This window comes from Ascaphus truei, chromosome 3 (genome assembly GCF_040206685.1).
Source record: "Ascaphus truei isolate aAscTru1 chromosome 3, aAscTru1.hap1, whole genome shotgun sequence".
Taxonomy (NCBI): domain Eukaryota; kingdom Metazoa; phylum Chordata; class Amphibia; order Anura; family Ascaphidae; genus Ascaphus; species Ascaphus truei.
Window position 1 is genome coordinate 256,602,000 of NC_134485.1, and position 72,089 is coordinate 256,674,088.

The 72,089-nt window shown below is 46.7% G+C and overlaps 2 protein-coding genes across 10 annotated transcripts in view; one reads left to right on the top strand and one right to left on the bottom strand.

Annotated features, from left to right (window-relative positions):
* Positions 1 to 3,223: 3,223 nt before the first annotated feature.
* On the bottom strand, positions 3,224 to 30,613 carry ING1 (inhibitor of growth family member 1). The gene is made up of 2 exons (XM_075590693.1): positions 29,415 to 30,613; positions 3,224 to 4,914 (listed from the first exon to the last, which is right to left on the bottom strand). Exons 1-2 carry the CDS (start codon positions 29,548 to 29,550, stop codon positions 4,211 to 4,213), a joined length of 840 nt encoding a protein of 279 aa, XP_075446808.1. The 5' UTR covers positions 29,551 to 30,613; the 3' UTR covers positions 3,224 to 4,210.
* A 27,017-nt stretch (positions 30,614 to 57,630) lies between these two features.
* CARS2 (cysteinyl-tRNA synthetase 2, mitochondrial) overlaps positions 57,631 to 72,089 on the top strand; it is an 80,235-nt gene continuing 65,776 nt past the window's right edge. For 2 of the 9 annotated variants that reach the window (XM_075590697.1, XM_075590702.1), the window contains exons 1-2: positions 58,746 to 58,768; positions 60,012 to 60,062. In XM_075590697.1, coding sequence (XP_075446812.1) covers positions 58,761 to 58,768; positions 60,012 to 60,062 — 59 coding nt within the window. In that variant the 5' untranslated portion in view covers positions 58,746 to 58,760. Of the gene's footprint in view, positions 57,796 to 58,416; positions 58,681 to 58,745; positions 58,769 to 60,011; positions 60,063 to 72,089 lie in introns of those variants that run through there. The other 7 variants (XM_075590696.1, XM_075590694.1, XM_075590695.1 and 4 more) reach the window with 7 other exon arrangements.

Genomic DNA, 72,089 nt, shown 5'->3' on the forward strand with positions numbered 1-72,089 from the left:
CACAGGTGATCATGTTATCCTGCTTAACAAACTCCAGAGCTCTGGAATAGGGAAACATGCTTTAAACTGGTTTCAGTCCTACCTATCAGGAAGATCCCAACAAGTGTCCATCTCAGGCTCTAACTCCAACCCCCTGGATATCACCTGTGGTGTACCGCAAGGCTCTGTTCTGGGGCCCCTACTCTTCTCAGTGTTCATTAATGATCTTCCCACAGCTTGTAAGGAAGCCTCAATACAAATGTATGCAGATGACACAATCCTGTATGCACACAGCCATAGCCTCTCTGACCTTCAACACATACTTCAGTCTGACTTTTTGAGACTCGAAAACTGGATTTCCCAAAACAAACTGTTTTTAAACACTGACAAGACTGTAACAATGGTATTTGGGACCAAGACTAAATTTGTAAAGCTTCCAGTGACTGAGCTCCAGATTAGAACCAACTCTAACACCACCCTAACACCTGTCACTAGTTTTAAATACCTGGGCTTATGGTTTGACTCCCACTTAACATTCGGGATGCACATTGATACCCTGACAACCAAGACCTATGCCAAACTAGGGGTACTTTACAGAACAAATCCTCCCTAAGTCTCCTGGTCAGAAAGCGTATTGCACAGCAGATGCTAATGCCAATTATTGACTATGGAGACATAGTATATGGCTCGGCTCCTCAAACCCACCTTAGCAAACTTGACACCCTCTACAATTCAATTTGTCGTTTTGTTCTCCAATGCAACTACAACACACATCACTGCGAAATGCTCAAAGAACTAGATTGGTCATCACTAGAGTCTAGGCGCAAAGTTCACCTTTCCTGTCTCACCCTCAAATACTTTCTGGGCAAGCTACCCAGCTACCTGAACAAGCTCCTCACCCCTACCACATGCAGTACCTATCACCTGAGATCAGACTCCAAAAGACTATTCATGGTCCCAAGACTCAACAAAGTATCCGGACGTTCCTCCTTCTCCTTCCGTGCACCCCAAAACTGGAACAACCTACCAGAGACTCTCATATCCACCACCAGCTTAAGTTCTTTCAAATCTAAGGCTGTCTCACACTTTAATCTGGTCTGTAACTGTTTCATACGCTCATAATATATATTTTCTTTAACTGTGCATGCAATGTCTTGTATATAATGTATACCTTGTTCATTTATGTAACTGTATTTGTAACCATGTATTATTTTGTTTTACTCTGTGCCCAGGACATACTTGAAAACAAGAGGTAACTCTCAATGTATTACTTCCTGGTAAAATATTTTATAAATAAATAAATAGAAGTGGGGGAAACACTACGCGTTTCACGCCTACGACACTTCATCATGACACCATGATGAAGCGCCGTAGGCGCGAAATGCGTAGTGTGTTTCCCCCACTTCTGTAGGGGTTTGATTTTTTTTTTGTATGTCCAATAAAGTCTATTTTATGAGGTAGCCCCCTCTGGATCTTTATTTCCTCGCATTGGATGGTGCTCTGTTTTTTACCTTTTGTTCCTGTTACCCTTATCCAACGAATGCACGTCCCAGGACCTCTTCCCAGGGTTCAACAGGACTCTAAAGTGAGTTATTTTGTTTATAATTATTATACAGCAACATGCCTTATGTGGGTCAGTTAGGAGATCAATGTGTCAGCATAGCTATGTGTGTTCTACCTACGGGAGACACTAGCACCATTCTCCAAGCAACATTGCATTGGCTGTACATAGTCAAATGAAAGGAGGCTTTACACCCAAGAGAAATAAAAAAAATAAAAAAGTTTTGTTTCACTTATAGGACATTCACTTGTTTGAGCACTGGACACACTCATTTGGGGATTATATACATAAGTGTTTGTGCATTATAATAATTTTAAAGGGCATATTACTTACTTGGGATTCTTTCCCCCCATTCACTTAATTGTTCCATTAGCTACAATAAAAAAAATAATCATGCGTATTTGTCAGGGTTCTCCCAAGATTAGGACAACTGGCTCTAACCATCGCCAAACACTGTTACAGAGCCCCGTCCATGTGAAGAGAGAATATTAACTAGAGGGCGGTGTGTGCAGGCATCTAAAGAAGCAGTATTCTAGTTCTATTGACGGAATTCAGACTCAAGTTCTACGTTCTCAGATTTCTGAGAAGCAACTTTTCCCAAAAAGTAAAACTGAAAAATACATTTGGAAACGGAGAATCGCAAAGCCGCCCTTTTACAGTCAGGATATGTATAATGTGCTGTAGAAGGGAAGGCTACTGCTACAAACTCTTATTTTCCCAGTTCATGTACTACATAGCTTCAATTTATTTGTAAGTGAACCTGGTCTTGTCGATAAATTCTTCATGCAATGGGCCCTCAAGCATGTATATAAGAGTCTAAATGTATTTATGGAGGATATTGTGATTAGTTATTTATTAATCATTAACTGGTAAACCTCAGTGGGAAATAAGATGTTTATCAATGCTAATGGAGGTTGAATGAACAAACTTGTATCGCTAGATGCCTTCCCAAAACTGAACAAGCTGAAGTGTGGATGGATAAGTTGGACTACTGTGAAGCAGTTTCCCTGTACTAGAGAGCAGCTCGGTTCAAATTAATGGGACTAAAATCTTCAACAGAACAGGGAAACAACTAGACAGCATGTTGAATGGGGCTTATTACGGTAAAATCCTCTGCTTGACACTTACCCTACTTGTGTTCATCAAATAAAATTGCCACTTAGGAGCACATTTGCATGCCTCAGACAGGTCTGCAACCCCGTCTTTCCCTATTATTATCTCCTAGCACACAGTGCTTCCACTGCAGTCAGGGATTCTGGGTAATGACATGCAAATGAGCACTCACAGTACCTTACTTGCAAATACTGGGCTTTGTGTGTTTGGTGTGTGGTCTGATACAGGGCAGAATTCTAGTAACCACACTGGTCGGAACGTGACCCCGCATCATCATTTGACGCCGGGTTACCAGGGCAACACGTCGCTGGAAGGCAAGTGTATTATAGAGGCATCGCACGGTCCCCCGGCATTTAAATGCCTGGGGGGAGAGCGCAGGACCTCTATAACTGCCGCGATCCCCAGAAAATCTAGCGCCCCCCCAGTTTGCGTACTGCTGAAGTAGAGACTAGTAGGATTTAGGAAGTTAGTGTAAAGGTACATCTTTAAAGAGGTCAGGTTATCACAATTTGGCTTGATTTGCAAAAAGTTTCAATCCTGTAAAAAGTATTGTAAAAAAGCCAAAATAACTTTCCATAGATCTGTCATTTATTTTAAGTATCACAGCTGTACAATCTTCATACATACAGAAGGAAATGCACATTGGTTATACAATGGCATTTGGTGCATTTCCAATTATAATACATTAAGTGCAATTCCACTTAAAATGTACATTTATACAAATTAGGATTGCTACACTACGACCTGTGACAGTATAAAGCTGGATTTGTGTGAAACTCTTACTAAACCAGTGCCTGGTTCGATAAAAAAAGGGTATCAATTATTTTAAAATGGCCTCATCTGGTTACGAGGCCAGTATATAAAATATTTGCCATGGAAAATGTAACCCATTGCGTTTCTTTTAAAAAATAATCCTCTAGTCTGTAAGTGTTCTATATTCCGTTGTTGAACTATTATACTGCCACCCTACTGTAGCAAAGAGCATGGTTCCTCCTCTCTTCATCGTTAACCTTTTCAGTGCCAGTCCAGAGTCTGACTCATCGGATCCTCAAAGGATGAATGAAACAGTGGTCATCTTTGAAAGACAATTTAGACGGGTATTTTGTTCCAATCAAGTAATTCTGCAAATAGTTTGCCAACGGGTTGAAAAGGGAAACATCCATCAAAAACAAAATAATAATTTGTGTGAAACTGTAGCACGGCCAGAGTGCTATTTGCACATTTAGAAAGGTTTTGAAGTTTGAAGAAAACACCCACCGTAACTTCTAAACACCCTTCCATACTGACAAGGCCTGGAACGTTTAGCTCTGTAAAACATGCAGGCCACTCTGGCATTAAAGGGGAAACAATTTGGCTTACAATTCCCTTGTTAAACCTCTGTCAAAAAGGGGATAAAGTAATGTTATTGCTACCACTATAAACAGGAATGGGTTTCCCCTAGCCTTATTTAAAAAATATACATTTTTGCAATCCTTCCACCTTCAGAAGGTGATCCAGACAAATACAATGCTTTGTTTTTTTCTCTTCCTTTTCTGTGGTGAAGTAAACCTATGTGAACTACCTGTTGTAAGCCCTCTCTTTTTTAGATTTTTCAAGAGCCTTGCCCATGGTTTTCTCATTCTCCCCTCTGCATTCAGGACAGTACCATTTTCCCTTTGGTTTGTGGTTGAGTCCCACACAAGAAAAGTGAAACCATTCAATTGGGCACTCTTCATTATCGCAGCCAATCATTTCACCATAGGAAACTTGATTGCACAGGCAGTAGGTCGGCTCGTTAGGGTCAATAGGAAGATCCGCAGGCGAAGCCTCTCTTTCTGCCTTGGCCTTGGACCTCTTTTTCTTCTTGGAAGTTTTTGCTTTCTTCTCCTTGGGCGTTCCCGAAGTGAGGTCATCGTGGTCATGATTGATGGTTGCATTTTCCCGGTTCTCATTGTTCCTCTGTCTCCTCGACCTCTTATTGCTGGGCTTCTCGGTCTGAACGATTGCCTCACTTTTGGACTTCTCCTGGTTGTTCTTACTACTATTGCTCGTGCTATCGTTCATGTCCTGGCACGTCTCAAACAGTTCCACGTGGCTGTCCACTTGCCTCGTCCTGTTTTCAACCAATTCCACCATCTGGCTAACTATCTGTATCTTGTCATCGCCTAGCTCCTGGCTCCGGATGAGAGCTCTCTGGATAAAGTGCAGCAGCCGTCTCTTTTGTACTGCATCCGATTCACGTTTGAACTTCTCGTAATAGTCATCCAGTTCCTTCAGGATCTCTGCAATGATATCAAAGCATAAGGATTGACATTTGTTTTATGAGACCGAGAGCCATGCCCCTAATCTGCAATTTATCCATGCAAAAAAATTAATCTTTCAAGTTATGCAGAGTAAAACAGAAGATATATAAAAACACTAGCAAATTCTAATAGGATGCCCTCCATTTACAGCAGACATGGCTATGAAAATCAGTTATGAATGGACTAAAAACTTAATTTTCACAAATACATTAACTCAAGCACTTTCCTCCAGGAAATAATGAATAATGTTGGATTTATTGATTCATCCATTATAACAAGCATACACTGCATGCATTTTGCCAGCCAACAGAGCCCATCAAGAATGAATCAGTAATAGCATGGCTGATTACAGTAAAATGCAAACAGGACTTCAATCGCTGAAACAGCTTGGCAGTTTCAATAAAATCAGTAATGGTAAAAAAAACAAAAAACATTTTAAATGTTGCTGGAATTAAACCCACACAAACTATTTGAAGAAAAATAAATAAATTAAAAGTGGACCATATAGCAAAGTATATGTGCAGGTTATAAACTCAGTGCTGGTGAATCGTGTCTCTCCTTGCATGTATTGCATGGGCTGTATTTAGATTAAGAGAACGCAAACTGTGTATCACTCACTTCACTAGTCTGAAGAGTTTATATTTGTTATGGTTTAAGAATTCCCACAGAGGCCCAAATTGATTAGTGGTCTACGCATTAATTATTATTATTATTTTTAAATACTACCATTTGTTTCCATTTACAACAGGAAGGAGAAATTGTCAAATCTCGTTTGCTCCAACCTAGTACAACAATTATACTTGTGCTCATTTCCATGGCTGTCAAGGTAACATTAAAAACACTTGTGTTTGTCTTCTTTGTGTTTTAGGACAATCACCATCACATAACTTTCATTAGTTTAGTTTGGTTGTGCATGCAACGGCTTCTTTACATACACACTGTACAGCTTTCAGCATCCTTACAAATATCAGTGTACAGTGGCTGCTCATCTCCCAGTTCTGCAGAAGAGGATTGATGTGAAAGATTCCAGATTTCAAATCAGCAAGAAGAGAAAGCAAAAGAAACATGTTTTCTAAGGCTTGTGCACAGACAACCTTTTCCTTCATATGCTTCCTGTAGGAGGAGATTCAAATCTGAGAGGCTGCTGGGTTCTATTCTCCCCTCCCACAGGGCTCTGTCACTAATAACAAGATGAATGGGACCAGAGAGGAACACGAACAAACCATGGCCAGGCCCCGTTCCATAGGACAGGGGCACATGCCACCACACACAAGTGTAACAGGGACGAGAATTACAGAAATAAGAGATGCACCAGCCTTGCATTTAAGTGATAAACATGGAAGAGAATCAAATAAAAACGTAAGCAACCTAGCTTTGGCAAAACTTGCAGGATTTATCCCAGAATGAGACATTTTAGAGACAAAGTGGGTGACTAGGACTATGTAACCACTTGAGTGCTACAATGCACTGAAGACATTGTTCTTATACGTTACAAACAAATCTGTACGCTAATGGAGTTAGGTTACAAACTAATAACTATACCCAATATGAGCCACAGCACCTGATAGTAACAAGATTCATGCCTTGTTTTCGTTCCAAGATTTCATGAGAATGCCAAAAGCTTTTAAAGCTGCAGTTCAAGCTGCAGTTTTTAAAAAAAATATATATTTTTTTCCCCCATTCAATATGTGCATCAATACAAATCTGCACACTCCCAAGTGAGTAGCTAAGCTGCAGATCGATCCGTTCTCCTGTAATCGATCGCTTGCTCCGGGTTATTTCATTCAGTTCTTGCACAGCATTTTGGTCAATGTAGTCCTGGAATATGATTGACTGAGCAGTTACTAGATACAATTGGTTCACTGCTAGAGAGAGGGCGGGGCTCAGGAGCCAGAGCCTATCAGAAGGGAAGGGGCTGTCACTTTGGAAATGCTTCCTACATTAGAAACATTAAAAATGTCTTTAAAACATTTTTTTTAATTTTTTTTAAATGTAGGATATTGCTTGAACTGCTGCTTTAACATTGCAGGGTTGAAGTGACATGCCATTTGCCAACAGCATTCACAAATGCCTCATGTGAGTTTATATAAAATGACAAAGCATTTGCAAACTGGCATGTTTAATGGTGTAGCATTGTTCAGTAGCAAACTGCTAGTATAGTGGTAAACAAGATCTGAGCAGTACAAAAAAGGTGTGGGGATTCTGAAAGGATCACACACCAAAAACAGATTTTGCTTTCACAGCATGTTTCTAGTGAATCGGGGACTTTAGAATCCCAGGGCAGATCACGTTTGGGACACAAGGTCACTGTGTACAACGGGATTGAGAAGGATTTCCAGCACAAAAGATATTTTGATAGAACTGCTGTGCTCATCATGTAGTGTAGGTCCTGAAGAAGCTTGTTTTCGTTGTTGTGCAATGAATAAAGAAAGATGTGTGTGTGTGTGTGTGTGCATACAAACACGCACATATATACACATAATATGTGTACATACACACAGTATGTGTGTATAGCTATGTATGGATATATGTGTATACATGTGTGTGTATGTATGTATGTATATACTATCGGACGTTCCATCTGGTAATTAATTCCCATTCCCCCTCTCTCTCATTCTCATTCATGCACTCTCTCATTCATTCTCTCTCTCGCTCACTCTCTCATAATCTCTCTCGCGCTCACTCTCTCTCATAATCTCTCTCGCGCTCACTCTCTCTCATTCTCTCTCTCTCTCAAGGTGGGTAAAAAAAAAAAGTAACAAAAACCCTGTGTCTCTCTTTCCCTCTCCCCCTCTCTCATTCCCTCTCCCTCAATCCCACTTATTACCCCTCTCCCTCAATCCCTCTCATTCCCCCTCTCTCCCTAAATCCCTCTCATTCCCTCTCCCTCTCATTCCAATTCCCTCCCTCTCATTCCAATTTCCTCTCATTCCCATTCCCTCCCTCTCATTCTCATTCCCTCCCATTCTCATTCCCATTCCCATTCCCTCCCATTCTCATTCCCTCCCATTCTCATTCCCTAACTCTCATTGCCATTCCCTCCCTCTCATTGCCATTCCCTCCCTCTCATTCCCATTCCCTCCCTCTCATTACCATTCCCTCCTCTCATTACCATTCCCTCCCTCTCATTCCCTTCCTCTCATTCCCATTCCCTCCCATTCTCATTCCCTCCCTCTACCATTCCCTCCCTCTACCATTCCCTCCCTCTCATTCTCATTCCTCCCATTCTCATTCCCATTCCCTCCCATTCTCATTCCCTCCCTCTCATTGCCATTCCCTCCTCTCATTCTCATTCCCTCCCTCTCATTCCCATTCCCTCCCTCTCATTCCCATTCCCTCCCTCTCATTCCATTCCCTCCCTCTCATTCCCTTCCTCTCATTCCCATTCCCTTTCTCTCATTCTCTTTCCCATTCCCTCCCTCTCTTTCCCATTCCCTCCAATTCTCATTCTCATTCCCTCCCTCTCATTCTCTTTCCCTCCCTCTCATTCCCATTCCCTCCCTCTCATTCCCATTCCCTCCCTCTCATTCCCATTCCCTCCCTCTCAATCTCATTCCCTCCCTCTCAATCTCATTCCCTCCCATTCTCATTCCCTCCCTCTAATTCTCATTCCCTCCCTCTCATTCCCATTCCTTCTCTCTCTCATTCCCATTCCCTCCCTCATTCCAATTCCTCCCTTTCTCATTCTCATTCCCTCTCATTCTCATTCCCTCCTCTCATTCTCATTCCCTCCCTCTCATTCTCATTCCCTCCCTCTCATTCTCATTCCCTCCTCTCATTCTCATTCCCTCCCTCTCATTCCCATTCCCTCCCTCTCATTCCCATTCCCTCCCTCTCATTCCCATTCCCTCCCTCTCATTCCCATTCCCTCCCTCTCATTCCCATTCCTCCCTCTCATTCCCATTCCCTCCCTCTCATTCCCATTCCCTCCCTCTCATTCCCATTCCCTTCCTCTCATTCCCATTCCTCCCCTCTCATTCCCATTCCCCCCCTCTCATTCCATTCCCCCTCTCATTCCCTCTCCCTCTCATTCCCATTCCCTCCCTCTCATTCTCATTCCCTCCCATTCTCATTCCCTCCCTCTCATTCCCCCTCTCATTCTCATTCCCTCCCTCTCATTCTCATTCCCTCCCTCTCATTCCCTCCCTCTCATTCTCATTCCCTCCCTCTCATTCCCATTCCCCCTCTCATTCCCTCCCTCTCATTCCCATTCCCTCCCTCTCATTCTCATTCCCTCCCTCTCATTCCCATTCCCTCCCTCTCATTCCCATTCCCTCCTCTCATTCCCATTCCCTCCCTCTCATTCCCATTCCCTCCCTCTCATTCCCATTCCCTCCCTCTCATTCCCTCCCTCTCATTCCCATTCCCTCCCTCATTCCCATTCCCTTCCTCTCATTCCCATTCCCTCCCATTCTCATTCCCTCCCATTCCCTCCCTCTCATTCCCATTCCCCCCTCTCATTCCCTCCCTCTCATTCCATTCCCTCCCTCTCATTCTCATTCCCTCTCATTCCCATTCCCTCCCTCTCATTCTCATTCCCTCCCATTCTCATTCCCTCCCTCTCATTCCCATTCCCCCCCTCTCATTCTCATTCCCTCCCTCTCATTCTCATTCCCTCCCATTCCTCCCTCTCATTCTCATTCCTCCCAACTCATTCCCATTCCCCCCTATCATTCCTTCCCTCTCATTCCCATTCCCTCCCTCTCATTCTCATTCCTCCCTCTCATTCCCATTCCCTCCTTCTCATTCCCATTCCCTCCCTCTCATTCCATCCTCTCATTCCCTTCCTCTCATTCCCTTCCTCTCATTCCCTCCATTCTCATTCCCTCCCATTCCCTCCCTCTCATTCCCATTCCCCCTCTCATTCCTCCCTCTCATTCCCATTCCCTCCCTCTCATTCTCATTCCCTCTCCCTCTCATTCCCATTCCCTCCCTCTCATTCTCATTCCCTCCCTCTCATTCTCATTCCCTCCCTCTCATTCCCATTCCCCCTCTCATTCTCATTCCCTCCCATTCCTCCCTCTCATTCTCATTCCCTCCCTCTCATTCCCATTCCCCCCCTCTCATTCCCATTCCCTCCCTCATTCTCATTCCCTCCCTCTCATTCTCATTCCCTCCCTCTCATTCTCATTCCCTCCCTCTCATTCCCTCTCTCTCATTCCCATTCCCTCCCTCTCATTCCCTCCCTCACATTCCCATTCCCTCCCTCTCATTCCCATTCCCTCCCTCTCATTCTCATTCCCTCTCTCTCATTCCCTCCCTCTCTTTCCCATTACCTCCCATTCCCTCCCTCTCATTCCCATTCCCTCCCTCTCATTCTCATTCCCTCCCTCTCATTCCCATTCCCTCCCTCTCATTCCCATTCCCTCCCTCTCATTCCCATTCCTTCCCTCTCATTACCTCCCTCTCATTCCCATTCCCCCCTCTCATTCCATTCCCTCCCTCTCATTCCCTCCCTCTCATTCTCATTCCCTCCCTCTCATTCCCATTCCCTCCCTCTCATTCCCTTCCTCTCATTCCCATTCCTTTCTCTCATTCTCTTTCCCATTCCCTCCCTCTCTTTCCCATTCCCTCCAATTCTCATTCTCATTCCCTCCCTCTCATTCTCTTTCCCTCCCTCTCATTCCCATTCCTCCCTCTCATTCCCATTCCCTCCCTCTCATTCCCATTCCTCCCTCTCATTCCCTCCCTCTCAATCTCATTCCCTCCCTCTCCCTCTCAGATCTCATGTCCTCTCGCCTCTCAATCTCATTCCCTCCCATCTCTTCTCCATTCCCTCCCTCTAATTCTCATTCCCTCCCTCTCATCCCATAGCCCTTCTCTCTCTCATTGCCCATTCCTCCTCATTCCACTTCCCTCCCTTTCTCATTCTCATTCCGCTCATTCTCATTCCCTCCCTCTCATTCTCATTCCTCCCTCTCATTCTCATTCCCCTCCCTCTCATTCGGCATTCCCTCCCTCTCATTCCATTCCCTCCCTCTCATTCCTTCCCTCCCCTCCTCATTCCCTCCCTCCAATTCCCATTCCCTCCCTCTCATTCCTCATTCCCTCCCTCTCATTCCCATTCCCTCCCATTCCCATTCCCTCCCTCTCATTCCATTCCCTTCCTCTCATTCCCATTCCCTTCCTCTCATTCCCTTTCCCTCCCTCTCATTCCCATTCCCCCCCTCTCATTCCCATTCCCCCCTCTCATTCCCTCCTCTCATTCCCATTCCCTCCCAATCATTCTCATTCCCTCTCCCTCTCATTCCCATTCCCTCCCTCTCATTCTCATTCCCTCCCATTCCATTCCTCCCTCTCATTCCCCTCATTCTCATCCTCTCACATTCCTCCCCTCATTCCTCCCTCTCATTCTCATTCCCTCCCTCTCATTCCCTCCCCCTCTCATTCCCTCCCTCTCATTCCCATCCCTCCCTCTCATTCTCATTCCCTCCCTCTCATTCCTCATTCCCTCCCTCTCATTCCCCATTCCCTCCCTCTCATTCCCTCCCTCTCATTCCCATTCCCTCCCTCATTCCATTCCCTCCCTCTCATCCCTCCCATTCCCTCCCTCTCATTCCCATTCCTCCCTCTCATTCCCTCCCTCTCATTCCCATTCCCTCCTCTCATTCTCATTCCCTCTCATTCCCATTCCCTCCCTCTCATTCTCATTCCCTCCCATTCTCATTCCCTCCCTCTCATTCCCATTCCCCCCTCTCATTCTCATTCCCTCCCTCTCATTCTCATTCCCTCCATCCCTCCCTCTCATTCTCATTCCCTCCAACTCATTCCCATTCCCCCCTATCATTCCTTCCCTCTCATTCCCATTCCCTCCCTCTCATTCTCATTCCCCTCCCTCTCATTCCCATTCCCTCCCTCTCATTCCATTCCCTCCCTCTCATTCCCATCCTCTCATTCCCTTCCTCTCATTCCCTTCCTCTCATTCCCATTCCCTCCCATTCTCATTCCCTCCCATTCCCTCCCTCTCATTCCCATTCCCCCTCTCATTCCCTCCCTCTCATTCCCTCCCTCTCATTCTCATTCCCTCTCCCTCTCATTCCCATTCCCTCCCTCTCATTCTCATTCCCTCCCTCTCATTCTCATTCCCTCCCTCTCATTTCCCATTCCCCCCTCTCATTCTCATTCCTCCCTCTCATTCTCATTCCCTCCCATTCCCTCCCTCTCATTCTCATTCCCTCCCTCTCATTCCCATTCCCCCCCTCTCATTCCCATTCCCTCCTCATTCTCATTCCCTCCCTCTCATTCTCATTCCCTCCCTCTCATTCTCATTCCCTCCCTCTAATTCTCATTCCCTCCCTCTCATTCTCATTCCTCCCTCTCATTCTCATTCCCCTCCCTCTCATTCCCTCTCTCTCATTCCCATTCCCTCCCTCTCATTCCATTCCCTCCCTCTCATTCCCTCTCTCTCATTCCCATTCCCTCCCTCACATTCCCATTCCCTCCCTCTCATTCCCATTCCCTCCCTCTCATTCCCATTCCCTCCCTCTCATTCCCATTCCTTCCCTCTCATTCTCATTCCTCTCTCATTCCCTCCCTCTCTTTCCCATTACCTCCCATTCCCTCCCTCTCATTCCCATTCCCTCCCTCTCATTCTCATTCCCTCCCTCTCATTCCCATTCCCTCCCTCTCATTCCCATTCCCTCCCTCTCATTCTCATTCCCTCCCTCTCATTCTCATTCCCTCCCTCTCATTCCCATTCCCTCCCTCTCATTCCCATTCCCCCCTCTCATTCCATTCCCTCCCTCTCATTCCCTCCCTCTCATTCTCATTCCCTCCCTCTCTTCCCATTCCCTCTCATTCTCAATCCCTCCCTCTCATTCTCATTCACTCCCTCTCATCTCATTCCCTCCCTCTCATTCCCATTCCCTCCCTCTCATTCCCATTCCCTCCCATTCCCATTTCCCCCCTCTCATTCCCATTCCCTCCCTCTCATTCCCTCCCTCTCATTCTCATTCCCTCCCTCTCATTCCATTCCTCACTCTCATTCTCAATCCCTCACTCTCATTCTCAATCCCTCACTCTCATTCTCAATCCCTCCCTCTCATTCCCATTCCCTCCCATTCCATTCCCTCCCTCCCATTCCCTCCCATTCCCTCCCTGTCATTCCATTCCCTCCCTCTCATTCTCCCTCTCATTCCCATTCCCTCCCTCTCATTCCCATTCCCTCTCTCTCTCATTCCCATTCCCTCTCTCATTCCCATTCCTCCTCTCTCATCCTCACTCACTTCCCATTCCCTCTCCTCTCTCATTCCATTCCCTCTCTCTCTCCCCCCCTTCTCTCTCTCCCCCCCTCTCTCTCCCAATCCCTCTCTCTCTCCCATTCCCTCTCTCTCCCTCCCATTCCCCTCTCTCTCCCTCCCATTCCCTCTCTCTCCCTCCCATTCCCTCTCTCTCCCTCTCTCTCTCCCTCTCTCTCCCTCTCTCTCTCCCTCTCATTCCCTCTCTCTCTCCCTCTCATTCCCTCTCTCTCCCTCTCATTCCCTCTCTCCCTCCCATTCCCTCTCTCTCCTCCCATTCCCTCTCTCTCTCTCATTCCCATTCCCCCCTCTCATTCCCTCCCTCTCATTCCCATTCCCTCCCTCTCATTCCATTCCCTCCTCTCATTCCATTCCCCTCTCCCTCTCATTCCCATTCCCTCCCTCTCATTCCATTCCCTCCCTCTCATTCTCATTCACTCCCTCTCATTCTCATTCCCTCCCTCTCATTCTCATTCCTCCCTCTCATTCCCATTCCCCCCTCTCATTCTCATTCCCTCCCTCTCATTCTCATTCCCTCCCATTCCCTTCCCTCTCATTCTCATTCCCTCCCTCTCATTCCCATTCCCCCTCTCATTCCCATTCCCTCCCTCTCATTCCCATTCCCTCCCTCATTCTCATTCCCTCCCTCTCATTCTCATTCCCTCCCTCTCATTCTCATTCCCTCCCTCTCATTCGCATTCCCTCCTCTCATTCGCATTCCCTCTCTCTCATTCCCATTCCCTCCCTCTCATTCCTCCCTCACATTCCCATTCCCTCCCTCTCATTCCCTCCCTCTCATTCCCATTCCTTCCCTCTCATTCCCATTCCTTCCTCTCATTCTCATTCCCTCTCTCTCATTCCCTCCCTCATTCCCATTACCTCCCATTCCCTCCCTCATTCCCATTCCCTCTCACCTCTCTCATTCTCATTCCCTCCCTCTCATTCCCCATTCCCTCCCTCTCATTCCCATTCCCACCCTCTCATTCCCATTCCCTCCCTCTCATTCCCATTCCTTCCCTCTCATTCCCTCCCTCTCATTCCCATTCCCTCCCTCTCATTCCCTCCCTCTCATTCTCATTCCCTCCCTCTCATTCCCATTCCCTCTCATTCTCAATCCCTCCCTCTCATTCTCATTCCCTCCCTCTCATTCCCATCCCTCCCTCTCATTCCCATTCCCCCACCATTCCCATTCCCCCCCTCTCATTCCCATTCCCTCCCTCTCATTCCCATTCCCTCCCACTCATTCCCTCCCTCTCATTCTCATTCCCTCCCTCTCATTCCCATTCCCTCACTCTCATTCTCAATCCCTCACTCTCAATCTCAATCCCCACTCTCATTCTCAATCCCTCACTCTCATTCTCAATCCCTCCCTCCCATTCCCATTCCCACCCTCCCATTCCCATTCCCTCCCATTCCCATTCCCTCCCTCCCATTCCTCCCATTCTCATTCCCTCCCATTCCCTCCCTCTCATTCCCATTCCCTCCCTTCATTCCCATTCCCTCCCTCTCATTCCCCTCTCATTCCCATTCCCACCCTCTCATCCCATTCCCTCTCTCATTCCCATTCCCTCTCTCATTCCCATTCCTCCTCTCTCTCTCATCCCATTCCCTCTCTCTCTCCCCCCCTCTCTCTCTCTCATTCCCATTCCCTCTCTCTCTCCCCCCCTCTCTCTCCCATTCCCTCTCACTCTCCCATCCCTCTCTCTCCCTCCCATTCCCTCTCTCTCCCTCCCATCCCTCTCTCTCCCTCTCTCTCTCCCTCTCATTCCCTCTCTCTCTCCCTCTCATTCCCTCTCTCCCTCCCATTCCCTCTCTCTCCCTCCCATTCCCTCTCTCTCTCTCTCATTCCCTCTCTCACTCCCCCCTCTCTCTCCCATTCCCTCTCTCTCTCCCATTCCCTCTCTCTCTCCCATTCCCCCTCTCTCTCCCATTCCCCCTCTCTCTCCCATTCCCCCTCTCTCTTCCATTCCCCCTCTCTCTCCCATTCCCCCTCTCTCTCCCATTCCCTCTCTCATTCCCCCTCTCTCTCCATTCCCTCTCTCATTCCCCCTCTCTCTCTCTCTCTCTCATTCCCTCTCTCTCTTTCACATTCCCTCTCTCTCTTTCTCATTCCCTCTCTCCCATTCCCTCTCTCCCATTCCCTCTCTCTCTCCCATTACCTCTCTCTCTCCATTCCCTCTCTCTCCCATTCCCTCTCTCTCTCCTATTCTCTCTCCCATTCCCCCTCTCTCTCACATTCCCCCTCTCTCTCCCATTCCCCCTCTCTCCCACTCCACTCTTCCCATCCTCTCCCATTCCCCCTCTCTCTCCCATTCCCTCCTCTCTCTCTCCCATTCCCTCTCTCTCTCTCCCATTCCCTCTCTCTCCCTTCCCTCTCTCTCTCTCTCCCATTCCCTCTCTCTCTCTCTCCCATTCCCTCTCTCTCCCATTCCCGCTCTCTCTCCCATTCCCGCTCTCTCTCCCATTCCCGCTCTCTCATTCCCATTCCCTCGATCTCTCTCATTCCCATTCCCTCTCTCATTCCCTCCACTCCTCATTCCCATTCCCCTCTCTCATTCCCATTCCCTCTCTCTCATTCCCATTCCCTCTCTCTCATTCCCATTCCCTCTCTCTCTCATTCCCTCTCTCTCTCTCTCTCATTCCCTCTCTCTCTCTCTGTCATGCCCTCTCTCTCGTCATTCCCTCTCTCTCTGTCATTCCCTCTCTCTCTGTCATTCCCTCTCTCTCTGTCATTCCCTCTCTCTCTGTCATTCCCTCTCTCTCTCTCTCTCATTCTCATTCCCATTCCCTCTCTCTCTCATTCCCCTCTCTCTCTCATTCCCATTCCCCCTCTCTCATTCCCATTCCCCCTCTCTCTCAATCCCATTCCCCCTCTCCCATTCCCCCTCTCTCCCATTCCCCCTCTCCCATTCCCCTCTCTCCCATTCCCCTCTCTCCATTCCCCCTCTCTCACCCATTCCCCCTCTCTCTCCATTCCCCCTCTCTCTCCATTCCCCTCTCTCTCCTCTCATTCCCTCTCTCTCTCTCATTCCCTCTCTCTCTCATTCCCTCTCTCTCTCATTCCCTCTCTCTCCTCATTCCCTCTCCTCTCATTCCCATTCCCTCTCTCTCTCATTCCCATTCCCTCTCTCTCCTTCCCATCCCCCACCTCATCCCATTCCCCCTCACACTCTCATTCCCATTCCCTCTCTCTCATTCCCATTCCCCTCTCTCATTCCCATTCCCCCTCTCTCATTCCATTCCCCTCTCTCATTCCCATTCCCCCTCTCTCATTCCATTCCCTCTCTCATTCCCATTCCCTCTCTCATTCCATTCCCTCTCTCATTCCCATTCCCTCTCATTCCCATTCCCTCTCTCATTCCCAATCCCCTCTCATTCCCATTCCTCTCTCTCTCTCTCATTCCCTCTCTCTCTCTCATTCCTATTCCCTCTCTCTCTCTCTCTCTCTCTCTCATTCCCTCTCTCTCCGTCTCTCATTCCCTCTCTCCTTTCCATTCCTCTCTCTCACATTCCCAACCCACTCTCACATTCCACCTCTCACTCATTCCCTCTCTCATTCTCATTCCCACTCTCATTCTCATCTCTCTCTCATTCCCATTCCCCCTCTCTCCCATTCCCATCCCCCCTCTCTCCCATTCCCCCTCTCTCTCTCCCATTCCCCCTCTCTCTCTTCCCATTCCCCCCACACACACTCCCCATTCCCCCACTCTCTCCCCATTCCCCTCTCCTCTCCACATACCACCCCACTCCCAACCCCAACACTCTACCCCATCCCTTCACACACCCATTCCCCCTTCTCTCTCCCATTCCCCCCTCTCCTCTCTCCCATTCCCCCTCTCTCTCTCTCTCTCACTCTCTCTCTCTCTCATTCCCATTCCCCCCTCTTCTCTCATTCCCATTCCCTCTCTCATTCTCCATTCCCTCTCATCATTCCCCATCTCTCCACTCATCCCATCCCCCTCCTCATTCCCCCTCTCTCTCTCATTCCCACTCTCACACACATTCCCTCTCTCTCTCTCATGCCCTCTCTCTCCACATTCCCACTCCCTCTCTCATTCCCAATCCCCTCACCAAACCCACTCCCTCACTCAACCCAATCCCCTCACTCAATCCCATCCCACTCATCATTCCCTCTCTCTCTCTCACACATCCTCTCTCACTCATTCCCTCTCTCTCAACCCACTCTCTCTCATTCCCTCTCACTCACACTCATCCCCAACCCTCTCATCCACCCACACACACTCCATTCCCCTCTCTCACTCTCATCCCTTTCTCTCTCTCCCATTCCCTCCATTACCATTCTCCCTCTCTCTCACTCTCTCTCTCTCATTACCATTCCCCCCTCTCTCTCACACCTCCATTCCCTCTCATCCCAAACCCACCTCCACTCCCCCTCTCCCTCTCTCTCTCATTCCCCCTCTCTCTCACCCATTCCCTCCCTCTCTCATCCTCCCTCTCTCATCTCTCATTCCTCCCTCTCTCTCTCTCTCTCATTCCTCTCTCTCTCTCTCTCTCTCATTCCCTCTCACTCTCTCATTCCCTCTCTCTCTCCCATTCCCTCTCTCATTACCATTCCCCTCTCTCTCTCTCTTCTCTCTCCGTCTCTCTCACTCTCTCTCTCTCTCTCTCATTACCATTCCCCCTCTCTCTATCCCATTCCCCCTTTCTCCTCTCTCCAATTCCCTCTCTCTCTCCCATTCCCCACTCTCTCTCCCATTCCCTCTCCTCTCTCCCATTCCCTCTCTCATTACCATCCCCTCTCTCTCTCTCTCTCATTACCATTCCCCTCTCTCTCTCTCTCTCATTGCCATTCCCCTCTCTCTCTCTCTCTCTCATTACCATTCCCCTCTCTCTCTCATTCCCCCCTCTCTCTCTCTTCCCCTCTCTCTCTCTCATTCCCTCTCTCTCTCTCATTCCCTCTCTCTCTCTCATTCCCTCTCTCTCTCATTCCCCTCTCTCTCATTCCCTCTCTCTCATTCCCTCTCCTCTCATTCCCTCTCTCTCTCATTCCCTCTCTCTCTCTCTCATTCCCTTCTCTGTCATTCCCATTCCCTTTCTCTCTCTCATTCCCATTCCCTCTCTCATTCCCCCTCTCTCTCATTCCCATTCCCCTCTCTCTCATTCCCATTCCCCCTCTCTCTCATTCCTATTCCCCCTCTCTCTCTCCCATTCCCCCTCTCTCTCTCCCATTCCCCCTCTCTCTTCTCCCATTCCCCCTCTCTCATTCCCTCTCTCTCATTCCCCATTCCCTCTCTCTCATTCCCATTCCCTCTCTCTCATTCCCTTCCCTCTCTCTCATTCCCATTCCCCCTCTTTCTCCATTCCCATTCCCCCTCTCTCTCTCCCATTCCCCCCTCTCTCTCCCCATTCCCTCTCATTACCATTCCCCCCTCTCTCTCTCATTCCCATTCCCTCTCTCTCTCTCTCATTCCCGCCCCTCTCTCTCTCTCTCTCTCATTCCCATTCTCTCTCCCATTCCCCTCTCTCATTCCCATTCCCTCTCTGATTCCCCCCTCTCTCTCATTCCTCTCTCTCTCATTCCCTCTCTCTCTCATTCCCTCTCTCTCTCATTCCCTCTCTCTCTCATTCCCTCTCTCTCTCATTCCCTCTCTCTCTCCCTCTCTCACTCATTCCCTCTCTCTCTCTCTCTCTCATTCCCTCTCTCTCTCATCCCTCTCTCTCTCATTCCCTCTCTCTCACATCCCTCTCTCTCTCATTCCCTCTCTCTCTCATTCCTCTCTCTCTCATTCCCTCTCTCTCACATTCCCTCTCTCTCTCATTCCCTCTCTCTCTCATTCCTCTCTCTCTCTCTCTCTCTCTCTCTCATTCCCTCTCTCTCTCATTCCCTCCCTCTCTCTCTCTCATTCCCTCTCTCTCTCTCTCATTCCCTTTCTCTCTCTCCCATTCCCTCTCTCATTACCATTCTCCTCTCTCTCTCTCTCTCTCTCTCATTACCATTCCCCTCTCTCTCTCTCTCTCTCTCTCTCTCATTCCCTCTCTCTCATTCCCTCTCTCTCATTCCCTCTCTCTCTCTCTCTCTCATTCCCTCTCTCTCTCTCTCATTCCCTCCCTCTCTCTCTCTCATTCCCTCTCTCTCTCTCTCATTCCCTCTCTCTCACTCCCATTCCCTCTCTCTTACCATTCCCCTCTCTCTCTCTCTCATTACCATTCCCCCTCTCTCTATCCCATTCCCCCTTTCTCTCTCTCCAATCCCTCTCTCTCTCCCATTCCCCCTCTCTCTCTCCCATTCCCCCTCTCTCTCCCATTCCTCTCTCATTACCATTCCCCTCTCTCTCTCTCTCTCTCTCTCTCTCTCTCTCTCTCTCATTACCATTCCCCTCTCTCTCTCTCTCTCATTACCATTCCCCTCTCTCTCTCTCATTCCCCCCTCTCTCTCTCATTCCCTCTCTCTCTCTCATCCCTCTCTCTCTCATTCCCTCTCTCTCTCTCATTCCCTCTCTCTCTCTCATTCCCTCTCTCTCTCTCATTCCCTCTCTCTCTCATTCCCTCTCTCTCTCTCTCTCTCTCTCTCTCATTCCCTTTCTCTGTCATTCCCATTCCCTTTCTCTCTCTCATTCCCATTCCCTCTCTCATTCCCCCTCTCTCTCATTCCCATTCCCCCTCTCTCTCTCCCATTCCCCTCTCTCTCTCCCATTCCCCTCTCTCATTCCCATTCCCTCTCTCTCATTCCCATTCCCCCTCTTTCTCCCATTCCCATTCCCCCTCTCTCTCTCTCCCCCATTCCCCCTCTCTCTCTCCCATTCCCCCTCTCTCTCCCATTCCCTCTCATTACCATTCCCCCCTCTCTCTCTCATTCCCATTCCCTCTCTCTCTCTCTCATTCCCCGCCCCTCTCTCTCTCTCTCTCTCTCATTCCCATTCTCTCTCTCATTCCCGCTCTCTCTCTCATTCCCATTCCCCCTCGCTCTCTCATTCCCTCTCTCTCATTCCCTCTCTCTCTCATTCCCATTCCCCCTCTCTCATTCCCATTCCCCCTCTCTCATTCCCATTCCCTCCTCTCTCATTCCGATTCCCCCTCTCTCTCATTCCCATTCCCCCTCTCTCTCTCTCTCATTCCCATTCCCCCTCTCTCTCTCTCTCATTCCCATTCCCCCCTCTCTCTCTCATTCCCATTCCCCCTCTCTCTCATTCCCATTCCCCCTCTCTCTCTCTCATTCCCATTCCCCCTCTCTCTCTCTCATTCCATTCCCCCCTCTCTCATTCCCATTCCCCCTCTCTCTCTCTCTCATTCCCATTCCCCCTCTCTCTCTCTCTCATTCCCATTCCCCCCTCTCTCTCTCTCATTCCCATTCCCCCCCTCTCTCTCTCTCTCTCTCTCTCATTCCCATTCCCCCTCTCTCTCTCTCATTCCCCCTCTCTCTCTCATTCCCATTCCCCCTCTCTCTCTCATTCCCATTCCCTCTCTCTCTCTCATTCCCATTCCCCCTCTCTCTCTCTCATTCCCATTCCCCCCCTCTCTCTCTCATTCCCATTCCCCCTCTCTCTCTCTCTCATTCCCATTCCCCCTCTCTCTCATTCCCCCTCTCTCTCTCATTCCCATTCCCCCTCTCTCTCTCATTCCCATTCCCTCTCTCATTCCATTCCCCCTCTCTCTCATTCCCATTCCCCCTCTCTCTCATTCCCATTCCCCCTCTCTCATTCCCATTCCCCCTCTCTCATTCCCATTCCCCCTCTCATTCCCATTCCCCCTCTCTCCCATTCCCCCTCTCTCTCATTCCCATTCCCTCCCTCTCTCTCTCTCATTCCCCCTCTCTCATTCCCATTCCCCCTCTCATTCCCATTCCCCCTCTCTCTCTCTCCCATTCCCCCTCTCTCTCATTCCCTCCCTCTCTCTCTCATTCCCATTCCCTCTCATTCCCCTCTCTCCCATTCCCCCTCTCTCTCCCATTCCCCCTCTCTCTCCCATTCCCCTCTCTCTCCCATTCCCCCTCTCTCTCCCATTCCCTCCCTCTCTCTCTCCCATTCCCTCCCTCTCTCTCTCTCTCCCATTCCCTCCCTCTCTCTCTCTCTCCCATTCCCTCCCTCTCTCTCTCTCTCATTCATTCCCATTCCCCCTCTCTCTCCCATTCCCTCTCATTCCCATTCCCTCTCATTCCCATTCCCTCTCTCTCTCATTCCCTGTGCGTGTCTGTCTCATTCCCTGTGCGTGTCTGTCTCATTCCCTGTGCGTGTCTGTCTCATTCCCTGTGCGTGTCTGTCTCATTCCCTGTGCGTGTCTGTCTCATTCCCTGTGCGTGTCTGTCTCATTCCCTGTGCGTGTCTGTCTCATTCCCTGTGCGTGTCTGTCTCATTCCCTGTGCGTGTCTGTCTCATTCCTGTGCGTGTCTGTCTCATTCCTGTGCGTGTCTGTCTCATTCCATGTGCGTGTCTGTCTCATTCCATGTGCGTGTCTGTCTCATTCCATGTGCGTGTCTGTCTCATTCTATGTGAGTGTCTGTCTCATTCTCTGTGAGTGTCTGTCTCATTCTCTGTGCGTGTCGGTCTCATTCTCTGTGCGTGTCGGTCTCATTCTCTGTGCGTGTCGGTCTCATTCTCTGTGCGTGTCTGTCTCATTCTCTGTGCGTGTCGGTCTCATTCTCTGTGCGTGTCGGTCTCATTCTCTGTGCGTGTCGGTCTCATTCTCTGTGCGTGTCGGTCTCATTCTCTGTGCGTGTCGGTCTCATTCTCTGTGCGTGTCGGTCTCATTCTCTGTGCGTGTCTGTCTCATTCTCTGTCCGTCGGTCTCATTCTCTGTGCGTGTCTGTCTCATTCTCTGTCTCTTTCTGGTAAAAAAAAGTGACAAAAACACTGTGCGTGCGTCTCTACGTGCGCGCGTGTCTGTCTCTACGTCTGTGTGCGTGCATGCATGTGTGTCTGTGCACGTCTGTACATATGTATGAATGAGTGTGTGTGTAATAAAAAATAAATAAATACGGTATTCAATATAAACATAGTTGGCCGCAATGTGTAAAAAAATGTTAGGGGGGTGGGAACTGTGTTATATAAAAAAAAAAAAACAGGGTCTGCACTTGAAGCTTGGTATACAAAAAGTGAGATTTTAATATTGCAGAAGTCAAAAAAGGTACAAGAATCACAGTATAACAGAAGTGTAATAAAGTACAAAAATACAAAAAGGGCAAACACAACTGAAAAATCCTTCTTAAATGCCAAAAGACCCCTCCAACACCCCCCCCCCCTCCTCTGGGCACTTTTGTGAAGGAGAGAAAAAGATAAGAAAAAATATACTGTCTCTGTACGTTCTCCCTACCTACCAATTAGATTGTAAGCTCCTCGGAGCAGGGACTCCTTCCTTAATGTTACTTTTACAGTATGTCTGAAGCACTTATTCCCATGATGTGTTATTTATATTTGCTATTTATATGACATGTATTACTACTGTGAAGCGCTATGTACATTTTATGGCGCTATACAAATAAAGACATACATACATACATAGTGTGGCATTTTTGTAATAACTTTTATCATCTAACAATGATAGAGAGTGCAATGTATGAGAGTTGCATGTAGAGGGATAATTAGCCCTGTTGCTGCACACATTGTTAGAATGTGTCACTAAGAATTGAATTAGGGAATGCAAGGGCCAGAAACACGCAATAAGCAGCACTCCCGTAGAAGCCAATAGCAAAACACGTAGAGTGGAAGCATGAGAGGATGCACAGTCCCAGCAGACGTGATCGCGTGGGCGGAATAGGCAACCCGAGCCTCGCCACCTTAAGCTGGGTCCAAGGTGACCACACGCTCGCGCCCATGCCGTCAACCACGTTATAGCGGAAGCATTTTGTGGCCAGGCTAATCGTGAAGGGGGGGCGCGGCCATAATGTCACGAAGCTGGTTCGTCCTCAATGGGGGAACTGTTCACGTGACCTGGACGTCGCATCTTGGAATCAAATTTATTTTATTCATTGCGCGGCCCATGGAAGTAACCATTGCCTGCCAAGGCAGCGGAGCGCAAACTGGGGGGGGGGGGGGTGCAAGATTGTTTAGGGGGAGCGCAGGCAGCATGCAGCGATTTTGCAAGAAGAGAAAAGCAGTCTAGCTGCAATTTCTCTTTCGGCCATTAGGTGGCGCTGTGCTACACAGCACCTCCTTGTTGCATACGCGTGGTGAGTGTGACATGGAGAGGGGGAGGGGGCGAGTGTGAGAAATACTGGGAAAGGAGTGTGAGATTGTGGAAGAGGGGTCCTGAGAGGTCCTAATGTGCCGGGAAGAGAGAGATTAATAATTACAGCATAAAAGGCGACACTATTAAACAAATATCATAAAAATAAATATTAAGTGATGTAATTTGTTATACTTTTTTTGTAGACGCATGGCGGGGGCGTCACAAAGCTGGTTCGCCCCCATTCCCCTCTCTCCCACTCCCTCCTCTCTCATTCCCATTCCCTCTCGCTCATTCCCATTCCCCCTCTTTCTCTCTCCCATTCCCCCTCTTTCTCTCTCCCATTCCCCCTCTCTCTCCCATTCCCCCCTCTCTCTCTCCCATTCCCCCCTCTCTCTCTCTCTCTCTCATTCCCATTCTCTCTCATTCCCTCTCTCTCTCATTCCCTCTCTCTCTCTCATTCCCTCTCTCTCTCTCTCTCTCTCATTCCCTATCTCATTCCCATTCCCCCTCTCATTCCAATTCCCTCTCTCATTCCCATTCCCCCTCTCTCATTCCCATTCCCCCTCTCTCATTCCCATTCCCTCTCTCTCATTCCCATTCCCCCTCTCTCTCATTCCCATTCCCCCTCTCTCTCATTCCCATTCCCCCTTTCTCTCTCTCTCATTCCCATTCCCCCTCTCTCATTCCCCCCTCTCTCTCTCATTCCCATTCCCCCTCTCTCTCTCTCATTCCCATTCCCCCTCTCTCTCATTCCCATTCCCCCTCTCTCTCATTCCCATTCCCATTCCCCCTCTCTCTCTCTCATTCCCATTCCCCCTCTCTCTCATTCCCATTCCCCCTCTCTCTCATTCCCATTCCCCCTCTCTCATTCCCCCTCTCTCATTCCCATTCCCTCTCTCATTCCCATTCCCCCTCTCATTCCCATTCCCCCTCTCATTCCCATTCCCCCTCTCTCTCTCATTCCCTCTCTCTCTCTCATTCCCTCTCTCTCTCTCATTCCCTCTCTCTCTCTCATTCCCTCTCTCTCTCTCATTCCCTCTCTCTCTCATTCCCTCTCTCTCTCATTCCCTCTCTCTCTCATTCCCTCTCTCTCTCATTCCCTCTCTCTCTCATTCCCTCTCTCTCTCATTCCCTCTCTCTCTCATTCCCTCTCTCTCTCATTCCCTCTCACTCTCATTCCCTCTCATTCCCTCTCACCCTCTCATTCCCTCTCACCCTCTCATTCCCTCTCACCCTCTCATTCCCTCTCACTCTCTCATTCCCTCTCACTCTCTCATTCCCTCTCACTCTCTCATTCCCTCTCACTCTCTCATTCCCTCTCACTCTCATTCCCTCTCACTCTCATTCCCTCTCACTCTCATTCCCTCTCACTCCCTCTCATTCCCATTCCCTCTCTCATTCCCATTCCCCCTCTCTCTCTCATTCCCTCTCTCTCTCATTCCCTCTCTCTCTCATTCCCATTTCCTCTCTCTCATTCCCATTTCCTCTCTCTCATTCCCATTCCCTCTCTTTCTCATTCTCTCTCTCATTCCCATTCCCCCTCTCTCTCCCATTCCCTCTCTCTCCCATTCCCTCTCTCTCCCATTCCCTCTCTCTCCCATTCCCTCTCTCTCCCATTCCCTCTCTCCCATTCCCTCTCTCTCCCATTCCCTCTCTCTCCCATTCCCTCTCTCTCCCATTCCCTCTCTCTCTCTCATTCCCTCTCTCTCTCATTCCCTCTCCCATTCCCTCTCCCATTCCCATTCCCTCTCTCATTCCCTCTCCCATTCCCTCTCTCATTCCCTCTCTCATTCCCTCTCCCATTCCCATTCCCTCTCTCTCATTCCCATTCCCTCTCCCATTCCCTCTCTCTCATTCCCATTCCCTCTCTCTCATTCCCATTCCCTCTCCCATTCCCTCTCTCTCATTCCCATTCCCTCTCTCTCATTCCCATTCCCTCTCTCTCATTCCCATTCCCTCTCATTCTCTGTGCGTGTCTGTCTCATTCTCTGTGCGTGTCTGTCTCATTCTCTGTGCGTGTCTGTCTCATTCTCTGTGCGTGTCTGTCTCATTCTCTGTGCGTGTCTGTCTCATTCTCTGTGCGTGTCTGTCTCATTCTCTGTGCGTGTCTGTCTCATTCTCTGTGCGTGTCTGTCTCATTCTCTGTCCGTCTGTCTACGGACAGCACCTCCTTGTTGCATACGCGTGGTGAGCGTGAGTGTGACATGGAGAGGGGGAGGGGGGGGCGAGTGTGAGAAATACTGGGAAAGGAGTGTGAGATTGTGGAAGAGGGGTCCTGAGAGGTCCTAATGTGCCGGGAAGAGAGAGATTAATAATTACAGCATAAAAGGCGACACTATTAGACAAATATCATAAAAATAAATATTAAGTGATGTAATTTGTTATAAATACTTTTTTTGTAGACGCATGGCGGGGGCATCACAAAGCTGGTTCGCCCTCATTGGCTGAACCAGCTCACGTGCGCTGACGTCATGTGATTTTGATTACATCAGGCAGGGGGGGGCCCCGAGATGTCATGGATGAAAAAGGGGGCTCGGCCTAAAATGTCTGCTCACCCCTGCCTTAAGGCATTGTGTTCACTCCGCGCGGTCTCCCCGACCATGGATGCGGCCTTGGGCCGCACTCATGGTGACGGCGCGGGTTACCATACGCGCCCTCCTGCAGCCACAGCGATCTGTGCCTTTGGATGCAAGAGATTGGGGAGGCGATCGGAGGCATGGCGGGGCAAACGTGTCACGAAGCTGGTTCGCCCTCATTGGTTGAACCAGCTCACATGACGCAGACGTCATGCGACTAAAGCCTCGAAAAACATTTACTTGTCTCTCCAAACTCCAGCATCGACGATGCGCTACGTCGCCTCCAGTACTATGCTACCTTCAATAAAGGAAGCATAGAAGAGTCCCGAATGTGCGAGCACGTAGCGACGCCCCCACCATGAGTGCAGCCTTTCACAGATAAGACCTCAAGTATATATATTTTTTTTTTTTTAGATATGTGAGTGCATAAACTATTTTTGCTATTAAAGAAGGTTTTACACTATCTTCCAAATCTCCTGTGCCATACATATATACACATACATAATGACAACAGCGTCACAGTGTGTCTGAGAGAGTCATACTACAGAAAGAGCATAACCCTTAAAGGCAAAAACACACACACCCAAAAATTTGTGCAAGTGTTTCAAAGCACAAAAGCTCAAAAAATATATATATATATATATATATATATATATATATATATATATATATATATATATACACACACAGTGTTCGACAAACCTATACATTTGCTCGCCCCGGGCGAGTGGATTTAACCCCGGGCGAGTAAATATTGGCCCAAGCAGCACACGTTTGGTACTAGGTGGCGAGTAGATTTTTTGGTGATTTGTCAACCACTGTATGTATGTATGTATATATATATATATATATATATATATATAAAAAAAACAAGTTTACTGTATACATGGCTAATAAATAAACATTCACCAGAACTGTATCTTATGTAAAAGGACTCATAGTAAATTGCTATACCAGGCCGTTACCCAATCTACCACATATTGCTGGCTCGTGTAAACCGCTCAGTTTAGCCTTCTTGCTATTTGGCATCTTAATAAGTCGCTGCCTCCATATGATAAATAAACGCACAGCTCTACATTCTATGTACAATGCGGTCACTGTGATCAGACGGGGCCCCGGGGACTACGTTTACATAGACGTGCTGGAAGTGGCACATTATCTGTTAACCTGTCGGGTCTGCAGCTCTATGTGTCCTCCTGCTGCTCTATTAATACATTATTTCCCGCGACGCCTGGCGATGGAGGGGCGACAAGAAGCCCCGGCTCCCGGGAGACTTCCCTCCCACCCCTGGAGGGCGCGGGTAGCGACGGAAGACAGTTGCCAAGGACGCCCCGGAAGTGAGGTAGCACCTTTGTGCATGGGCAGAAAGTACCGCCCCCTCCCGGGAAAAGAGTCATCAGGAAAAGCCCACGGTAGCCATCTTTGATTTGGGCTGAAGACCTGTTGACCATAGGGAGAAAGTGTCTGAAAACCAAGTGGCAGCAAACGAGAAGTGCGGCAGCTAAAAACGTGTGGGCAAGTCACGTGCTCCCTCCATGATACGAAATATTAATTAGTAAGGGCAAATATCCATCATGGTTAGCTGCCATCATGCCCAAATCAAAGATGGCCGTGGGGCGCTTGTCATTTAGTCACGTGTTAAACACCCCACTCCTATACTTGACAGAGAATAGTGAAAATGAAGATACCGCCCAAGCCCCGCCCAAAGATGCACCCGCAGCCAATCAGCAAAAACCAAGGCGGGCAAAGCTCGAGACATTCAAATAAAACCTCGGGGGGAGAGAGGGGCTGGCGGGCGAATGTCACCCAAGAGGAGGGGCGTCTGAGGAGCAGCGAATAGACGTGGGAAAGGCGCCCGGGAGGTTCCAAACCGGAGAGCCGCAACCAATCACAAGCGAGGGGCGGGGCTACTAGAGCTACGTTTAGCGAGACCCGCGATATAAAAGCAGCTGTGTGCTGGGCAGTCGGGTTAAAGCGCGGCTGGCGCTCCCTGCACAGATGTATCGTCTGTCTGCGCAGATCTGCGTAAACATCCTTCCTGTTTCTACCATACAGACAATACAATCATAACACAGAACTGTCTACACCAACAGTCCGTTCAATTCGTACACCCCAGCCCCCCCACCTCCCGCGCCACACACCGGCCCCGACAACAGCTAACACAAATAAAAGTTGCCGCGTCCAGGCAGATTAAAATGTCGTCCATGAACCACACGGAGCTGCATCCAGCCCCGGGGGGTCACTTTACAGCCTCCATCGCGGGAGAGTGACGCATTTACCGAGCTCCCCCTCACAAAGTGTCCCCGGGGCCGGGGGGTTTCCCTGGGGCAGCGTGACCCTGTGCCGGGGAGGAGGGGGCTGCATGCGGCGCACTGCGGCCCTCATTTTATACCCATACAAGTGTCAGTCGGTAACAGGGGCGAACTCCTATGCTCCGCCACAATATGTATGTAAAATCTGTACATATTTACTACTTTCTACCCTTGGGGGGAAGTCATCTTGGAAGATAAAGAGATCTCCTCACTTCCCTAACAGGGGCTTTAACATCTTTGGATTGGCTGTATATAGGCATACACAATGGTAGATACATATGTAGGACAATTGCTCAAACCCTTTACATAAAAGATACATAACCGCCCTGCAATAACAGCAGCACATAGGATTAGCAATTGTAACCCAGGATGAGAAGATAGAGAGAGAGGAAGGAAAAAAAAAAAGGGGAGGGGGGTGAATAAGACAACTGCAGTCAACACACACACACACAGCCTTGTATCCCGACTACAACCCACTGCGGGCAGGGGCATCCCGGGGCTTGTTTTGCAGTGAAATAAAACCACATTCATATCTCTTATTCTGAAAGGGATTGCTTGCGTTTCATTTACTAGGGACATTGATTGATACACACAATAAAATGAAGCAGAGCAAACCCTGCCCACCACTACAGCACAACCTTTTTTACTAGCAGTTACTACTACAGCCATCCTGATGACTGTACATTCCTCAGTGTTGTTATACTGTAATCTGCGAGGCTGCACAAATGCAACACATCTTTACACACATGTACACATGCTCATCTCCCCCTCCGTGCTGCAGACCGGTGAAAGGGTTTATTTCAGGTGACTTTACGACCCCCCCCCCCCTTTTTTTTTGTATTCCCTTACAGACTAGGCTGTTCATGAAAGAGCTGGGGACCTTTTGTTCCGCCCTATGACAAGCATCTAAAATGAGTCTGCACCCCAGTCGTCCTTACTCAAAAATATATAGAAAAAATATATAAACATGTAGGAGACTGTCTCAGCATTGCATTAAGAAATGCAACACATATGTCCCTGATCAACAGTGAAAGCAGTATCTGGGGGTGAATGATAAACACAGCCACAGAGCACAATGCATAAGGGGGTGCAAGGCATAACTGTGGAGGAGAAATAACCCTGAAATGCCACACAAAAAGGATGAAAAAAAAGTTCCCCCCCTCTCTCTCTCTCTCTCTCTCTCTCTCAGGACAGAGAGGACATCACACAGCACGCCGGGCAGAAGCTCTTACCTTGGTATTTGGCATCAATTTCCCTCATCAGGGAGACATTTCTCTGCAGATCGAAAGGCAGAGACTCGATGGAGTCCAGGTAATCCTCCACATAGGTCACCATGTGAGTCTGGTCTCCGTTGGCCGGATTCAACATCTTGTGCAGCCGCAATCTCCAGCACAGGAACGCCGGACTCCTGCCTGATCCAGGGTCTGTCCTCTGCAAGCACTTGTCAACCAACACCAACACCCTCCCTCCTCGTGAAAAAAATAATAATAAATAAAATGCACCCTCAGTCTCTGCCTCCAAGTATAGTAGTGATACACCATACACCAAGCAGTCCTTTAGAGGTGATCAGGCGAACAGATGAAGTGGAGGGGGGCACCCAAAAAAAATACAAAGACGATCCAATCCAGGAAGAAAATGAAGAGAGATAATAAAAGACAGTGTGTGGATGCCGGAGAGGTGCATGTAGATGTATGTGTACGGGGCTGGTGGAAAAAGTCCAGCAGCAGCTGATTGAATGGCTGTCTTTCTAGACAACTCGGGAACAAGACAGTGAAAGGAGGTTGTGGGGTGTGTGTGTGTGTGTGTCTGTGTGTGTAAAAAGGGGGTGGGGAAAGAGGTGGGGGCTACAGAGAAGAAAATGCAGCAGGCAGGAAGATGAAGTGTGGCTGCGCCGGCGAAGATGGTAATACACATTAAAAAGTGATGCTGAGCTGCTGGCAGTCACCCTGTCTCCCAGGGCTGCAGATAGTGGGTGCTGCTGACTCAGTCCCATCAGTCTAGGTGACTATTTGCGTCCCCTTGAAGGGTGCTATGAAGTGTCCTCCCCTTCAGCTCCACCTTTCCGGGGGCTTAATGTTACTGGTTCATTTTTTTTGACCATCCTCATTATCTGCTCCGCACTTGATTCAACACTGAGACCCCCAAAATATCAGTTTCAAACACTTGAGAACACCCCCATGTCCAATTTGAGTGGGCATGCGCGAGGCTCCCCAGGAGCCATCATCAGCATGGCTCTGTGCTTCTCCGCTCCCCCTGGCACTGAGAGGGTGGCTGGCACTGAGAGGGTGCTCTATAAACTGTTAATTCGGGGTGTTGCGGGAACAGGAGGACGTGCGAGCTTTCTGACAAGTGTTTGGTTGCAACTTTACCCAGACGGTGCAAATGTAAACAAAAACACCGATGCACTTGTGGGGTTAGATGTCCGTGTGAATAAACGCGTGTATTATTTTCACATTACACCCCATGCATTGTGTGGGCACGAGATCCACACGTCACGAGCACGCGGGGGAATGGAACCTGACAGCAGAGTTTTTAAACACCCTACCACCGTCAGACTACAAATCCCAGAAACATCCACTCGCCGTCTCGTAGCCAATCAGAGCTGCGCTCCTTTTAGCCCAGCCCACCTGCAGAGTGACGTGCTGTCTCACCAACTCGCTTCCAAATGTTCTACGCTGCAGACACCCGGCAGCGCGCCCTAGGAGCGTGCCCGCCATGGGAGGAGCGAGGTGAGGACGGGGGCGTGGCTTCACTGAAAGGGACGGAAACGGCTGAAGGGGAAAGGGGTGTGGCTTCTGGCGCCCATCAACAAGAGGGTGGAAGGTATTAATTTGGGCGTGACTTCTCTTTCCTTTCGGTAACCATGACAACAACGCCAACAGCTCTGCCCGCGTGCCTGCTCAGAGTGGCGGGTCGAGAGGGCGCGTGATTCCGCGAGGGGGCGGAGCTATGTGACATCACGAATGGGCTCAGGGGGGTGTGGCTATTCTTACTCTTGTGACGCAATCCAGTGTTCTATATACATAATATATACATACTATCCGCACAATCAACTAAGTTGCGGATTAGATGTATGGAATTCTCGTGAGCAGATGTTAGCTTGAAACGTTTCTACTCACATAGTACTCCACCGCAAAAATGAGTTTAGGGAGTAACCAATATATACTTTAGAAATGTAAATACGTATTTATTAAACATTGGTGTTGCAATGGAATTGTTTGTGTTGCAGATATACTAGAGCATAATATTAATGAGTTTATTTGGGATGGTTTAGCCATTAAATACAATTGGATCCCTAATTAAATGTTTTCTATTTAGTCAATACCAGTGTTTACACCTCTGTTTTTACGCATCTGATCTTACATTTCACAGATGTTCCCAGGTTTAGGATTGTTACATGAGCATTTATGAAATATGAAATTTAGCTACAGTACCAAAATAAAGATATTGATCAGAGTCTTATCATAGGTAAAGAAACCACAAATCACATTATTTAGACTAAATTCAGTAGTATATAACGTGTTTGTTTTGTTACAAATGAATAGAGATCAATTAAAAAAATCTTCACTATAGGACACATTAAAAGAAACAAATGCTTAATATGCTCAATTTCCATATCACACAATATTGCATAGAGGGAAGATGTCATCCAAATATTTATTGTGGCTATAATTGAATAATATTTGTGAAGAATTTTAAAATGTAAATATTGTATCTTCAATCTAACTTGTAAATTAAATTATACCGCCCATTCTCGTTTCCTGATAATATTTTAACATTTGTTGTTGCAATCGGACACAGCAATGGTTTTTTTAATTAACACTAAAGGTATAAAGGTATAAAATAGTTATTACATTTTTAAATCAGTATAGTTATATTTAAATGCCAGTTTCAGGAACAGATTCAAGAAATCATGGATCACATCCAAATAATTAAACTGTTTAAAAAAAAAACAAATCCTTACATGCATGTTATATCATAACCATACTATTCATTATATATAGTGTGCATTGTTTACTTATATTGTATACACATTGCTCATAGTTCCTATCCCTTATATTTTTTTCTTCAATAAAGTTTACTTGCAAAAAAACCCAATCAATATCATTTTTACAATGATGTATTCATATAAAGTAGTAATTAATTTAATTTCTAATGTTTTGTTTCATAAGTCAACATTTTATAACTCAGGGGTTTACTGTCAGCCTGATTATTTAATGGCTGTCATGCAAACTCTCCTTCATTTTTCTGTGAGACTCTCAGAGTTTTAGGGGCTTATTGTGTAAACTGTAAAATCGCCAAAATGGCGATCTCATGGAAAACCCTGTGACAATAGGGGCAATGTGGCTCTTCTTATGTAAGTATGTATGTATAGTATATCTTTATTTATATAGTGCCATTAATGTACATAGCGCTTCACAGCAGTAATACACTTGACATCATCATATAAATAACACATAACACATAATGGGAAGAAGCGCTTCAGACATAAAAGTGACATTTAGGAAAAGGAGTCCCTGCTCCGAAGAGCTTACAATCTAATTGGTAAGTAGGAGCAACATACAGAAACAGTAGGAGGGCATTCTGGTAAGGGCGCCTACAAGGGGCCAAGGTTTATGTCTGAGGTATCAGCCACAGAGCAACTCCTATGCTTCGTTAAGAGGTGTGTTTTAGGTGGATCTTAAATGTGGATAGAGAGGGTGCAAGTTGGATATTGAGAGTAAGGGCATTTCAGAGGTGTGGCGCAGTCAATGAGAAAGGTTTAAGGCGGGAGAAGGCTTTAGATACAAAAGGGAGAGAAGACATCCTTGAGCAGAACGCAAGAGTTGGGATGGTGTATAGCGAGAAATTAGGGCTGAGATGTAAGGAAGGAGCAGAAGAGTGTAAAGCTTTTAAAGTGAGGAGGAGAATTAAGTGTGTGATACAGGATTTGATAGGAAGCCAGGAGAATGATTTCAGGGGAGATGCTGATACAGATTTAGGAAAGAGAGAAGTGATTCTTGCAGCAGACTTTAGGATAGATTATAGGGAGACAGGTGAGAGGCAAGAATGTCGGACAGCAGGAGGTTACAGTAATCGAGACGTGCGAGAATGAAGGCCTGTGTCAGAGTTTTAGCAGCCGAGCAACAGGAAAGGGCGTATCTTTGTAATAATGAAGAGGGAAAAAATGACAGGTTTTAGCTACCTTTTGGCGAATGTGAGAGAGGAGTCGAGTGTGGCCCCTAGGCAGCGTGCTTGTGCTCCTGGGTGTATGATAGTGCTTCCAACATAAGGTAGTAGCGCCAGGTTAGGGAGGAAATATGAGGGCCTCCGTTTTTGACATGTTAAGTTTAAGTCGATGGAGGGCCATCCAGGATGATATAGCAGAGAGACATTCAGAAACTTTGGTCTGTACAGCAGGTGTAAGGTCAGGAGTTGATAAGTAAATGTGTGTGCCATCAGCATAGAGGTGATATTTAAACCTAAGAGATGTGATTAGGTTGCCTAGTGAGGGAGTGTAAAGAGAAAATAGAAGAAGTCCCAGAACAGAGGTCCCAAGACATACCAAGAGTATTGAAAATGTGAAGGAGAAGAGGGTGGTCCACAGTATCAAATGCTGCAGAGAGGATTGAGTAATATGAGCAGAGTGTAGTGACCTTTGTCTTTAGCTGTATGGAGGTCATTAGTTATTTTAGTGGGGGCTGTTTCAGTGGAGTGAGGAGTGCGGAAGCCAGATTGTAGAGGGTCTACGAGAGAATAGGTGGTGAGAAAATGGAGCAAGCAAGAGAATACAAGACATTCAAGGAGTTTAGAGGCAAAAGGCAGAAGGGAGACAGGACGATAGTTAGAAAAACAGGTAGGGTCAAGCTTGCTGTATTTGAGTAATGGTATAACTGTTGCATGTTTGAAGGAAGAGGGAAAGGTACCAGAGTAGAGGGAGGAGTTGAAAATGTGTGTGTGCGTAGGGATTATTGTAGGAGCAAGAGGTTTTATGAGATGGGAGGGAATGGGGTCAAGAGGGCAGGTGGTAGAGGGAGAAGAGGAGATCAGCAACAATACATCCTCCTCTCTGACAGCGTAAAAAGAGTTGAGGAAGGCAAGAGGAGAGTTAGGAAGAGGTGTAGTCTGGGAGGAGGATACAGAAGGGATGTTCTGACGTATGGATTCCACCTTTTCCTTGAAATAGTCAGCAAAGTCCTGAGGTGAGATGGAGGAAGAAAAACAGGCAGCAGAGGGTGGTCTGAGTAGGGACTCAAAGACAGAGAAGAGTCGGTGTGGGTTAAAACTTGTGTATGCTGATTAGTGAAGAAAAGTAGGTTTGTTTAGCCTGTGAGGGCAGAGTTGATACAGGATAGTATACATTTGTAGTGAAGGAAGTCTGCGAGAGTGTAAGAGGCGTTCAGAGGAACGAGTGCAGGAACGCAGCCATTGCCCCATCGTCTGGATGGATATACCCGGAAGCCCTGTATATTCTTCCTATTGTGGCTTATCTGGCTAAACATGTATGTGGAGAATGATTATACCGTTTATTATTGCTGACCTATTGGTATTGGTATATAACTGTGTGTTCAAGCATGCCCTGGGCATCCTAGACTGATAATACACTTACTCAGCCTGCACGTCCAGGGATACGATTGCAGATGGTCCCACGAGGAGGTTGTGGACAATGGAGGGTCTGGATGGGCAGTCCTCTTGTCTAGGAGCCATTGGTTCGATAAGCAGGACCATTGTCTTCCCAGCCAGAGGCGTCTATCTGATCGAGAGAAAGCGAGCTGGCCTTGGGAACAGGAGGAGGTAGGCACTGTTCCCATTGGCTAGTTCGTCATTTCGGCCCTCCTTGCCTCGGCCTCCATGTCACAACCCCTGGCTCTATTGGCCAACACAGACACGCCCTTGTCCTATGATTGGTCCACCATCTAGCATCCGTGTGGTGATTGGTCGCTGCCCCGTTCTCCATGTCTGGCTATGGAGACAGGACAGCTATAAGATTGTCAGACGATTTATGTACCGGGGTCTTGCTGACCCGGTCGTACGGATCGACTAAGTGCAGTTCTCCAAGGTTATGCTGGAGCGACCCGAACGTGAGGCTGTGTGCTCCACTACATAGGGAAATTTAAACATGCTTCTTCAGGAATTGCAGCCAGCTATACTTACGGCTTTAAGCTGATACAAGAGTGGAAGCTGAACCGGTAAAGGCATTTTGGAGTCGCCAGGCACCTACACTCTTTAGGATTCCCCTTGTATGGACCAGAGACTGTGTGTAAAACTCTATTGTGATTTGTGTTGGGTCTGCTGGCTCTCGCCAGAATAAAAATACTTTTATTTGACTTCAGTTTTCCTGTCTGGTGCTTGATCCTGTGAAAGAGTCCTGGTCTCCCGTGGAAAACCCAATTAAAATCAACATGGATTTTCATGCAAGATCGTCAAAATGGCCATCTCGGAGTCATATAGATTTCAATGCAATCTCTTACACATTATTTATGCAGAAGTCAGCAGCTCTCCTTTAAAATGCCTTTTTTTTTTTACAGAATCCTCAAATATTAATTAATTTGGCTCTTCGTGGTTGTCATTTCTGAAATGGTAATATCATTAGATACAGGAAACGTGTTACAGTCTCCTAACGGCCAGCCGTGTGATAATGATCCTGCTCTGGGTAACATCGACTCGGATCATTATCACACAACTGAACTGTACTTAGTTGACAGGTATGTGTTCCTGGGAATATTATAATGACATCATCATTCGTATTCATTGGCTCATCAGCTGTGACATTGACTTCGGCCATTTTGTCCACCCAGAGGAAAAAAGAGACCCTGTATTGCCAACCTAACTCCATGTAATCATGAGACATGTCTAATCCTTGTTTTCTAACTAATCCTATTGCAAAGTTAGATAGTTACATAGTAGACGAGGTTGAAAAAAAGACATATCCATCAAGTTCAACCTATATTCTTGTTGGTAATAGTCATATATGGAAAGTTGCAATGTGGAAAGCCAGCAGTGCATCCCAATATCATGATGACAGGGAGCCAGACTGATTAAAATAGTGTTTAAGAAATTAACCTTAACATTTCTTATGAAAAAGTAAAAGTCTTCAGTATTTCTTAAATAGAGAAGTTTAAAGGGATAAGACTGATGTGGGCAATGCATCAGCAACCGTAAGTTCTGATTATGTCAAATAAATAAATGGTTACACAAAAAACAGGTGATGGTGATTGCTAATTGAACATACATATTTATATAGCGCCTTCCAGGTACATAGCGCTTTACAATACGCGTGAACATACGTAGTTAAACATGATTGTAAATTCACAAACATTTTCTGCAGCCTCGATTTACTCTTAAATGCACTTCAGTTTTGCGCCTACTTTCTATCAAACTAAAACACTTGAACCTATATATTCAATTTCACACTATAATATATGGAAACCAGAGGTAATTATCAGCTTCCACTTTTTAAAGTGAAACTTCTTTAGCGGCACCTACCACGGGAAAATTTCCCTAGCAGTAAATTGCCTTGAAGGTGATGGAAGTAGAGTCCCGGAATTGGCGTCACTGTTGGCAGAGGAGGTCAGTGACGCCAGCTCCTTCCAGTCACCGTAGAGGAGGAACATAGGAACACACACACAAACACACACACGTCCGGAACTGGGTTTCTGTGCCCCCCCAGATCTCCTCCTCCTCGGCGGCCGGTTGATGCGACGGGGCTGCGAGATCCGTCAGCCTTGTCCCTGTAGCTCCGCCAGGGGGAGGCAGTCTGCTCCGGGACGCGGACAGCTCCGGTAATGAGGAAGAGGAAGGCGGCGGGTATGTGTCCAGTTGGTCGACGGTGCCGTATGCTAACCTCATGCCGGGGCCATTGGTAGAGCCTGTGGGAGATGCGCAGAGTTCAGACCCCGGCCTCATCCCCCGCAGGGACTTTATCACCGTCTTCTGCCTGCACTGGGCCGCTTGGAGAGCCTGCGCTCGCCCCCCCCAGTCCAGCCACACTTGAATAGCCTGCAACCCCCCCCCCCCCCCACCAGCCACACTTGGAGAGCCTGCACCCCCTATCAGCCACACTTGGAGAGCCTGCACCCCCCTATCAGCCACACTTGAAGAGCGTGCACCCCTCCCCCTGCCACACTTGGAGTGCCTGCACCCTCTCCCCCCCACCAGCCACACTTGAAGAGCCTGCACCCCCACTAGTTACACTTAGAGAGCGAGTCTGCACCCCCCCACCCCAGCCACACTTGGAGAGCCTGCACCCCCTCCCCCCTCCAGCCCAGCCACACTTGGAGAGCCTGCATCCCCCCCCCCCAGCCCAGCCACACTTGGAGAGCCTGCACCCTCCCCCCCAGCCCAGCCACACTTGGTGAGTCTGCACCCCTCCCCCCCAGCCCAGACACACTTGGAGAGCCTGAAACCCCCCCCCCAGCCACACTTGGAGAGCCTGAAACCCCCCCCCCCAGCCACACTTGGAGAGCCTGCACCCCCCCCCCCCAGCCACACTTGGAGAGTCTGCACCCCCCCCCCAGCCCAGCTACACTTGGAGAGCCAATAAAAACGTATTCATTCTTTACAAGACACAAATAAGTACTTTAAAGTTAATTACGTGATCGTGCTAAGGAAGGCAACTACAATGATACATTCCTCGCAAACGTTTGTTCTTGTCCACTATGGGAGATTGCACCTTTAAAGGATGACTCCCGTTGAAAATGCAAAGAATAACTCAAAAACTGAGTTATCCTAATCAGCAAATAATAAGTGACCTAATGTGAATGACTGTTACGCTGTGCTCACCACGGACAAGGAGGGACCCCGAAACTGAGGTGAGATGGGTAACAAACTGCACCCACAGCTACGGGGACACGCCTGGAAAGTGGAAAATAGGCGTCTGGAACCGTCTGGGAGAATAAGATAAAGTAAGATACTCGCCAGACGAGAAGGGAGGTTCCAGAAGAGAGTTGGTACCGAGAGCCTGGGGTCCAGAGCCGGGAGGTAGGTCGGAATCCGCAAACCGAGGTAAAGGGGTTGGGGAGTCCAGGAGGTCAGGGTGCAGGCCAAGGGTCAAAGTCCAGAGCGGGTCCACAGCCAAGCCGGTACGGTACGCAAGGGATCACTAAGGAGACAAAGAGACAGGAACTGAGGCAGGCACGACCATGGTTAACACAGGTCATACAAAGCTATGCTCAGCCAAAGAATGAATGGCTGAGCAAGGTATAAGTAGGAGGAAGGACCAATAGGGAGATGGGGAGTAACGAGGGAGCGGCCCCAGGGAAGATAGGGATTGGTAGGGAGAAACTTACCACAGCTGTGCTAGATGTGCAGCTTGTGAGCGGTGCACGCGCATCAGGCGTGTGTGCCGCGCAAGAGAGGCGCGCGCGCCCTCAGCTGGGGGCGGGAACTCCTCCTGAGGGAGGACGTAAAGGTCCTCTGCCGTGCGCGCGCATGCGCGAGATCAGTAGCCGCCACGGGGAGCGGAGGAACAGGAAGATCTTGCCCGCGGCGGCGAGGAGGCAGAGCTGGAGTGGGGGTAAGCAAAGTCGCGGGAGGAACCCCTTTAGAGAGAGGTGTTCCCCGGACCTTACAATGACCAGCCCTATTTCTATACAAAATTCCTCCATAATTACAGATGTAGCGGCGGTTATTGCTTCCTCTGGCGCGTTGTAGCGGGGGGGACACACAATACACCAGCGGGAGCAGCCACTATTGTAAAACAATTCGCCGCTCGCGATAAAGAAGCGGAGCTAACGCATTATTGCACACGCTGGCATGCACCAGTGGGAGCAGAGACGCCTGCTCCATCTGTAGTTTCCTCTTTCCATCCCTATTTATTTTCAGAGCATCCACCCACACTCCTTGTCTCCCTCAGTGAAATCTCATTATCCTGCTGCAGTTTTCCACTTGGGACCAACATGGCAGGTCTCATAGCATGGAAACTGCAAAGCCTCTTGGCACTCGGCCTATCAGGCTTGGATTTATGACATTGTTTTTGAATATAGTTAATCCCTATACTGCCAGAAGAACTGATGCAGGGACTGGGTTTGTAGTGATTTATCAGTTATCATAATCGCTTTCACGTACTTTACCTCAAGCGTAATTCATTCTCGTTTCATTTCTTTGACTATCCAACTCAGTTAGATGTAAATACTAAGTCCCAGAATATGTATTAGTACTGAATCCATCTCGCAGTGGGAGTAAAGTACTACATTACTGCATAGACTCTCAAGCTGACGAGCAATGACAGTTCTTAGCTCGAATTATCTACAGCATTAATATGGTACAAACAACAAAATTCATATGCAGTAAGATTGTTCAAAAAGTCATGGGGGGGGGGGTTCAGCTCATAATAGGAGTTTCCATGCGTTAGTGCCCGACTGGCATTGCTCTTTAGAGCATAAACCACTATGAAGCACAATGAAGTACTAAGGGACTTATTATATATCCACTGTTGCAGGATACATGCAACCACACACGTGGGTTCTCTTGATAAGGCTTATTTATTGAGCCTTAAAAACATACAGCACACAAAAACAAAATAGCTTCTCTTCAGCATACAAAAACAAAATAGATTCTCTTCAGCATAGAAAACAAGGCAGCTTCTCTTCAGCATGCAGGACACAGACAGTTATCACACATGTACTTTGAAAAACAGACCTTATAGCTGTAATCTCTTCAGTATATCAGTCCTGTCTCCTGACCAGCTAGCTTTCATGTGTGTACAGCCTGGGGGTTTTAAAACACCTTGATTATGCAGCTGGGGTCAGACTAATTAAGCAGCCCTTCTCAACTGAAACTTAACCTCGTCACTGCTGCACTGCAAGCCTAAACATAGGTTTGCCAGGTATATGGCTGGTGACGTTCATTCACCCGGTCACATTCCTCCCCTGTTAGTGTGTGGCTGGTGCCACGCACGGCTGAAGCCCGATCATCCACCCCTTCTCTAGAAAAGAAGTCAGCATTTGCATTTTCTTTTCCAGGCTTGTGCTGAATCTCAAATGAGAAGGGTTGGAGGGCCCTATATCACCTGGTCAATCTAGCATTGGAGTCCTTCATACTATTTAACCACTTTAATGGAGCATGGTCCATCACCAGAGTAAAATGGACTCCTGCCAGGTAATGCCTCAAAGCCTCGATTGCCCACTTTACTGCGAGGCACTCCTTCTCAATCACTGAGTAGTTTTTTTTCCCTCTGGAACAATTTCCTGCTCAGATAAAGGATCGGATGTTCCACTCCCTCAAACTGTTGTGCCAACACTGCTCCTAGCCCTATCTCTGATGCATCGGTTTGCACTACAAAAGGGCTGTTGAAGTCTCGGCTTCTAAGGACGGGACCCTCTGATAGACACCTTTTTATGTCCTCAAAGGTTCTCTGACACTCCCTTGACCATACCACTTGTGTAGGGGCACACTTTTTTGTGAGGTCCGTTAATGGGGCTGCAACTTCTGAGTAGTTGCGGATGAACCGCCGGTAGTACCCTGCTAAACCCAGCAGAGAGCGTACCTGCGTTTTTGTTTGGGGGGTCGGAACTTCTTTCAGGGCAACTACCTTGTTGGCTAGTGGCCTTACTTTTCCACCTCCCACTGCATACCCTAAGTATTTGGTTTCCGCCTTACCTAAGGCACATTTCTTAGGGTTGGCTGTGAGCCTGCCTCTCTTAGAGATTTGAGGACCGCTTTCAGCCTATTTAGATGGGCCCGCCAGTGTTTACTATAAATGACAATGTCATCTAGGTAGACTGCGGCATAAGCCCTATGGGGTCTCAGCACTTAATCCATGAGTCTCTGAAATGTGGCTGGGGCTCCAAATGGCATTGTCACAAACTGGTATAAACCCATGGGAGTGGCAAAGGCTGTTTTGCACTTGGACTTTTCCTCTAAAGGTATTTGCCAGTATCCTTTAGTTAAGTCCAGCGTGGATATATATTCCGCGTTACCAAGGGCGTCAATTAACTCGTCCACCCTTGGCATCGGCTATGCGTCAAACTTGGATACCGCATTGACCTTTCAGAGGTCCACACAAAATCTTACCTTCCCATCGGGTTTAGGGACCATAACTAGTGGACTACACCACTCACTGCATGATTCCTCAATCACTCATAAGTGTAACATTTCTTGTACCTCCTTCTCTACCAGGGCCCTACGACATTCAGGCAACATATAAGGACGAGAACGAACTTTTACCCCAGGTGCTGTCTCGATCACATGTGAAATTAAATTAGTTTGCCCTGGCAAATCAGAAAAAACATCATGGAATTGTGTAATTATTTCTAAGAAGTCCCCTTTTTGTTCAGAAGACAACTGTCTACCCATTGGGATTTTATCGTCACCCACGATGTTCTCCCGTGGGGGCTGAGGACCCAAGTCCGTTTCCTCCTCCACCGGGTGGATGAATAGAGACCGCTGCATCTTCCAGGGTTTCAGCAATTCACATGGTAAATTTGTATACCCTTCCTGGACCCTGGTTGAGCGATCTCGTAATCCACATCACCCGTGCTGCAGAGTACTTCGAATGGGCCCTGCCATTTGGCTAAGGTGTTTGCTCTCACAACTGGGTAACAACAACATCACTTGATCTCCTGGGTGAAACACTCTCATGCGAGCATTCTGATTGTAATGTCTCTCCTGACTGTCCTGGGCTGATCTAAGATTCTCCCTAGCAAAATGGCCGACCACATCTAGGCGCTTCCTAAGGTCCAATACATATTGCAGGGTATTCTTAGAAGGGGACCGCTGTTCCTCCCAGGACTCCTTTAGGAGGTCTAGGATACCCCGGAGTTGGCGGCCATACAGCAATTCAAATGGAGAGAATCCCGTGGAGGCCTGCGGAACTTTCCGCACTGCAAACAGCAGAAAAGGGAGAAGTTCATCCCAGGCTCTCTTCTCTGAATCTACAAATTTTCTCAGCATCCCTTTTAGAGTTCGGTTAAATCTTTCCACCAATCCGTCAGTCTGTGGATGGTATACCGATGTCCGAACAGACTTGACCTCTAATAATTTTAAGACATCCTGCATCAGTTTAGCCATAAAATTTGTACCTTGGTCTGTCAACATAACCTGGGGAAGTCCAACCCGTGAGAACAGCTCCAACAACTTGTTGGCTACTTGCTTCGCCATTGCTGTTCTCAGGGGGAACGCCTCAGGATATCTTGTTGCATAGTCAACTATTACAAGAATAAACCAGTGTCCTTTCGTAGAAGGTTCTAGAGGTCCTACCAAGTCTATCCCAATCCTCTCAAAGGGAACTGACACCAAGGGTAGAGGAACCAAATGGGCTGGTTTTTGTCCCTTCGGACTAGTTAGCTGGCACTACGGACATGCTGCACACAACTTAGCAATATTACTATGCATCCCTGGCCAATAGAATTGGGACGAAATACGGTCCAATGTTTTATCCCTGCCCAAGTGACCACCCCAAGGGACAGTATGGGCTAGAGTGAACACAGATTTAACAAACGCTTGGGAACCAATATCTGTCTGGTGACCTCCCCTGTTTGTGTCTGCCTATTCACCTTATACAGGATATCATTTGATAATTCAAAATGGGGGAATACTATCACCCCCTGTGCATTCAGGATCTGCTCATCAATTTTTACCACCTTATCATACTGTCTAGCAAGGACTGGGTCTTCCCTTTGCCTCTGGCGAAAATCAGGGAGGTATAGGTCTGGTAAATCTCCAAGGCCCATATCCCCCTCCCTCTGGCCATCCCCAGCCATCACTTGTGACTTCTGGCTACTAGAATGGTCACCTTGAGACCCAGATTTCTGCAACCAGTCCTGTTTGTCAGAGCGTCTTTGCTTCCGCGTCTTTTGAACCCGGTGTCTACTGGGAAAAAGGTCTGCCGAGAAGGGGAACAGTTTACCAGGGTTCTCCAGAGCCATAGAATAAGGCTCCTCAGGAGAGACTGGAGCCATTAGGTCCGAAAAGAAAGGCCAGTCCCGGCCGAGCACAACGGGGGCAGGGAGCCAAGGAGCGACTCCTACTTCGAGGTAGGCCTCCTGACCTTTTACCTGTAGCCGGACTTTGGCCGTCAGATACCGTTTTACATCGCTGTATATACATTCTATACTCCATGGGGAGTCAAGAACACACGTCAGGCGGTAACAGTTCCTGGAAGACCAGAGTTTTCCCAGAGTACGAATCTACAAGGGCCTGGACGGTTTTACTCCCAACCTGGACTGAAAGTAGCCAGGGCTTGTAATTTTCTCCAGTGAAGGCCAAGGCGACGGTCCTGCTGAAGGAACAATCCATCTGTGGACAGTCCACATGCCGGTGGCCTTGTTCTCCGCATGCAGAACATGGAGAGGGTTCCCTCGCAGGAGGGTGCCACAGTTAGCGCTCTGCTGGACCGGATACTGGAGACCAAGCATCTGGTGGGTCCTGTGGGCGACGTCCTCGGAAGTTCCTGTCATTTGGTGACAAACCGACCTCAGGAAGGGGATGAGGGTCTCGGCGGTGCCTGGCGTTTTGACTTCTTCCTTGTTGGAAGGACTGCTCCTTTCGTGGCACTTGGCGGTTGCGTATGGAGGGGCCGTAGTTTCCCCGTTGTTCCAATCTCCCTCTTTGGGTATCCGAAGTGCTGGTGAAGTTGGATCCGTCGGGTCCAGGGCACTCGCCTGATCCTCGGCCCCAAGGAAGTTCTCAACGAGTCGGACCGCCAAAGCTAGGGTTTCAGCAGCATGGCGTTTTACCCACGAGCGTGCGGAAGGGGGTATTATCTGTAGGAATTGTTCCAAAACCACTTGCTCAAGAATTGCCTCCTTAGTGCGCTCCTCAGGTTGTATCCAGCGAGTACACACGTCCAATAACCGCCGAGCAAGGACCCGGGGTCTCATCTTAGCAGTGTACTTCAGGTTCCGGAACTGCTGCCGGTAGGTCTCTGGGGTCAGACCTAAGCGATCCAGTATGGCGGCTTTTACTTGTTGGTAGTCCATTGCCTGATCCACTAGGAGGCCCTGATATGAGGCCTGGGCTTCTCCTATGAGGAGCAGGGCCAAAGCAGTTGCCCAGCGATCTGCAGTCCAGCCCTGAGCTTCGGCATCCCTTTAAAATGTCAGTAGAAAAGCCTCTGGATCCTCGTTCGGAGCCATTTTCCTCAGGAGGACCGGGGATTTGTTCGCAAATTCTGGACTGGCAGACCCCTGGAATTAGGTCAGCAGCTTGGCCATCCGCTCATCCTGTGCTGCCTGCTGCTGGGTTAGGAGCTGGGTTTGCTGCTGCAATAGCAGCTGGGCCTGCTCCTGCATTAACAGTCCCTGCTGTTTGGTCTGCTCCTGCATTAACAGTCCCTGCTGTCTGGTCTGCTGGCACAGAAACTCTTTTAAAAATTCTTCCATTTTTCTCATTTTTTTTTGTGTGTGTGGCCCTTCAACTGCAGGGGCCTCTCAAAATCCCACTTCTGACACCATATGTTGCAGGGTACATGCAACCACACACGCGGGTTCTCTTGATAAGGCTTATTTATTGAGCCTTAAAAACATACAGCACACAAAAACAAAATAGCTTCTCTTCAGCATACAAAAACAAAATAGCTTCTCTTCAGCAGACAAAACAAAATAGCTTCTCTTCAGCATAGAAAACAAGGCAGCTTCTCTTCAGCATGCAGGACTCAGACAGTTATCACACATGTACTTTGAAAAACAGACCTTATAGCAGTAATCTCTTCAGTATATCAGTCCTGTCTCCTGACCAGCTAGCTTCTATGTGTGTACAGCCTGGGGTTTTTAAAACACCTTGATTATGCAGCTGGGGTCAGACTAATTAAGCATCCCTACTCAACTGAAACTTAACCTCGTCACTGCTGCACTGCAAGCCTAAACATAGGTTTGCCAGGTATATGGCTGGTGACGTTCATTCACCCTGTCACATCCACCAAAGCCAATTAGGCCGTTTTCGGCTGAACTTCCCTGTTCAGTCGCTTTGGCATATATAGAATGTCCCCTGGTCATTTGCTGCTATGTAATTTGCTACTTGTAAAATTGAGCTAATTATTTCATTTTTTATGCAATATTGTTTAATGTGGTTTCAAATTTGTTACAGGTTGTGATACCTTTCAGTGTACCAACATGCAAGTTCTTCATAAATGAAATTGTAGTGTACGTAGCTTTCGAAATCTCAGAGCTTTCTTCAAGTGTACACTGAAAGATATCACAACCTATAATGAATCTGCTCTTCTCCAGAAAAAAAGGGCCGGCCTAGGGCCAGTCAAGCAAGGTGGCTGCCTTGGTCCACGCGCCTTTGGGGCCCCCGCGCTCCCTCCTCTCCTTCCTCCTATCGGTGCCGATATCCAACTTATGCCCAACCAGAGGAGGAAGCTGTGTGTATGTGTGGGGTCTGAGAGGGGGTCTTACTTTGTCCAGAGCGGCCCTCTTCTTGCAGCGTCGCATTGTCATGGCGACCCAATGTCAAAATGATGCTGCAATGTCCCATGGCGACGCGATGCCGTGACGCTGCAGGGGAGGTTCGCTATTCAAGGTAAGTACTCCCACTAATTTCAATGGAGGGGCCCCTCTGCCAGCGTGCTGCCTTGAGCCCACGCAAAAGCTAAGGCCGGCCCTGTTAGATTAGATCTTTGTGCTTAAAGAAGCATATGCACCTGGGTGGGAAGCAGGGGGTCTCTGGAGCTGAACCGCATTAATTTCAGCTCTGGAGACCCCTGCTCCCGGAGATAATTACCTCTGTAAAGAATGCTGGTAGCAGCTCGACAGTTTTAGATGTCCCAGTCACGCGACCAATAGGAAGCTGCAAGCGATGATGTCATGGCTTCGTACTGGACCTTGTGACGAAGAACATTTAAACTGCGATTATGATAGCCCCAACTAGCCCAGCCGGAGCTGCTACCAGCAACCCCTACGAAAGTAAGTATAACCCTGTTTCCCCCACCCAATCTCATATAGGGTCTATCTTGGGGAACGCTGCTCTGGTTACTCATGGTAGTGTGGTGCAGACATGCTGGTAACAGGGGGCCCTGTGTCTCCTGCCTGATGTTATGGGGAAGGTCAGGACAGGCTTCTTGGGTCTTGCCCGAATCATACTCACAGTGACAGCGCCTCCATCTCTTGCAGCCCTCAGAGATGTGAGGAGAAATCTCTGCAGGAGAACTACCTCTTCTTCTCCCTGACAGATTTCAGTTTCAGGCCAGAAGAATGTGGAAACAGATGATCTTTATTCTGATTGCTCTCTCTCACACAATCAATGGCAGTGCACAGTTTACACCGAATCACTTCTTCAGCAATCAGGTCTTCAGCTTTAGGATGTCCCTGGACCTACACTCCCAACCACTGGCCACCAGGAGCAGTCCTTGCTCTTCCCTTATCCCCTGATGGAATAAGAGGAAATGGTTTCCCTCCTCTCCCTTAAGGGAGGGCCTCAAACTGTCAGAGCCTTGACAGCGTGGTTAGGGTAAACCTGTCTCTCTCAATGGTAGAGACAACTGGCTAAATAGAGTAAGTGCAGCTCCTTAAATCAGTTCCAGTAAGAACCAGCCCCTTGCCCCTGATTGGACACTGGGCCTGATTGCACTACCTTCTCTGACTCACTGAGCTTCAAGGTGTGGGGAAAACCCATGATTGCTCCTGGCAACCCTACCCTTACAAGGGATTACTTCCAGGAGGAGGGTGGACTTATAGCCCCAAACCAGCCAGGGCTACATAAGTATCTCAGAAAGCAGGGGTTCCCCGGAACTGAACCATGTTAATTTCTCCCTGCTTCAAACTTATTTTTTTTTAAACACACAAAAAAACAAAGAAACAAAGAAAATCAAACTGTGAAATGCTTTAACAAAGCTCAACAACCTGATTGATATTTAGACATTATATTCCGTTCCCCTCTCTTCTCACTCTTATTAAATCCTGATGCTTCATTCACAATATTGCTATGATCTGTACCTTTCTTGGCAAAATTAGGTGAAAAATGGTTTAAACATACAATAGTCTACTCACAGAACAAAATACAATATAGGATTGTGTTTAACCATAGAAACCCAGCGCAAAAATTGTCCCACAGAAAGGTTACATTCCATTTGGTCCGAGTTCCGAGGGCAAACTGTGGCCACATGTCCAAGTTCATGGCATTTGTAGCACTCTGTATACTTTCCATATACTTATACTGGGTCGGGGTTTTGTCTCCAATCTACTGGGAATAATGGGACCAGAGTCCATCCTATGTGCTGTGGGACTTCCCATTCCTGTATGCAAGTCTATGACTCCTAGGGGGCTGTTATTCAGAGCAACAGTCTTACTGGACCGCCTCACGTGCAGGAAGAGGGGACGGGAAAATTCATCTGGACTTGAACTCCTGGACATCTCCTCAGCAGTCAAGTGACGTTCGACTAAATCAACCAACTGCTCGGCGTCATTGGGGTCACTAGCTCACCCACTTCTGGATGGTGCGATGAAGACCCCTCAGGTACCGGTCTATGATGCTTCTTTCGGCGACTGTGGCGGTGGTATATACTTCAGGCTGGAACCACTTCCTTGCAGAGGGTATAAGGTCGTAGAGTTTAGAGCGGGGTGTCTTCTCTGTATCATAACGCCAGGAATGGAACCGTTGGGCCGAACCGCGAGGGTGACCCCTAGCCATGCCATAATCTCCGCCTTCAGGATGTCCTAGTCTTTCGCTTGCTCTGGCTCCAAGTCATAATAGGCTTTTTGTGAGTCACCCATCAGGAAGGGAGCAATTATTCTAGCCCACTGCTTGGCTGGCCACCCTTTGCGTACTGCAGTGTGCTCAAAAATTGACAGGTATGCCTCAACATCATCGTCCATCGTCATTTTCTGAATGAGGTGCGATTTTACCTGGCGAGTGGCCTGTGGGGCCCCGCTAGTCTGGGTGGTAATTTTCTCACCCAACACTAGGAGCTCCTGGTGTACAGTAGGCAAATTTGCGCCTCATGTTGCTCTTCTTTTAGAGTCTGATGTAGGGATAGCACAATCTGCCGTACTTACGCTGCCATATTTTTAGTTTGTGAGTGTAAATTCTCATCATGGGATTTTGACAGTTCATTTTGAGTCTTTGCTGTTGCAAGCCCTGCATAAAGGCGGCAGCACTCTCTGCTTGGCTGTGCTGTAGATAAGCCGTATTCTCTGCTTGGGTACGCTGTATTATTTTTAGAAGTTCTTCCATTTTTTTTTCCTGTAAGCACAACTGGTTATACATAGTGGGACAGACTTTGCTTGTAGAATTTAGTTTTTTCACTTTAGTTGGGCAGCCATTTTAAATCCCTGCATTTATTTTCAAACCCACAGTTTCCGCTGCTCAGTGCCTTTTGGACTGCCCAGATTAAACTCCACCAATTGTGATGTCCACACCACGTTGCAGTCTCTTTAGTCCCAATTTAAGGCAGGAAACACTGTATCTCTCTATATGGGGTTTATTTACAGGGATTAAATCATACATAAACAGGCCCCCCGTCCCTTTAAGTCAAACATCTCTGCACACAACAATAAAGGGGTTTCCTTATCTCTTAGTCCATTGGAGCATACGTCCCCGCTTCAGCACGGCCTTGCGTCCTTCCTTCCTAGGGGAACTCGGCCCCACGTGTGCTCAGAGAAACTCTCCTATGTAAATGCCAATGACAGTACATCCCTGCTTCAGCATGATCTCTCGTCCTTCCTTCCTCTTCCTAGGGGTTAATAGCCCAGGCAGTATCAGCAGACTCCGCAACCACCGTCCAGCGGATCTAAGGGCTGTGGCAGCCTTCCCTGCTGGGGAGCCCTTTCTATATAAAACAGTCTCTCTCTTTCTCTCTCTCTCTCTCTCTCTCTCTCTCTCTGTGTGTCACTCCCAGCATGGCACGCACCTCCCTTCCCTTCCCGGACTCTCATTTATCTCAATCCTGAGAAACCAGCAGATCTGCGGCCGATGCTGTGCCCGGTGTGATTCCCCCCAGTTTCCACAGATGACCAGTCCTTCTAATTTGAATGCAATTCATACTTTTACTAATTAACTTTGCAAATAAACTTGAAATGTTTTTCATTTTTGAGTATACCAGTCAAAATAATCTACAAGTTTGAAGTGTACCTACAAATTCATATTCTGTATGCCATAGTATATTCAGTGCACTTTCCTTTGTAGCTTTGAAGTAAATATTGCATCCTAGAATCTTTAATGCACACGTATTTTAAGTAACACTTTTGTCTTTTGCCACAGAAATTGTATTTGTGATGGTGCTGCTTATAATAAAAAATCAAAACACAATTTCAGTGACAAAACGCAAAGAAGTTTCACTTAGAATCCGCGTGCGCAGCACACACCCATTTTAACTATTTGCACTTCTATATTTATACTGTGAATTCCTCATGTTTGTTTGTGTGTGAGAGAGACAGTGTGTGAGGGAGAGTGAGAGTGTGTGAGAGAGAGTGTGCATGAGAGAGACAGAGTGTGGGAGAGAGCGTGTGTGTGTGACTGGGTGACTGACTGGGTGGGTGACTGGGTGACTGGGTGGATGGGTGGGTAGGTGGATGGGTGGCTGACTGGGTGGGTGACTGTATTCATTGGGAAGGGGGGGCCCACCTGTGCAGCAGATAGTTCTTTAATGCATCCTGCATTCATCTGGCGGGGCTGCGGGGGACCGTGGGAAGTTATCAGGCCTCCCCCTTTGGATCTGCAGTGTGGCAGTGGGCATCGCATCCCGTGGAGTGAAGCACGGCATCGCATCCCGTGGAGTGAAGCACGGCATCGCATCCCGTGGAGTGAAGCACGGCATCGCATCCCGTGGAGTGAAGCACGGCATCGCATCCCGTGGAGTGAAGCACGGCATCGCATCCCGTGGAGTGAAGCACGGCATCGCATCCCGTGGAGTGAAGCACGGCAACACATCCTGTGGAGTGAAGCACGGCATCGCATCCTGTGGAGTGAAGCACGGCATCGCATCCCGTGGAGTGAAGCACGGCATCGCATCCCGTGGAGTGAAGCACGGCAACACATCCTGTGGAGTGAAGCACGGCATCGCATCCCGTGGAGTGAAGCACGGCATCGCATCCTGTGGGGTGAAGCACGGCATCGCATCCCGTGGAGTGAAGCACGGCATCGCATCCCGTGGAGTGAAGCACGGCATCGCATCCCGTGGAGTGAAGCACGGCATCGCATCCCGTGGAGTGAAGCACGGCATCGCATCCCGTGGAGTGAAGCACGGCATCGCATCCCGTGGAGTGAAGCACGGCAACACATCCTGTGGAGTGAAGCACGGCATCGCATCCCGTGGAGTGAAGCACGGCATCGCATCCCGTGGAGTGAAGCACGGCAACACATCCTGTGGAGTGAAGCACGGCATCGCATCCCGTGGAGTGAAGCACGGCAACACATCCCGTGGGGTGAAGCACAGCATCGCATCCTGTGGGGTGAAGCACGGCATCGCATCCTGTGGGGTGAAGCACGGCAACACATCCTGTGGAGTGAAGCACGGCAACACATCCTGTGGGGTGAAGCACGGCAACACATCCTGTGGGGTGAAGCACGGCATCGCATCCTGTGGGGTGAAGCACGGCATCGCATCCCGTGGAGTGAAGCACGGCATCGCATCCCGTGGAGTGAAGCACGGCAACACATCCTGTGGAGTGAAGCACGGCAACACATCCTGTGGAGTGAAGCACGGCAACACATCCTGTGGAGTGAAGCACGGCATCGCATCCTGTGGAGTGAAGCACGGCAACACATCCTGTGGAGTGAAGCACGGCATCGCATCCCGTGGAGTGAAGCACGGCAACACATCCTGTGGGGTGAAGCACGGCAACACATCCTGTGGGGTGAAGCACGGCATCGCATCCTGTGGGGTGAAGCACGGCAACACATCCTGTGGGGTGAAGCACGGCATCGCATCCTGTGGGGTGAAGCACGGCATCGCATCCTGTGGGGTGAAGCACGGCATCGCATCCCGTGGGGTGAAGCACGGCAACACATCCTGTGGAGTGAAGCACGGCAACACATCCCGTGGAGTGAAGCACGGCATCGCATCCCGTGGAGTGAAGCACGGCAACACATCCCGTGGGGTGAAGCACGGCATCGCATCCCGTGGAGTGAAGCACGGCAACACATCCTGTGGAGTGAAGCACGGCAACACATCCTGTGGAGTGAAGCACGGCAACACATCCTGTGGAGTGAAGCACGGCAACACATCCTGTGGAGTGAAGCACGGCAACACATCCTGTGGAGTGAAGCACGGCAACACATCCTGTGGAGTGAAGCACGGCAACACATCCTGTGGGGTGAAGCACGGCAACACATCCTGTGGAGTGAAGCACGGCAACACATCCTGTGGAGTGAAGCACGGCAACACATCCTGTGGAGTGAAGCACGGCAACACATCCTGTGGAGTGAAGCACGGCAACACATCCTGTGGAGTGAAGCACGGCAACACATCCTGTGGAGTGAAGCACGGCAACACATCCTGTGGAGTGAAGCACGGCAACACATCCTGTGGGGTGAAGCACGGCAACACATCCTGTGGAGTGAAGCACGGCATCGCATCCTGTGGGGTGAAGCACGGCATCGCATCCCGTGGAGTGAAGCACGGCAACACATCCTGTGGAGTGAAGCACGGCAACACATCCTGTGGAGTGAAGCACGGCATCGCATCCTGTGGGGTGAAGCACGGCAACACATCCTGTGGAGTGAAGCACGGCATCGCATCCTGTGGAGTGAAGCACGGCAACACATCCTGTGGGGTGAAGCACGGCATCGCATCCTGTGGGGTGAAGCACGGCATCGCATCCTGTGGGGTGAAGCACGGCAACACATCCTGTGGAGTGAAGCACGGCATCGCATCCTGTGGGGTGAAGCACGGCAACACATCCTGTGGGGTGAAGCACGGCATCGCATCCTGTGGAGTGAAGCACGGCATCGCATCCTGTGGGGTGAAGCACGGCAACACATCCTGTGGAGTGAAGCACGGCAACACATCCTGTGGAGTGAAGCACGGCAACACATCCTGTGGAGTGAAGCACGGCAACACATCCTGTGGAGTGAGGCCGACAGAGCTCCAGAATGCGCACCATGTGTCCTGGAGTTCGCATGGTCGGGGAGTCCCTAAGTAGCTGCTCGTGCAGCGCACGCTGCCTCTTTGCCATGTGATGTTGTGACATCACAGTGTCCCGTTGTCATGGCAGTGCGGCATCATTTGACGCTGCGCGGCCATGTTAAGTGCAGTTGGAGGAGAATGAAGGCAACGGAAGTCGGAGGAGGAAGTTGCCGCCACAGCACCCCACCACAGCACCCTGCCGAAACAGCTAGCCAGGGGGTAAAATGCAGTCGACCAGGGCGACCACATTTGGCGAGGCCTGTATAATATATATATTTATATATATATATATTGTGACAAAGTACCTTCTTGCTCTGTACCTTTTGTCCAAGGATCACTTTCACACAGATTCCAGGTAGAGGAGATAGTCTTCTGACACAGAGGTGAAAAGCTTGGCCTGTTTATTTTGCCATACAAATGCTACAGCAGATAACAAGAGTAAATCAAACAAACAAAACAAAAGTATTTTTCTCAGCATAACACAGCTTTTCAGCACACCCTCCTCTTGAGAGTTAAACAGCCCTGTCTTGCTCTGTTTAGAGCAACCTTTTAATCATCTCCCTGCTCAATCAGCTGCTCCAGTCCTGTGAAAGCTGGGAGAGCTAGAAGTCCCGGTCTGGATTCCCCTTGGTAAATCTCCAAACCGTGGAGTGGAGCAGAAACCCTGCACTAATTTAGGGCCGTAATATCCTCTTTTCACTACTGTTCCCTCATATCTGTCACAATATATACACACTTAGTTAAGTTATGGTGAGTAACAAAAGTGACAAAAACCCTCCACAGCAAATAGCAATGAGCTTAAAGCTGTGACCATGCAGCAAGCTTAAGCCTATAGGGAACCATGTTTAAAATGGTTTTGAAGCAAAAAGTGGCACTGTGTGCTCATTTGCATGTCATTTCCCAGAATCCCTTGCTGCAGTGGAAGTGCTGTGTGCTGGGTGATAATGTTGAAAGGCGGGGTTGCAGACCTGCCTAAGACATGCAAATGAGCATACAGTTATATTTCCATTTGCTATATATATATAACGGTTTTTCTGGTCCCCCCTTGGCCCACCCAATCTCAGATTGGCCCCTGTGGTCTAACCAGTCCCCATTACATGGATGTGTCTGGTGGTGCACCTGTTGGCTACAGGATTCCTGAGTCTCCCGCTTGGATGGTATGGGGATATCAGGCGCTGAGGTAGTGTGCTTTGAGTCCTACCTACATCCAGTGCAGCGCCTCCACCTCATCAGGATCTATGCGTCCGCAGGGAGATGGTTCTGATGAGGACCTCCTTTGCGGTGCCTCCTTCTGTGCAAGAACTTACTCTCACACAGCCAGGGTTGGTTGAACACGGGCATCTTTATTTGCATGATAGACAGACTGCCCCTCACAGCGGTTGTCCTAGCCGCTCATTCTTTCGCTTGGTGTCCCTTTAGAAGGTTCTTCCCTCCCAATGGAGTTGGATCACCTCTCCCCTCAGGGAGATCACCACCTGTGTCAGGTCCCTGATCACAGTGTAGATACTATTGCCTAGGTCTGACAGCCTTGCTTGCTGCAGACCTCCAGGACCGAATCATACTCTCCAACAACTTGAACTTGAACAACTAATCACTCCTTGAACAACACTAACTTTGGGCAGTGCTGTGTCTTATATAACTTAGGGAATAGCCACACCTCGTGTCACTAACAGTGGACACAGAGTATGTTACCACTCCCCTGGTGTACATATGACACCTCACCAGGGGCAAACCTCCATGATTGATGCTGGCAATCCTGTATACTTACCAGGTTTACTGCCAGCATGAGAGAGAACTGTATACCCATTTTTAAACATGGCTACATATATATATATATATATATATATATATATATATATATATATATATATATATATATATATATATAAAGAGAGAGAGAGAGAAAATACAGTAGCGCCACTTGTGAAACAGTGTGATGTGTAATAATGGGAATATAATGAAGATGAAAAGCCTGAAGATGAATATAATGAAGATGAAAGCCCCCCCAAGCATCTTCCAGGTACTGCGGTTCCAAGTCACTCTCCACGTTGCTCTAACAAAAATTCTGATTTAAACCTCCCATCGTACTTTTGCTTGTCATCTTGGTCTTTTAATCTCCTTTAGAATCCAGTCGAGTACCATCTTTGTCCAATGATAATCATTTCTTGCAATATGGCTGGCCCACTAAAATGATTAGTTCTTCACCCATGTGATGATGTCACAACTTTTGTTTGGTTTCGAACCCATTCATTTCTTGCCCTATCTCTTTGGGTAATACCAGCATACATCTCTCCATGCTTCTTTGAGTTGTCTGAAGCTTCTGAATTATCTTTGCATTTTGGGTCCAAGTTTCACATCCGTATGGGATCACAGGCATAATACACTGGTCGAAAAACTTTCCTCTTGAGGCACAGTGGAAGGCTCCCTTGCCATACAAGGTTGATATAGTCTTCATCTTCTAGTTCGATACCATTTATTTGCATTTGATGAACATCACTTTGGTCTTACTGCGTTTCAAATGGAGGTCTACTTTCTTACTTGCTTTGGCGAGTGCTCCAATTGGTTGCCGTAGGTCTTCTGGACTTATGGCAAAAATAACTATGTAATCTGCAAATCATAGGCGACTTAAGTATTCAGCGTTGATTTTGATTCCCTTTTCTTCCAAATTCAACGTCTTTAATAATTAATTATATATATATATATATATATATATATATATATATATATATATATATATACACACATATATAAACACACACACTGGCAATGGTTAAGAGACTACATATCCAGTTTTTTATTTAACCCCACATGAGCAGTGTCTCCATTGTTGACAACATGATCATTCATTTTTGAAAGTCACAGGTACAGCGTCACTATCAGATTTCTTAATTTCTTCATCTTTTTTGGCAATAGACTATAAACACAGAGAATAACATTACAGCTGATCACACCATTTCTGGGGCGGGGGGAGGGTCACCACCCGAAACGGTGTGTTCAGCTGTAATGTTATTTTCTGCATTCAAAATGGGAATAAAATACAGATACATTTGGTTCTGTGGCACTTTATCCTGTAGTGCAGCGGTTCTTATACAATGAATATATATCCTTCAAGTCAACTACATGAAATAGAGTACAGTTTGACATTTGTAAGTAAATAAAAGAGCTGAACTGTTTCAAGACCGAGCTGAGTATTAGCTCCACACACCACATTTTTGCTGTCAGGAGAGCTCTGTATCTGCATCTCTGGAGAACTCTCATGTTAGTCTGTCCAATGGTATTGCAGCCCACAATAAACATGCACCTGTGTGCATAAACTGATGGCGAAACGTTTCCATATCACGGACCACTTCAATGTTAATATTTGTTTGGAGGATTACCATACACTGCTGCAAATCAGCCATTGATATTGAGATCTAATAGACTGCAGCTGCCTGCTGTCACTTTTCAAAAAGGCTTCAGTGACCAACACTTAAACAGCTATGTAGATGTTTTAACCCCTTTGCTGGCAGAGGGGCTGAGTAGCAAGTCTACCTGGCAGTGAAGGGGTTAATAATACATGATCATCTGTGCATACCAAGAAGACAAAGGTGACGCATAACACCAAGGGCTCTGGTTCAAGGGTATGTTGTGCGGTGGAATGCATCTATTTTCCATCGATAAACCGATTTTGATCTAATGTAAGTGAGGATTGGGTTTTATTAAGCATTGGTAATCCACCTCCAGATCAGTTTGAGATTCTGATCCTGTCCTGGTTTTTAAGATCTCCCTTTTGTGTATATATAGAGGCGCAGGACGATTACAAATCAAAATGCACTGGGATTAGTTTTAGAAAGTAAGTACTTGTTCAAAATCTAATGGCAATGTTGTCTTGTTGGAAATATTGCCCTGGCCTGCCAACACAGTGTGCGGCGCCGGCAAAGGATGATAACCAGTTCCAGATCTCAGACACTCAGCTGTCCCTCATACAATGGTATAGGTCCAAATATTTTTAACAGGCTTATGTTTTGATCTGGTTCTTTTATAAAACGTATGATTCTGCCTTTCAAAATGGCTAACAATAACGCATTATATTTTTCCTCTTAATATTTCTTTACAAATATCTGGAATTAGGGTAAACTGGTGGAAACTTGTTATACGGTTTTGTGTAATATCTAACTCACTTGGACATGAATCCCACTCAATTATAACAGTAGTGGTTTCCAAGACTTAAATTTAAGTCTCACTCTTGGAGCTCAAATTCAATTAAACTTAACTTATTTAAGAGATTCTGATGCGGCTGGCAGTCAAGATCTGAAGCAGTGTGACTGGCAGGGCAGGAACTACTTTTGCTATGGGGCGCACTCCAAAGTTTAATGCACTTACTGTGTATTGTGTTAGAACTCCCTGTATTTTGATGTCTGTTCTGTAAAACGCGGTGTACATATAAGGTTGGCTTTATAGAAATGCCTGCACACGTGCTTATATCAATTATTGGAATTTTAACCCTACATCAATAGTGTTAAACCTTTTTTTGGTCAAGGAAACCTGCAATTATATTGTGAAATTTTGCAGAATCTCAGCCTTCTCTCAATAACCCGTCTGAGATCAGAAGCATTGTAAGGAGCCCCAACCCTCTCTTATAGCACATCCGAGATCAGATGCATTGTAAGTAAAGCCAAGCTTCTCTAATAGCGCATCTGAGATCAGATGCATTGTAAGGAACCCCAACCCTCTCTCATAGTGCTTTAGAGATCAGATGCATTGTAAGGAACCGCAACCCTCTCTAATAGTGCTTTAGAGATCAGATGCATTGTAAGGAACCCCAACCCTCTCTAATAGCGTTTTGGCGATCAATGCATTATAAGGAACCCCAACCCTCTCTAATAGCTCATCTGAGATCAGATGCATTTTAAAGAACCCCAGTCTTCAGTATGTCTGAGATCAGATGCATTTTAAGGAACCCCAACCCTCTCTAATAGCGCGTCTGATATCAGATGCATTGCAAGAAACCCCAACCCTCTCTAATAGCGCTTCTGAGATTAGATGCATAATAAGGAACCCCAACCCTCTCTAATAGTGCGCCTGACATCAGACGCATTGTAAAATCCTCTCTATTTTCAAATGACCGAAAAGTTGCAGGGAACCCTTTAGGGAATCCCCAGTAACCGGGATTGAAAAACACTGCCCTAGATGGACATTTGAAGGTTATCAGAAACCAAGTTGCAACCATAGTGAATGCCCAATTGTAAATACATGTAACCAGCTGCTAGATAAATTGTAGTCAGTTTACTTTTACTTTAGCCAATGCCATCAACATAACATAAGTTGACTAGCATGAATGAGACAGCAGGAGGACGCTGTAGTTACAGTGTGAGCTGTGTGTTGCTGTCTGTGTCACCCTGTCAGTCTGTGTGTCTCCTCCCTTTACTTGTGGTGAAACTCAGGCGGGGCTTCCTCTTGGACATCCCCCTGTGCGCGCACACACATTTACATACACAACACACACACACACAACACACATACACAACACACTGTGGGCTGAGTCATCAGAGAGGCAGCTTTGGCACAGGAAAGAGGGGAGGAGGAGAATACAATCAGGAAGTATATGCTCAGGAGAGAAGGGTACAATCCTGAGAAAAGTAAATGATCAGGCGGTAAATAGAGAGGAAAGAAGAATTCGTGCACAGGAGGCAGAGAGTATTAACGATTATAACAACATGTTTGGGGGCGCAGAAGGCGGACACAACACAAATGAAACCTAACGCGGAGAGAAGGACAGAGAGAGGAGAGGGGAGAATGACAGGGAGGAGGGGAGAGGCGAAGGACAGGGAGGAGGGGAGAAGGACAGAGAGAGGAGAGGGGAGGAGAGAAGGGGAGAGGAGAAGGACAGAGAGGAGGGGGGAGGAGAGAAGGGGAGAGGAGAAGGACAGAGAGGAGGGGGGAGGAGAGAATGACAGGGAGGAGGGGAGAAGCACAGAGAGAGGAGAGAAGGGGAGAGGAGAAGGACAGAGAGGAGAGGGGAGGGCAGGAGAAAATGACGAGAGGAGGGGAGGAGAAAATGACAAGGAAGGGAGGAGAGAATGACAGGGAGAGGAGGAGTAGAGGGGGAGGAGGAGCAGAGGGAGAGGAGGAGCAGGGGAAGAGGAGGGACTTGGGTGTCACTTTCACTCTGCATGGCGAAGCTGCTGCTGCTGCTCTGGTGCCTCCTTCGCTGATCATTGCAGCGTTATATCATTTTGTTATAGCGCGGTTTGTGTTTTGCTGCACACCTGCAGGATCTCCTCTTGTGCTTTGCATGCTCCTGGCTCCGGTGGGAGGATGTCCTTGCTGCTCAGAGCTGTCTGCAGGTTACTCCCCCCTGCTCCCCGGTTTCCTGGGTTGGAGGTGGGATGTGTGCAGGTCCGGGCCGGCAGTGTGCGCGCGTACTCTGCAGGACAGTGGGTGCCCCCGAGTGGGCATGACACGGGGATCCGGGTGTACAACAGCCTGACCAGGAGGAAGGAGCCGCTGATACTGGATAGCCCGGCACTGGCAACATGGTCAGACTCTGCTGCAGCTGGCACTGCACACACTCCTAAACCAGCACTGGATGCAACACTACAGCTCTACATTGTGCTATATGAGCATGTGGGTCATGAACACTGCACACAGGATGCATCGCTGCATTGTGCTATATCACCCCGTGTCACCAACAATACACACAGTACCAAATGTACACAAACTACTTCAGTACATTGTATGCTTTGTTTGTGTCACTAGCACGGCACACACTGTTAGCTCTGCATACAATGTATCATACCGAATCTATTTGATAAAGCATGTCCCTGTACAGACAAGTTGCACACAGGTTGCTAGACTGTATTTTATGCTTTGTTTTAGATTGGCCCTGCACACACTAGTTATATACATGGTAACTCGAGATGTATCATTGTATAGTGTACTTTGATCGTCTGTAGCAAGCACTGCACAGGTCACAAGTTTTGTATTACTTACTGTAAGTATGTCAAGTGCAAATGAACACTGATAAACACGTTTGTGTTTAAGGCTTACATGATCTACTCAGATCGAATTTGTCACTTGCACTATCGCAACCTATTAAATGGCAGAATTGGAGTAGGAAAATGTAAACCTATGGTTCACTAAAATGTTTCAAGATCATTTTTAATCTCACCCCCTCCCCCTCCCCCCCCCCAACACCCACATTTTAGAATACCACAGGAGTGTTTACATATATTTCTGTACTGCATAAATACATTTACTTTGTATATACATGTTTATGAGATGGGTGGTTTTGTGACTTGTGTTGATGATGCATTGACCTAGTAAACACACATGCACAACCACATCACAATGCGGCACAATACACAAGTGTCACAGTAACAATTTATAAATAGTAGATGTACACAATGCAAGCGCAGCAACAAATGTATGTAGAATAATTTAACTGGGGAGAAGATGAGCTGTGGCAGACCAGTCTTCAATAGATTGTTTCTTTGTGTCAACGTTTCATTGTTGGTATTACATCTTCACCAGGATCGTCACGGTCCTGATGTAGTGATACTACCAATGAAACGTTGACACAATAAAGAAACAATCTATTAAAGTTTGGTCTGTCACAGCTCATCTTTCCTCTGGAATCCAAGCAGTAGTAAAGCACCCAGCAATAAAGAGAGCAGTCATGATTGGCAACACAGTGAAAGTGAGGTGTGCCTCTTTTCCACCTATATAAAGGGGGAAATGGTGTAACCTGTAAATGTTGGACTAGTATGGTTGCATAGTTTTATGCCGACCCACAGCTACCTCTGTCCTTGCAGTGAGTAATGCAAAGGACACGATCTGATTTAATATATCTCTTATTTCCTATTATCAGGTACAGCTGTGGGCCAACCGTTTATGATCACGCACATCTCGGCCATGCATGGTGAGTTATTACTTGTTTTTATGTCTCTGCCACCAAAAGATTCGCACCCAAGAGGATATGTGTGTAGATCATAAAATGTGCGCCTTGATGTGGTGCAAACGTTTTCTTTCTTCAGTCTATGCTATTGCCAAATGTATGAAGAGTTTCTTGCATCTGGTGCTGATCTCTTGATGTGTTTGCACCTCAGACTTGTTATATTCGATGCAAAGAACACTGCGCCAGTTGCACATACAAACGTGCCACCCCATTGTGTTGTTATGTGAAACATCTTCCTAACAGCTCCAACAAATCCTAAATCACTGATGCAGACAGGGCAAATTTGATGCAAAGCCCCTTTTGTACATATGTAACAGATGTTATTAACTCTGTTAACGCACTAAATAACGTGCAGTAGCTCCTTAACCATTGTTTTCCATCGCACTACTGTTAAATAACGTACCAGCTTTAACGCAAAACATTTCGTTGACTGAAGCTGTTATATCTACTACATGTGTACATTAATACAAAAGTACACGGTACTATATTTAAATATCAAAACCCCCCAAAAATGGGAGTTTGGTTAGTTCATTTCATTATTCATCCATAATGCCTGTAAATCTCCCTCTGTACTGTAAGGTAAAGCCACAACATTCTTGCTTTTATTTCAATCTTCATTTTCATTTGACAAGAGACTTGAAAAATACATTGCCCACTTATTGTGCAGTTACAGTGGCAAGAAAAGGTTTGTGAACCCCTTAGGATTTTCACATATTTCAAACATAAAATGTTATTAGATCTTAATCTAAGTCCTAATAATAGATAAAGGTAACTTGATCAAACAAATGACACAAAAACATGATGCTTTTTCAACATTTATTTATCCTCAAATGATTCAACATTGAATAAAAGTACGTGAACCTTTAGATTCAGTACCTGGTGGCACCCCCTGAGCAGCAATGACTTCAACTAAGCGTTTACTGTAACTGCTGGTCAGTCTCTCATCGGTTTGGAGGAATTTTGGCCCATTTCTCCTTACAGAACTGCTTCAAATCAGTGATATTTGAGGTCTTCCTTGCATGGACCACTCGCTTCAGGTCCTGCTACAATATTTTGATGGGGTTTAGGTCTGGACTTTGACTAGGCCATTCTAAAATGCAGAATTTCTTCTTCTGAAGCTATTCTGTTGTAGATCTGCTTGTATATTTAGGATCACTGACTTTCTGCATGACACACTTTCTCTTCAGCTTGAGCTTACGGATGGCCTGACATTCTCCTCTAGAATCTTCTGATACAATGCTGAATTCATGGTTATGTCAATGACGACAAGCTGTCCAAGTCCTAAAGCGGCCCCAAACCATCACACTCCAACCACCATCTTTGAAGGTTGGGAGGAGGTTCTTCTGTTCGAACAGTGTTTGGTTTTCTCAACATAACATTTCTCATTGAGGCAAAAAAGTTCTACCTTTGACTCGTCTGTCCAGAGAACATTGTTCCTGAAGTGTTGTGGATTATCTATGTTATCTATGTGCTCTCTGGTGAACTTCAGGTGGGCAGAAATGTTCTTTCTTACATGAACACAATTCTTGCTCAGTCTTTTTCTGATTGTTGCCATGAACACTCACATTAGCCAAAGCGAGGGTAGCCTGCAGATTCTTGGATGTTACTCTGGGGTTCTTTGGGACTTCCTGGATGATTTGCCAGTTTGTCCTTGAAGAGATTTTGGTATAACGTTCACTCCTGGGTAGAGTGACTGTGATATTTAAGTTTCTCTATTTGATGACTATCTGTCCGAAAATGGATTGGTGGAACCCCAAATCCTTAGAAATGGTTTTGTAACCCTTTCCTGACTGATGAGCATCAATAACTGCTTTTCTGAGGTTCAGAGATTTATTTTGATCGTGGCATGACGTGTTTCCACACACTTGTATGGTGAAGACCAAACTCACAAAGTTACTGATCTTTATATGGGGTGGAGCCTCCCTAATTTCCACCTGAAGATCTACCTAATCTGATTCGAATGATCCCTTTTAATTTAACTGGTAAGACCAGAGTTTCACTTACTTTTGAACATACCGTGGCTCTAAAATTACTCTGTTTGCTTAATTCATCATTTTTTTTTCTTTTTAAAGACATAGAATTGGCTAATATAAACCCTATTGGATATTTTAAGAAAAGACTGGCGTTAATTCAGGACGTTTATTATGGAAAAACTATGACATTTACATAATTATCATTGGGGTTCACAAACGTTTTCTCGCCCCTGCATCTGCTTAGAGTGTATGCTGTCGCTCCAGCTTCTATGTTCTTGTCCTTGGAGGCTTAGCCCTTATTCTATGCACAACGAAGGGAATGGTTGCGCCGTTTTTGGACAAAAATCCCCAATAAGGATTTCCTGCTAAAAATAGCCTGGATGGCTGTTTCGGTGTATATAGAATCTCCCTCCCCCATTTAAAAAGGTAGTTGTATTGTACCACTAAATATGTTAAAGAAATACTTATTTGACATTACACAATAAGTTTGCTATAAGAACTAGTAGGGAGATAGCTTAAAAAAATAAAAAAAATAAAGCGAAGTCCCATTTGATAAAAAGTGTGGAACTGTAAATACAAACAACTACAGTAGTGATACGTTTTGGTACCAAATATCATAACATTACGACCTGCACCAATATTTGCAAAGCAACATGGTCTCAAGCAGGACAAATTATTCACTGTTCAAATATGAGTTTAGTTTCTAAATGTTCTGTGAAAGGAATATTACTTACTCATGTTTTACTTTGAACACTTCTAATTAAGCTGATGGGGATGGTCCTTTTTGAGATTGAAACGTTGGCTCCCAATGTGCTCCTTTGTGTTATTCACTAAAAAAAGGCCACTGTTTTGATTTTATCTTTGTTGTTCATTATTTGGTCATGTTGATTATTTTTGTTTAAAGCTTCCCCAACAATGACAAAACATTATGGCAAATTACAGAATGGTTGAATAATTGTATTACTGTTAACATTGAGTCCACTTAGTGCATAACCGTATAACCTGCAAACACGTTTATTAAATCGGGTATCACTTCTAAAGGTTTTTGGTCCACTGTTTATAATATGGAGTGAGCTGGATATAGTAACTGCTGGGCTTACATCTCTTCCAGTAGGTATCCGCTCAGGCGTAGATTTATGGGGAGACAGCAAGGCAAAATGTACCATAGCGTAACCTATTTAATATACTCTTAAAAACATAAAAATATGCACATCGTCCCCTTATTTTTGAAAAATGATCAATAAAAACTTAAGTAACAAAAAATAAATAAATATTCACATCGTTCTCACAATAAATCCGAAGCTAATGCGCATTGAGGTAAATCTCACAATTTGTATGCTGTGATCAGGAATCCGTTCTGCTCCGATATGCTAAGCGTCTTGCTCCCAGCAATCTGAGTACTTCCGCGTCACGTGGAAGCTAGTTTCATCTCGTGAGAGTTCGGCAAACCGTCAGATTTTGGGATCCTAAACTCAAAGGCAAAGTCCTCCACCGTACGCTTTTTGCCAAGCTTCATCAGGGGTGTCCAATCTGTACTGTACACAGTAGTACTAACTAGTGTGGGTGACATGGGGAGCCCTCTGAGCCTTTTGTATATACATCCACCAGCCTCACAAGGGTGGGCTCAGTGCCAAATCTGCTGCCCTCACCAAGATGCTTCAATATATAGCAGGGTAACTGTCACTATGCCACAGATAAAAATGCTACCACAGGCATGCATCAAGTTAAATGTTCAGGTGCATGTCGTAATGTTGGCCACATGCAATCTGGCATGCACACATTGAATAGAAAGCCCCTTCAGGAATTAAGCTGTTCTATTTCATAAAATTGTGTTCTACTAGCTGAAACTGCATGTAAGTGTTATTAAGATGTAGAGTGCTGCTAATACCAGAAGATGATAGGCTATCATTTACTGTAGTTTGTAAAAAAAAATGTATATGGTATACAATCGACATGTAACTTTTCCAATGTATCTGCTTAGCATTGTATTACCACTGTCATCAGGGAGACGGTTTCTTTTGATTTTGAATCTGGTATTAGGCTGGAATAATGTAATTATTGCTGACAGCAAGCACACAGATCTTGTCAGAAGTCTTGGTATTTTGCCAGCAGCACAGAGGCTCAATCGAAATGTCTTTTTATAGACTTGCATAGGATTTTGCAGAGACAGTCAAATATTTTGCCAGAAGGCCAGTAGTGTTGTGGAATAAATAACAGACTTCCTTTGGACATCATGATAACTTTGAACACGTCTTTCTGGCCGAAAGTTATATCCAGTTATCAAATATCAGTTTTAATACTAGATGTTGCATAGTTGAGGAAGGTTGGCAGTGTCCCTAAGAATAAAGATATTAATTTTATTTTTTTTACTGGAAATGTAAAAACCTCTGTAAAACAAATGGAGATGATTAAGTTAAATTTTTAATCTGTAAAATAGATTTTTATGATACATGTGTTTTCTTTTTGTATCCATGAATAGCGGACATTTCTTAGCTACCAAGAACAGTTACCAATATAGACCTTTGTAATTACTGCTGGAACAAAGTTGGCTTATAATGGCTGCCTAAAGCCCTGTCAACCTACACCTTGCTGAAGTAAGAATGTTAAAGTATTTCTCCGGGAGATGTTATGGCGAAGTAACAATTTACTTTTGCTCAGTGGGGTTCTTTGCCTGTTCCCTTTCGGCAGACCATTATCTCCTAGTTTTGCCAAACTTCAAATTTGTCACACATTCTATATTTTTTTTTTTTCCCTTCACATTTCTGAATATTTGTTGGAGTTGGGGAAAAAAAGCCACTGTGTCAGTTGAATAAATGAAAAAATAAAAATGAGAAAAATTGGACAGAAAATTAGAGGGCAGGGAAACGCCGCGAACTGAATTTCGACACATTCGCCCATCTCCAGTCTACAGTGCAACCAAATGACTTGTACCGGCGCTAATAGACACCTTATTGTAATTAAGTGCAATAACAGAATGCAATACTTAAGAGTGGTGTGTATCCCAGAAGAACACACTTCTCCACCTTCCAAGGAATATGTACAGATTCCTTACATAAGTAGTCTTGATCCACGGGGGGGTGGGGGGGAGCGGTATTCTCGGGAACACACCCAAAAAATAAAAAATATACACAATAATGGTGCAGTATATTAAGGCAAAAGGGAATGGGTGAATCTTGGCTCTAATGCAATTCCTACTTGCAGCAGGTAAGATTTAAGCAGGCAATGGTCTGACTCTGTCAGGATGATGTAGGTGTAGGGTTAACACAGAGAGGGGAACTTGATAGTAGATAACTTCATGCGGGATACTCTCAAGGTATAACAGCTCAGATTCACGCAGAATAACATAGGAAAGAGAGACGGACCATAGTATAGATCACAAAGTACAGATTTTATCCCATCAAGCAAGGTGCACAAACGTACTTACAATAAGCACTTGAAAGATATTCACGTAGCAGTTTTGTGAGACAGTAGAGGGCTTTTTTGGCGATGGTCAGCTGGCTGGCTGGATGTCTTCCCTTAGCTTCCACCTCCCCGTCGCGGTATGGCGTCTGACGTCACTTCCGGCAGCACGGGTGATGACATCCGGTGGAGAGCAACGCAGATTCTGCTCCTAAGGAAGCTGTTTGAGAACAGCGAAACGCGTTGAGCCAAGCCTTTAGTCCACCACAGTCCTGCTGTACATGAAGACGTGTGAGGTGCCTGCTGTTTACACCAGCGATCGGCTGAGACTCATCTCCCCTGCTCTCCACCGGATGTCATCACCCGTGCTGCCGGAAGTGACGTCAGACTCCATACCGCGACGGGGAGGTGGAAGCTAAGGGAAGACATCCAGCCAGCCAGCTCACCATCGCCAAAAAAGCCCTCTACTGTCTCACGAAACTGCTACGTGAATATCTTTCAAGTACTTATTGTAAGTACGTTTGTGCACCTTGCTTGATGGGATATATACTATGTGATCTATACTATGGTCCGTCTCTCTTTCCTATGTTATTCTGCGTGAATCTGAGCTGTTATACCTTGAGTATCCCGCATGAAGTTATCTACTATCAAGTTCCCCTCTCTGTGTTAACCCTACATCTCCAGTCTACACCTGGAACTGTCAGAAATGTGTGCGTTGGGGGTCTGCGAGTTGACTAAACAAGGGGCAGCAAAGGGTGAGAAACGAGGTTTGCTTTGTGATATCAATCTAGAGCAGGCGTGCGCAAACTTTTCTCCCTGCACCCCCCTGCCTGCTCTCCTCCCCTGCTCTGATCCCACCCCCCACGGCAAATGATGCCAGGTTGACCCCCACAGTGTAATTTGATGTTGGTTTACCATGGCAACACATCGCCGAAGACCAGGTAGGAGAAGTTACAGAGGCCTCACGCGGTCCCCTGGCATTTAATTTAAATACCTTGGGAGAGCATGGGGCCTCTGTACCCCCGCGCCCCATAGTTTGAGCACCCCTGCTCTAGAAGGCCACGAGAGGTAAAGATGGTGTAATATATTTCTGATTTTATAGGGTTGCTTATTGAAAAGTCACTTTTGTCAAATGTTAGCTTGCTGTCACTGTGTTAATGAGCATCTTCCGGGTTCTTACTTCTACTTCATGTATAAATATTGTGTATGTGTTGGTAGGTACTGTAAACTTTTATTCACATTGCAACAGATGCTAAATCTTGAACTATTAAAAACAAACCCTAGTGTCAGGGTTACCCAGCTTCTACTAAAGGCTAACCCGGAGATAAAGGTAAACATTTTTATCTCTTACCGGTGGCGTCTCCTGACATCCTCTGACATCCTGCATCTCCCCCAGCGACTCCCGTCAACATGGCTGTGCGGCGTCGCATGACGCCTGTTGCCATGACAACGGGACACCTTTTGGCACCAGGGTTGTCACGTGATGCCACGTTGTTATGGCAACACAGCACCATTTGACGTCGCACAGCCATGACAGAAGATGCAGGAGGATGCCACCAAAACCCGTAGTCTCCGGGTCAAACCCAGAGTGGTGGCAACCCTGTCTCCATTAGTCACACATTTGCTCATTTGTTTTTAAGAAATCCTCCAGAGAGTTACTAACTTAAAGATGGCCACTTCTACACACTGTTGTTATTATTATTATCTTTTATTTGTATGGCGCCAAAATACTCTGCAGCTCAGTGCAATGTGGGAGGGAGGACATTAACATTGTAGGGGAAAAGAGTAGTTGTATGTTGACAATAGGAGTTCCCTTCCCCCAGGAACTTACAATCTAAAAGGAGGGGAGTGAAGACAAAGAATAGTTTGACTTTGTTAGCAAGGGTAAGACCATCCACATCAGGATTCCCGAGTGTGTGCTTCTAGGATGAAATTAAGAAATTAGTCCTTGTTGGACAGCTCTCCTTGAGAAAGTATGTCTAAGGAACTTTTAACTATATGCATGGTTGTGGAGAGTCTGCGTTGTAGAGTATTCAAGAGTTGGGGTGCAACCAGGGGCTGGCTTATACATTTTAGCCTGGCGGGGTGGCAGCAAGGTGGCCCTTGCTCCAGTGGTTCCAGCGGCCCAGCTCATCGTTCAAATTGGCTTTAAAATAAGAGGCTCCATTCTAGTGATGGTTAAACCAGCAATATATGTTTTTAATGATAAATAAATTATATAATGGCAAATATTCAAGTCCAGTAACATTTGGGTAACAGTGATCATAACATGGACTCATTTGAAATACATTATAAAAAAAAACGATTACTTGGGTTCAACAAAGACCTTAAACTTTAGAAAGGCAGATTTTAATAAATGTAGGACTAATCTACAAGTAATACATTGGGATAATGCTTTTGCAGGGAAAAATATAGAAGATAAATGGGCAGTCGTTAAAATATTGTTAGAAAAGCACACATCAGTGTATAGATGCAGCCACGAGTATTAGAACTCTTGCCTGGGAAATTCTGGGGCAGTCTCACAGTAAATGCCTCAAAATTGCCTCAACATTTCTGTGAGATTCTTAATGGCCCATCGGATTAACACAGCAAGGGTCCCTGCAGTTTGAATGGGACTGCAGGGACCCCCTGCTGTGTTAATCTGATGGGCCATTAAGAATCTAACAGAAATGTTGAGGCATTTACTGTGAGACTGCCCCAGAATCTCCCAGAATTTTCCAGGTAAGTGTTCTAATACTGGTGGCTGCATCTGTATATCCTTGGGCAATGAGTATAAAAGAAATAAATCAAAACCAATGTGGCTAAATAAACAGGTAGGGGAGGAAATGGAAAAGAGGCAGGCGTTTAGATTCTGTTAATCAGAAGGGATGGAGGCATTGTATCAGAATTATAAGGAATGTAACAAAAATTGCGAAAGGGTAATCAAATTAGCAAAAATGGACAATGAAAAAAGGATTGCAATAGAAAGTAAGATCAACCCTAAAAAGTTCTTTAAGTACCTTAATAACAAAAAATAAGAAAAGAAAATATAGGACCCTTTCAGTGTGAGATGGACAGGCAGATTATTGGAGATAAGAGAAAAGCAGAGGTATTAAACACATTCTTTGCCTCTGTGTTTATCAGGTAAGAATCGATTTCAATTCTTGTGCCATAGGAGGAAGCCACAACCTCCATATTAATGAACAATTGGTTAACTGAGGAAGAAGTTCATACACGGCTTGAAAAAAGTTAAAGTAAATAAGGCACCTGGCCCCGATAGCATACATCCAAGAGTTCTCAAAGTGTTAAATTCAGTAATAGCCAACCATTACATTTAATATTCAAGGACTCCATTTCCACTGGCTCAGTACCACAAGATTGGCGTAAAGCAGATGTGGTGCCTATATTTTAAAAGGGAGCTAGATCACAACCAGGGAATTACAGACCTGTAAGCCTGATTTCAATAGTGGGGAAACTACTGGAAGGTTTAATACGGGATAATATTCAGGAATACCTAATGGGGAAAAAAATTATTAGTAATAGTCAGCATGGATTTATGAAGGATCATGCCAAACTAACCTTATTTGTTTCTTTGAAGAGGTAAGTAGGAATTTAGACTTGGGTAATGCAGTTGATGTGGTCTTAGATTTTTCAAAGGCTTTTGATACGGTTCCACATGAGGTTGGTGTACAAAATAAAGCAAATTGGACTCAGTAAAAATATATGCACCTGGATTGAAAACTGGTTGAAGGAAAGACAACAGAGGGTTGTCATAAATGGAACCTTTTCTGGTTGGGCTTACGTAGTGAGTGAAGTACCTCAGGGATCGGTACTGGGACCGATGCTTTTTAATTTGTTTATTAATGACCTTGAGGTTGGTATCGAGAGCAAAATTTCCATCTTTGCTGATGATACTAAATTGTGTAAGGTAGTAGAATCGGAGCAGGATATAATTTCTCTCCAGAAGGAGTTGGAGAGACTGGAAACGTGGGCTGGTAAATGGCAGATGAGATTTAATACAGATAAATGTAAGGTTATGCATTTGGGAAACAAGAATAAACAGACGACATACAAATTAAATGGAGATATATTGGGGGAATCCTTGATGGAGAAGGATTTAGGACTGTTTGTAGACAGCAGGCTTAGCAATAGTTCCCAAAGTCATACAGTAGCTGCAAAGGCAAACAAGATCTTATCTTACATCAAACGGGCAATGGATGGAAGGGAAGTAAACATAATTATGCACCTTTACAAAGCATTAGTAAGACCACACTTTGAATATGGAGTACAATTTTGGGCACCACTCCTTTAAAAAAAAAAAAAAAACATTATGGAACTAGAGAGAGTGCAGAGACGAGCCAACAAATTAATAAAGGGGATGGACAATCTAACTTATGAGGAGAGACTAGCTAAGTTAGATTTATTTACATTAGAAAAGAGGCGTCTAAGAGGGGATATGATAACTACAGTATATATAAATATATTTGGGGACAGTACAAGGAGCTTCCAAAAGAACTATTCATCCCAAGGGCAGTACAAAGGACTCTGGGTCATTTCTTTAGGTTGGAGGAATGGAGATTTCTCTAGCAACAAAGGAAAGGGTTCTTTACAGTAAGGGCAGTTAAAATGTGGAATACATTACCCATGGAGACTGTGAAGGCAGATACAATAGATTTGTTAAAAAAAAAAAAAAGGTTGGACATCTTTAGACATTTTTAGAAAGAAAAGGTATACAGGGATATACCAAATAAGTAAACATGGAAGGATGTTGATCCAGGGAATAATCCGATTGCCAATTCTTTGATTCAGGAAGGAATTTATTTTCCCCCTTATAAGTGTAACCCTGTTTCAACCCCTCCTCTGGGAACTACACTGGTTACTGCTTCTGTGTGGTGCTGAAGCCTACTTGTGGTGTCACTAGAAGCTGAGCTGCGCGATGGTATGGGCAATGGGACAGGCTTTAGGGACATATTTCTTACTCACTCATGGTACAGCGCCTCCAGCCATGATAGGATCCCAGGATGTGAGATATCAGTTCCCATTACTGCAAATGTCTTCCTCCTGCCCAGTAACTGACAACTAGGCAGAGGTCTGGGTGAAAAAGCAGCTTTATTCAGGGCATCACACAGCATCTTCATCAGCATAATCTTCTGCATATGTTCCAGAACTTCTGGATGGTGCTTTGTCTCTCCACTGCTCTGCTCCAGGTGGGCAGGCTAGCCAGCCAAAGTGAGCAGGCTTACCCCACCATGGGGAAGACTCACAGCTCCCACCCTCCTTCACCCTAGCCAGGTATCAGAGAGGGACACGCTCGCCCTCCTTTTCTCCAGGAGGAGCAGAGGCAGACTCCTACATCCTCTCTCTCCAAGGTGGAGAGGAAGACTCTCCTTCCACCTCCTCACACCATGAGGTGCAGAGGGGAACTTCTAACTTTAGCCTACTCCCCCTAGAAACTTCTGGAAGGGGCGGGCTCATGGACTGAACCCACCTACAAGGGGCTGTACACAGGCCATGAGACACCACCTACCTTCCTTCACTTTCTGGGGAAGCAGGAATGGGATTCAAGGGCCCACAGATTAACCTGCTAATGCCTGAATCTTAACAGGACTTACATAGCAGATACACTATGTGGGGAGAAACATGTACAGCTGGACATACCCTTTTATATAAGATATAATTGGATGATATGACACTGGGGTTTTTTTTGTTTGCCTTCCTCTGGATCAATAAGGAAGTATAGATATAGGATAATCTGTTGTCTAAATTTAGCATTTGTTGAACTTGATGTACGTATGTCATTTAAAAAAAAATGTTCAACCTCAACTGTGTGTGTGTGTGTGGCCCCTTTCCCTATGCCTAGGCAACTATGCATGTTGCTATACCTGTTTGCTCACAGGAGGCTTAAGCCTCTGCCTCTGGGAGCCTGGGGTGAGTTCTTTCTCCTTGTAGTGCAGCACCTCCACCTATGAGGAATCCCAGCGTTGGCGGGATAACTCCTCACAAGAACCAATGCACAGTAAAGAATAATACACCACACAATGTATATAACTAAGGTTTACTGTATACACCTACTAACACATACAATAACGGTAATAACTGTACCCACTGTTTACATCTGATGACCCAACACGTGGTGGTTCCCTCAAAGTACTGAGGGTGCCATGGCACCAATACCCCTGGCGTCCTGTCCCAGCAATTCCCAACCAAGTGTATGTGTGTCCTTTGTATAGCACCATTAATGTAAAAAACAGAACAGGTAGCGCTGACTAGATGAATAAAGCAAAAACACAATGTGAAACCTTAAATGGGGATATTGTCCACATAGAAGGGGCTGCCTGGAATACAACAACTGACCCCCTGTTCAGGATGGTAACAGACAAAAAAGGATGCGTATTACAGAGGCGCCTGATGGTAAAAGGATATATATCAAACCAGTTGGAGTGCCAGGAATAGGCTCCAGACGAAAGGGTTGTGCTTAAAGAGAGAGAAAAACACAATACATAGCGTAATACTGTATGGTATAGAGACAGACAACATGTAATACACACAACATATATGACTAATGACTATCAGCTGAGATCAAGAGGTGAAAGAATAGTTAAAAAAACATTTAATAAAATATATATTAAAACAATGGACA

Excerpts from the sequence above, each read along its gene's own strand:
- ING1 (XM_075590693.1), bottom strand. The coding sequence starts at position 29,550 with ATGTTGAATCCGGCCAACGGAGACCAGACTCACATGGTGACCTATGTG. Across the intron at positions 4,915-29,414 it reads AATTGATGCCAAATACCAAG|AGATCCTGAAGGAACTGGAT; the intron begins GTAAGAGCTTCT and ends ATATCATTGCAG.